The 56,979-nt window shown below is 35.3% G+C and overlaps 2 protein-coding genes across 2 annotated transcripts; both read left to right on the top strand.

Moving 5' to 3' along the window:
• Positions 1-14,284: 14,284 nt before the first annotated feature.
• Positions 14,285-15,091, top strand: LOC128132376 (F-box protein CPR1-like). The gene has a single exon (XM_052768909.1). It carries the CDS (start codon positions 14,285-14,287, stop codon positions 15,089-15,091), a length of 807 nt encoding a protein of 268 aa, XP_052624869.1.
• Positions 15,092-39,369: 24,278 nt separating this feature from the next.
• On the top strand, positions 39,370-40,176 carry LOC128132375 (F-box protein CPR1-like). The gene has a single exon (XM_052768908.1). It carries the CDS (start codon positions 39,370-39,372, stop codon positions 40,174-40,176), a length of 807 nt encoding a protein of 268 aa, XP_052624868.1.
• Positions 40,177-56,979: the final 16,803 nt, after the last annotated feature.

Raw genomic sequence — 56,979 nt, 5'->3', positions numbered from 1 at the left:
AATTCTACGTAACATAAAACTAACTTCACTAACGTAGAGAATTTTTGGGTCGTTACACCTTGTCTTTTGGAGGACCATGAAATTAGGTTGTCTCCGAAAAATACACAGTGTCCGGATGTAGATCGGCGAGAGGATGGGCATCCCCCAGTCACCATCAGAACAAGCAACTAAAGACTCGGTGGGCGAGACATGTGTCTGAAGACCGTGATCTAATGTACCACGTAAGTATCGAAGAATCCTTTTTAAGGCATGGAGATGAAGTTCACGAGGATCATGCATGTATAGACAAATTTGTTGAACAGAAATGGTAATATCGGGTCTCGTGAAGGTGAGATATTGGAGCGCTCCCGCAAGACTACGGAAGAAAGTAGGATCTACAAATGGAGGATTGATAGAGTCCAGTTTGTGTATTGGTTCAACGGGAGTGCGACAAGGATTACAGTTCATCATGTTATCTGGTTCAAGTATCTCTGTTGCATACTTCTGTTGAGACAAGAAAAGACCTGCAGATGAGCGAACAACAGAGATACCCAAAAAATAGTTAAGTGACCCAAGATCTGTCATGGAAAACTCAAGGTTGAGTTTGGTTGTGATATGTTGAAGAAGACTTGTAGAAGATGTTGTAAGAATAATATCATCAACATACAATAATAAATAAGTTGTTTACTCTGCAGTGTGCATGATGAATAGAGATGGGTATGTATGACTGTGCTGAAAACCAATCGTTAGGGAATGTTGAGCAAAACGGTGGTCCCAAGTTGATGGATAGGCCATTGTCTCGAGACCGCAATGCTGAGAACAGTGCGTATGCTATCCGGTTTAACAACTAGACTAAATGTCTCATTGCAGTCGATACCTTGTTGTTGACTGCGTCCGTTTGCTACAAGTCGGGCCTTGTAGCGAAAGAGGGTGCCATCAGTATTAAACTTATGGCGAAACAACCATATAGATTGGACAATACTAACCTCAACGGGTCGCAGAACAAGTGTCCAAGTCCCATTGGAGATAAGTGCATTGTACTCATCGTGTATGGCCTGACGCCAGTTTAAAATGGGCTTGACAATCCCACTCTTAAGATGAGTGTTCATGTGATGAACAGGAGGAGGGGAAAGAGTGGATTGAGTGGGTGGTGAGGAGGAGGAAGAGGAAGGGGAGCCCTCGGAGGATGGGGTTAGAGGGGCTGAAGTGGTGGGGGAGTGAACTAGGGGTAGAGTCAGTACGAATGAATCCGTAACTGTGGGGGTCGGGTTGGATAAATGTGGAGTAATAAGTAAGGGAGTATAATATTGAAAAGGTGAAGGTGTATCGTATATGTCATCAAGAAATTCATAGGGTGGAGGATCATTTGGGGTGACGACTTGGAAGGGAAAAATGTTTTCATCAAAAATAACATGACAAGAGATTATTGTCTTGTGCGTGGAGAGATCGAGGCATTAATATCCGCGGTGATGGGTTGGGTATCCAAGGAAAACACATGGTGATGATCATGGTTCAAGCTTGTGAGAGGTTGTGAGGTGAGCGAAACAAAGACACCCGAATATACAAAAGTGTGTATATGTGGGATGGATTTGAAATAATCGAAAATGGGGAGTTTCATTTTTGATTGATGTGGAGGGTAGGATGTTTAGGAGATGTGTAGCCATGTAGAGGGCTTCCACCCAATATGTGGGTGGGATATGGGCATGAAAGAGAAGAGTGCGAATGATGTTATTAATGGTGCGGAGCATGCGTTCGGATTTCCCATTTTGTTGGGAGGTGTGAGGGCATGGAAATCGAAATTTAATTTCGTGGGTTGAAAAATAGTCATGAAATTGTGTATTGTTGTATTCACCACCATTGTCACATTGAAAAGCTTTAATTGTTTGTTTGAATTGATTTTGGATGTAGGTTGACAATTCAACAAATTTGGAGAAAACATTAGATTTTTAAGCTTTAATGTCTAGAATAGCGGCATTGCTTTATCCACCAACTGTGCTATGAACCGCCCTAGAGCCATTATTTTTCCATTTAGGGCCTATATATCTTTTAAGCTCCGTGGCTCTATCGTGTAATAGGTCAGAGACCATTTCTGGATCTGGTTGGATTCCCTCTCTTGTTATGTAGTATCCTAAGAACTTTCTTCTTGTACTCTGAATGTGCATTTTTTGGGTTTAATTTCATGTGTTCCTTCTATAGGGTTTGGAGGGTTTCCTCAATGTCTTGCAGTAACCTTTGGTCATTTTGAATTTTGATGACCATGTCATCAACGTACACCTCTACACTTCTGCCAATCTGATCTTTAAATACTTTGTCGACAAGTTGTTGTTAGGTGACTCCAAAATTTTATAGCCTGCAGTGCATTTTGATGTAGCAAAGTGTGTCGTGATCAGTGTAAAACGCCGTCTTTTCCTTGTCTTCTTTACCTGTCAACACTTGGTGGTAGCCTTTGTATGCGTCGAGAAAACATTTCCATTTGAACCCTTGCAACGATTCCAATTTTTGATCTATCTATGGACGTGGGTAGGCGTCCTTGAGAAAGGATTTATTCAAGTCTAAATAATCTATACATATCTGCCAACTTTCGTTACCTTTTCTAATCATAATTGCATTAGATATCCATACGGGGAAGAATGCTTTGCATAGTATGTTCGTGTCGACCAACTTTGCTATTTCCAGGTTAACTGCTTTGTTCCTCTCACCCACCTAGCCTTGCTTTTTCTGTTTTTTCGGGCTTACTCATGGCTATAAGTTAAGCATGTGTTCAATTACCTTTCTGTCTATCCCTAACATATATGTCGGTGTCTACGCGAATACATATTTGTACTTCCTTAACAGATTCACCAGTTTTTCCCATATCTATGAGGGGAGCACTATTCCAGTTCGAGTTTGCTTTTCAGGAAAACTGCCATTGACCACTTCTTTTTATTTTGGAGTCTCGTTGTGCTTTTGCTTTTCCCTTAGCTATCTCTGTTGCCTCCATGATTTGGTATCACCGGTGCTCCGGACGGTTTTCTATCATCACTATTGTTGGACCTTCTGGTGTATTGAATTTAACTAGCCCATGTATTGGCGAAGCTATGGCTTCGAAACATAACAAGGTTATTCACCCCTAGATGATGTTATGCTCTGTCGAGTGGTGTACTACAACAAATTCTATCAGGTCCGTCTTTTTCCTCATGGCATCTTGGCTATATAAGGATAAGGGTAGTTGTATTTTTCCAAGCGGCCATATGGTGTGTCCCGTAAATCATGTCAATCTTCCCGCTGTCGGGCAGAGATGCGTCCTCCATTCTTGAGGTAATTGTGTGAAACAATGCTCACATATTATATAAGCCAAACTACCCGTATCAACATATACTTGTGATTTGCAAAACTGCGAATGCGAGCTTGGATGACCAATGGCTCATTTCCTTGCCAACCTATCGGACGTAGGTCATCTACCGTGAAGCTTAAGTTCATCATGTTTCTTATCAGATCTTTTGTGTCATGACCATTTGTGCTTCTTTGTTGTTGTGCCTTGATGGTCAAGATTTATTGGGTTTTCTCATTGGGTTGCTTACCATCTGTCTGCTGCCATCGCGCATTTATTTCACATTTTTATGATCGGCTTGTGCTGCTTAATAAGATCTTGACGATTTAATGATAACAAAAATATGAATAACAAAAAGATATAAATAATCTGATATTTTACTAAAAAGAAAGATTTACAATATGAAAATGAATAACAATTGGTAGGAGAGATCCCATCATACTCTCTCTAACTAGAGGACTACATTTTTAGTGCACACTTACAAATGACCACTCACTCTTTATTTATAGAGATAGGTACCTTACAACAATAAAAGGAAATATAATAACCTAACTACCACTCATAATTTGTGGAGCATTTCCATGCTTCAATAATCTCTCCCTAAATGCTCACAAATGATGAGGAATAAAAATACAGTGATAAAAGGCTAAAATACATAGTAACCAACTAGCAAGTGTGGTAATAAAATGATACATAATGAAAACCAAATGTTGAAATGTCTCTGAAACTCTAAAGTGCATGTGATGCATGAAACTGGTTGATGAAATCTTTGTAGTCAAAGTCTTCTAAGCAACAAAGTCAAGCATCTCCGGTGTTGAAGAGTGAGAGTCCAGTCTATAGATGTAATCACTGAAGGAAGACGATCAACTTCAAAAGTTTACCACAATAACTTCTTAACTGAATGTCCTCTAATCAAGTCACACTTCGGCTTCAAAAGTCTGAAACATCTCTAGTTCTCGAATCATAATACACCCAAAATTCTTCAAAAGAATGACCTGCTAAAAATATGAGACATCCTGAAGTAAAGTCTGAATAATAAATAATCTAGATCCGGGAAACATCTAGTGAAGCCAAAAATTTGGTCATGATGAACAAAAAGAAGTGCCAAGTAGTATCACTAAATAAATCATCATATTTAGAAGTCTTGAAAATCCATTCTAAAACAATCATAAAATCTAATCCGGATGATAACATAATATTCTCTCCCTATTTTTGATAACCAATGCCCATATATAAAAAATAAATAAATAAATCTGGATGGAGAGGGTCGGATACCAAGAGCTTCCCATGCTCTCCCAAGATATATGAAGGGTCTCGACAAACACGAGAATGAGAGTAAAGTAAATAGTCATCGGTCATCTATAGCTTGTTGATTTTGTCCCATAAACTGTATGAACAAGTACCATATTAACAATAAGAACTCTGCTTGAAAATCTCTACTTTGCTGAAAAATGTTGATGTACCCAAACTACAGTGCCGGAACTCTTGAAGCGGTCTTCAATAAATAAAGTCTGCTTGCTCAAGACACATGGTTCGTCAACCGAAGATCAAGAGTGACAAGTCATAATAAGTCTTCAAAGTGCGAAGGTTGCGAAGCAACTTTGTTGATCAGGCGCAACTATGGTGCAAGCCTTGCAAAGAAATATAATATGATGTCTGACTGCAGTATGGATGATAACTGATCCTAAGACACTGATCCAAGGAATGCTGGTCGACGGACCTTGATTAAAGGGCAGTCCTCATGCGAAGAATAATAAAATTCTTCCAATATAATCAGCAAGAAGTAATCCATCATGACGATCAAAGCTTGAATAAATATCCAATAATAATCTCTTTCGCGAAGACAATAAATTGAGTCAAGTAAAAAATTAGTCTTCGCAAAAGTGCTTCCAATCATGGGTTGTGGTTGGGCAAAATTGGTGTTAATAAAAATAATTGGTTTAAAATAAAAGAAATAATTGATAAAAAATTGGTGTAAAAAATGGTATATGTTGGGGTTTGCGAAAGAAAAAAAAGGAAAACAGAAAAAATGGTGATAAAATAAAAAATATTAAATGAGTGTTAAAAAGAAAATAATAAGGAAATATAGGCTAAAAGGAGGTTGTAGTATGAGAATGCAAGGTTTAGAAAGTGAGAGGAGAGGCAAAGAGTGGGCAGGGCTGAGATGCAAGGGTCTGCGGTGAAAGTTGAAGGTTACCGCAGAGCAAGGTCTACGATGGGAAGGGATGGTCAGTAGTGAGGAGTGAGGCGGGTAGGTTGCAAAGAAGGGGCAGCGAGGAGTAGGTGATGAAGAATCAAGAGGTTAATTACCGATGACCGAAGTTTTCGATGGGTTTAGAGGGTCTATGGTATATGCTTTAGCCTTTGCTAAGCCAAGATAGAACACAGAAGGTTAGTCTGCGGTATGCGAGGATGGGTAAGAAATGTAGCCGGCTGCGGTAGCAGTCTTCGGTGTCTCGGAGTTAGAGGGACCGTAGAGGCTGTGCATGAGAGGACCTCCAGTAGAATTCTGGTATAGCCTTAACTCCTCAGTATGGCATATAACTCTTCGGTGAGGTTAGGTCCTCGGTCTAGTTTTGAGTTGCCGTACTGAGCACCGAGGATGAGAGGGTTGATGATGAAAAATGTCGTTTTTCATGAAATTTTGATACCAAAAAGGCTACAACTTCGTGATTATCAATGAGATTTTTTTTCTAAAGCATATGCGGATAAGATGGGGGTGTTGGGAAAGGGAAAAAGTAGAAAAAAGTAGGAAAAAGAAAGGTAAAAAGTAAGGGACAAGGCATGGTTTAAAGAAAATATATGGGTGTATAGTACAAGGCATGGGAGACAAAAAGGTGGGTTGATGGGTAAAGTCACAAGGATTATTAGGAGGCACGGCTAAGCATTAATGGTGGAGTAAATGACATATGTTTTCTCAAAACAACTTCATAACGTCCAAGACACTTTAACAAAGATCTACCAGTTTTAAAATAAAGCACAAAGAGCTTCTTACCTTGATGATTTATAATATGCTGGTGATATGAACTAAAAAAATATGCTTATAACATCTTCAAAAAGAGATCTTCTCCAATATTTTGCAAGATACAAATCTCCAAGTTGTATGAAATCGAAAATCTCTTTGATATCATCCTCAAGAACCATCTTTTCCATAAAAACCCAAGATATTGTGTCTTCATTCCACATCATAAAAATGACTAGAGCAAAATCTTGAAATGTTTTATACCATAAATATAATCTTCCTACTTCTTTTTCTTCAACAACAAGATAGAAAACTTAGAAAACCTGTGATTTCTGCAGAAACATGAACGAGACAGCAACAACATTTATTCTTGAAAGCTTGGAAAAGCTCGAATCAAACACTTAAAAATCAGAAAACTCATCATAAAAATTTCTAATTGCGAACCCATAGTTTTTTGTATAAATATCGAAAAATCACAAGATGAAAGTAATTGATTGGGATTCGGTCCTTTGAAATAACCGCTTAGATTTTCAAGGTACGACTCTGATACCAATTGTAGGATCTCATTTTAACGATCGACTTGTGCAGAATAATAAGATCTTGACGATTTAATGATAACAAAAATATGAAGAACATAAAGAGATGAGTAATTCAATATTTTACTTGAAAGAAAGAGTTACAATATGAAAAAGAAGAACACTTGGTGGGAGAGATCCCACCATACTCTCTCTAACTAAAGGAGTGCATTTTCGGTGCACACTTACAAATGACCACTCCCTTTCTATTTATATAGAGAGGCACCTTACAAACAATAAAAGAGAATATAATAACCTAACTATCCTCATAATTTATGGAGAATTTCAATGCTCCAACATCTTTTTTCCTCTCACTTGAGCCTGAGAGTCCGTGCCACTATATGTTACTAATACTTTTTTTTTAATTGAATGAAATGCAATTTAATAAAATACAATTATACAAAATTAATAAAATGAAATTACTTCGTTAATTAAAAAATACATACTAAATTAAAACATAAAAAATCATAATCAAAACATAGTAGTATAGTATGTAACACCTAATCATCGTAATCATCGTCGCTCAACATGTCGTCATAAGCATCTCCCGAATCATCTACAAATATGTATGAGTCATCATCTATATCTTCGAAGTCGTCTTCTACATCATCAACAACAAAAACTCACGTAGGCATTGAAGATGTGCTTTACCAAATCAACGTGAAGATTGTGGTGTCTAACGCAGACGTACCAATACCTACTCCTTCAACATTTGGTATATTTTCATTTTGATTGTAGCGACAAATCACACCTGCCTCATCTTTTATAATCATATTATGCAATATGTTGCATGTATACAACATGCTACTTATTCGTTTGCACTCGAACGATCTTGTTAGTATTGAGAGTATTTGACAACGTCTCTTTAGAACATCAAATTATCGTTCAATAGACATCTACAAATTTAAACATTAAAAATACACATAATACAAGTTAAAGATCAATCCAAATATATTAAAAACATATAATCGTAACTTTTACATCAATTTACATACAACAAAAATAAAATAAAGTATAAAACGAATGTCAAAATGTTAAATATTGTGCATAAGAGCACATCAAGTTACAATGCTTTTTGTACTGTACTTAAGGCTTTTTGCAACTGTTTCTCCGGTACTCTCTCTTCCCCCACAGTGTGTGTGGTATGGGCTTCAAAAATAACGGCATGGCAAGTCGAGGATATCATTTCCCTATTTAAAAAGATTTCTCTCTCTCCTAAAATTCTTTCTTACATGCTTCTTCTATCCCTCTTTAGGAAAATTTACCTCTTATGTGCTTAGATTAAGTGCGAGAGGGTGAGCGGTGAGAGGTGATAGGTGAGGGATGTTAGATATAATGTTTCTAATGGCGGTGGTTGCAGACTTGCAGTGAGTCGTGATGGTGGTGATGGAAATTATAAATCATGTCGATGAAGATTATGGTAGCATCGATGATTAGGGGTGATTTTGTTGGTTGAATACTAGAGAGATGTAAGAGGAATGGGGAAATCTCTTCTCTGATTTGCACCAAAAGCTTCTCATTATCGTTGGCTCCATAACATGTAATAATTTTTCAAAATCAAATTTGTATCTTTGATGATAGGGGAGAGTTCAATGGTGCTTATGCTCTAAACGAACTAAAATTTATCACCAAAGGTTATGGGTCGGAAGAAGCAGGAGAACGACTGGTCCATGTTAGCAAATGTACAACTTTTAAAGCATGAGGTACGGATGTTGTGCTTTCAAGTTTCAAATTAAGAGATCAATTTAAGGTTTCAAAATAAGAGATTAATTTTCTGAGAATGCCCATATTTGGTTTTGGTAATTTTGTAGCTTGGAAGTGGTTTTAAACTACTCAGTTTCATGGAGTAGCTGGCATAAACTTCAAAGTACGAACTATTTGATTTCATCGACCTTATGTAATTCTAACATCTTACAAGTTACTAGTTGTGTAGAGCATATTTACACTATCATGAACTGTTAGAATTTTTTTTTTATTCCAATTGCATGATAAATCCACTAGATCAACTCAGTTGCTGCAAGCTCTAGCAAGAATGCGAGATGCAACTACAATTATTGAAGAATAGCCACAAAAAAACTCCAGTGAGGCCTTGAAAAAATGCCCAATAAATTGCTTTTTATACCAATACATGCAATGCTAATTAAAGTTTTTACCCATAATTCATTTACTTTTTTTTTAATAATTTCATGCCTTTTGGTCGTTTTATGGTCTTTAATAGATTGCTTAATGTGAAACACAAAATTATAAAATAAGACCATTGTTTAATTGTATTCTTATAAGTTATAACATAAAGAAATGAAAGTAGGATGGTCTAATATAAACATAAATAAAAGTACATTGTTATTTTTTATGTTTTAGCTTTTTATATCTTGAACCATATTCATTCATTTCATCTTTACCTTTTGAGCAACATGGTTTTAAACCATATTTCTTATGTTTTACTTGCTTTTGGGATTGTGAATTTATATATGGGCCAAAACTTGTAGGTTCTGCCATGGCATTTTCATTAGTGACATGGACTGCATGGAAGTTGGTTAGGGTATCAGGCAGCCCAAAGATCATCCAAAAGAAAATCGTATGATAAGTTCAGATTTCAAAAGATGGATTATAGTTATTAAAGTTCAGTTTACCCTTTAAGATCATTTGAAGATGGGTGCGTTCTTTTTCATGTTGAAATTTATGAATAATAATAATAATAATAATAATAATAATAATATTTATTCGCTTTTAGTACCCAATGTATTTCACAAGGAGATGGGGTCAAGACTCAAGACATTCATTGTTAATGAACTAGTTCACATGGACTTCATTACTATAAACAAATCACATGGATCAAAACTATAATATACTCATTTTGTTATTTTAAATATTTTTTGAATATAAAGGACACCAATTCTAACTCAACAAATTTCAATGGGAAGAATAAAGGTAACTTGGGCAATGTACTCTATTTATTACCATAAGATTATTAGTTAAAATGAAAAGTATGTTGCTATTTTTGGTAAGATATTACACACGGGTGAAACTTAAACTGCAAAAGGACATTTTATCACAAAAGTTATTGCTTAAACTTCCGCTACAATGCACGGCTTAAAAACTTCGTCTACCATGTGTTTTTATTCAAATAAATATAAATAGATGTGAAAAAAACCAAAGTTTGTTATGAAAATGATTCATTTCCACGTGCTTTTATTTAATTTAACTAGTTCAACCGGTCTAAATTAACCGGTTCACAAGTTGGTTGTGCCCAGCTTCACGATTCCTCCATAAAGGAGGATTTCTAATTTTTGGACACGAACTTTCCGATTCATTATCTTATAAATAAGCAAGTCAAAGACTTTATCCATTAAGACGTTTGTAAGAATAGAGATCTAGAAGTTGGAAGATATATTGGTATGAGTTAAGGTGTTAATGATTAAGTTAGGGTTTCAGGGGTTTACACAGGGCGTAAATTCCCTTATGTAGGGAGTAGGGCTATTTTCCCCCGTTTTGCCACCTTAGGCTCTACACAGGGCGTAGAGTTGTTACACTGGGCGTAGACCGGATGGAAGTTAACTTTTGAATATTTGAACGTTGATCGTTGACTGTTGACTTTAACTAAGTTTGAATTTAGGTCAAATGGAGTATTTTGAGCTGTAGTTTGAGAATTGGTCCCTGATTATTGAATAAGTGACCTTTAGAGCTGTTATTTGGATGTATGATAAGTTCATCTATCTTCTAGACTTCGAGGTGAGTTGTCCTCACTATACCCGTGGGTCGAAGGCACCAATGGTGGCCCACTAGATTGTGTTATGTATCCTTGTGTATAGGATGTTGTTATGTTGTAATGATTTGTTAGATTGGTAGATCTATATGATTACATGTGCTTGTTGGTTCTTGTTTATCTATTTCATATGTCGACATAGTGTGGTTGGGTTGAGGTTGTATTGCTCTGTGTTGTAAGCCAATAAACTTGGGGGCAATATGGTCTGATGACTATAGACCGAGGTAATCCAGTCAATGACTGTGAATCCGAGGGTAATCTAGTCTGATGATTGTGGAACCAGCATGCATGCTTGTATATATATTGTTGTGTGGGGTATTTTGGGAGAATTCACTAAGTTTTGGCTTATAGTGGTTTGTTTCATGGTTTTAGGTACAACAGATGATCAGAGCAAGGCGAAAGCATGATCATACACATCCTCCTGCTGATATATGGAGGTTTTTGATACTCTGATTTTCTAGATTTGTCTTGGAAACAATGGTTGATTATATCTTGGTTTGTGGAAATGTTTTACAAAAATGAAAGTTTTTATCATGATTTTTGGGATGTTACAAGTTGGTCTCAGAGCCCAGGTTTGAGAAAATTGGATGAACACTTGTGTGATTCCAGACTTAAACAAGGAGCTGTAAAAATAATTTTCAAAATTAACTCTAAAATGATTAACAGAGAGGATGTGATGTGTACAATCAGTCGGATCCAAGGAAAGTATTCCCCAAGATACCCACACTTGTTTGTGTATGGATGATGTCATAGAATTACATGCTATCTGGTAGGCTAGGGATCTTCAGGAATTGCATGATTGAATTGTCTGATTTATGATGCCTAATAGCCTAGGAGAATTTTTTTATATGCTATATGGAACTGACATTATTATTGTGGTTTCTTAGTGTATACATCATAGTTGTACGTAACTAAGATTTTATAGCCCGAGGATGTTTGATTTAGCCTTATTTCCTATTCTTCATCTGGTTGTGGGCTTAGGTTAGAATCAATTATTAGATTGTCTATCGAATCCAGTGTTATGTATAATTAGCATACACGAGCGACTGCAGGGTTAGTAGAAGTTTCATGAGTAAGTGTGATTTATAGAAGGCCATCATAAAGAATTATTAGCCACTCTTAAGATGGTGAGTATAGTATGTATGTGTATCCTAGTTGTTGGGCTATGTGGTCGGGTAGTTCGTGATGATTCCTTGAGACAAATACGGGTAGGTGTAGAAGGTAGTATGGGCATGTTCTACTGGAAGCACAGGACCCATATGCGTATCAAGGAAGTTACGAACCCTGAGGATTTGGTGATCCTGAAATGACGTAGTAGTATGAATTGTGTCCTTTTTGATGTATCTCAGTTTGTTTCAGTATGACGATCATTAGATGTTCAGGATCAGGAACTAGCGGACCGGAGAGGCCAAGATTGGCCGATGATGAAATTCGTGATATGATCACCACCCAGGTGACCATGGCTGTTAGGGAGGCGATCCCGGAGGTGTTTAGGTCTATTAAGACCGACATGATCAAGTTGTTTGACGAGCGCTATGCTACCGTCTCAGAGGTTGATGCTGTCGTAGCCTCAAAGGAAGTTCACATGTCCTGTTACTTGAGCATGCTCCAGACTGAGATCAGGGAGTATGTATCGACTTAGCAGTAGCATTCCATCTCTGAGTTGCATTCGGTTGCTCAAAGATAAGAGATTCCGATTGAGACCCAGACTAGAGAGAGGAGGCAAGCCCTAGTTCATACTCAACCAACAACGAAGCGGTTCAAGCCCTCTGATTCACGATGTGGAGGCCAGAGGGGTAGTACTTGTGGCAGGTGCGAAAATATACATGAAGAAGCGTGACGATCAGTGATTATGTGCCACAAATATGGCACGGAAGAGCATATTGCAATGGATTACCATACACATGCTCCACTGTCGAGCACTGGGATTTGCTACCATTGTGATCATGTCGACCATGTGAAGGCCAGTTGTCCATTGCTCGTTGCTAGAACACTGCAGGCACTAATTCCTACTACCTTGAGGATTACAGACGGATGCCAGGGAAAGGTTGAGGCCCTGAAGGCCAGGGGTCGTTCTTTCAGCTTATAGCAGAGGAGGCTAGGGTGGCGCCTGACATCGTCACTGGTATGTACTCATTTATTATTCTTTCACTTTATTTCCTATATGTTTATCCTTGTGTTTCTGATAGGAATCTTCTTAGTGAATTCATTGCTTGCTCTTGTGCTTTTTTATTCGGGTGCGAGTAGGTCCTGTAGCTTAGTCATTCTATAGGGATTTTGGTATATCCCATAGGAAGTAGGAGTGTCCGTTGTGAGTTTCCATCGCCAACGAACACAAGGTTTCTGCTTCGAGTGTTTTCAGTGATTGCACTTTAGAGATCTTTAGGGTGTCCTACCCATTTGACCTGATCCCCATCTTAAAGGGAGATGGGTGTGTGTGTGTGTGTGATGGCGGGGATGGATTGGTTGAGCAAGTTTGGGGCCATGATCAATTGTAAGAGGCAACTGGTGGTAGTTTGAACCCCAAGTGGGGGAGAACTAACCATATATGACGAGGGTACCAAGATCGGATCCACTTTTTGTTCAGCAGCCAAGGCCAGGTATCTCCAGCATGGATGTATGAGTTATCTCGCATATGTGATTGACAATCTTTTTAGCTTATTGACTTATTGACCTTTTCACTATAAAAACTAATCCAAACACTTTTTTATAAAACTCTTTTTTACTACCACTATAAGTCAATAAACATTTTTGTCTAAAAACACTTTTAAAGTTCAAAAAGCAATCCCACACCCCTAATAACTCTAAATATGCTATGGTTCACCGAAAAAAATCGAACACCCAACAAGAACTTCATATGGTGCTTCAGTTTGAAGATCGAACACCTTACAAAACCTTAGACCTCGAAGCAACATCTCGTAAAGGACTTCGCTGATGCCACATTAGGTGAAGCAGTAAGTGTTATGTGTGTATGTTTTAGAGAGAGAAAGAGAGAAAATAGAATAAAGAGAGAGACGAGGGAATAGAAACGTGGAAAATGTGTTTCACTTAATAAACTCGTATCGTTGGAAAAATGATAATCAACGGAGAAGATGCTCGGAGTCTCGTCGGAGTTGTCAAACATAGCAGGTCATATGAACGTTTTTTGAAGAGTTCAAATAAATTTAATGGGCAAATGTAAATAAAAAAAACTTAGTGATTAAATAATATAAATCAAAGAATTACCTTATTAAGTGATTTTCCCAATTTTAAAAACTCATTCTCCTCCCGTCATAAAAACCAAACCCTAGAAAGTCATAACATAACCATCCATTAGCACCGAAAATCAAAATGTTGGCGACATTAGTTTCCATCTTCAAGAGGAAATCTTGAGAAAGCTTCCTGTAAAATCATTGATTCGGTTTAGATCTGTGTGCAAAGCATGGAAGCGTGTAATCGAAAGCTCTTCTTTTATCGCTGCTCACAGTGTTCGACAAGACGAGTGGCAGAATCTTTTAGTAAGGCATCTTGTAGAAGGGAAGGCAGAATATGTTTGTATTATCGACGATGACACTTTCCCCCAACAGAGGTTTGTTCCAACTCTTCCCCTCTCCTTTCAACGGCTTCAAAGGTCAATCGTGGTCGGCAGCTGTAATGGGTTGGTGTGCTTGGATGGTTATTACTATGAGAAATAACATTCCCCTCTTGGAAAGCCGATGATTATGCTTTGGAATCCTTCAATCAGAAAATCGATCGCCATTGCTGTGCCTGAGCCAGGTATGTCTAATAAGATGGATGAAACAGTTTTTGGTTTTGGTGTTTGTCCTGTTACTCATGATCCTAAGATCATCATGATTCAACAATTTGCTCCCTTACATGAAAAACCCAGCAAAATCAACGACCCTCGTGAAGTTATGCTTTACACATTGAGTTCTGGGAAGTGGACAAGTCTATCTCCTGCTTCTAGCAATGTGCTGAGTAAATCGATCCGAGTTCAATGGTATGGGCAAGTTATCGATAGGTTTATATATTGGTCTGGTTTGCATCTGAAGGCTTTAAACAGTAGGCTGATTAGATGGAATTGTAATCTGATTCTTTCATTTGATATGACTGATCATACTTTTCAAGTGATAGATCTCCCAGATAGTTTGGCGAAACACCCTCCTTCTAAGATCTCCATTTTTAAGCTAAGGGAATCTCTTGTCATATTTCAAAGCAATGAAAAGGAAAAACAGTGTCATGATGTTGTATGGATGATGGAGAATAATGGTGTTGAAAAATCGTTTACAAAGGTATTCGCCATTATTGCACCTGAATATGGGTCGTCTATTAGGGCAATGGGACTCAGGAACAATGGAACGCTTATAATGCAAGTGAAAAAAGATTATCGTTGTGAAGAAAGTGAAATTGTTGTATATGAGCCCAAAACACAACACTTGAATGCTCTTAAGATTGATGGAGTAAGGAGTTTCTCCACTGTGAATTCGTACAAGGAAACACTAGTTTTGCTTGGTAGTGAATAAGTTGAAAAAGATGGCTTTGAGTTTAAGACTTTTTTGAATATGTTGTTTCCTTTTACCTAAATGGACTTAATCAAGTAAGCTACATATGAGTTTCTTTTTGACTTGATGTTTGTGTTTTGATATGCCAACATGGAAATGTCGTGATTGTATTATAGCAACCTACTTTCATTTCTTTTAGTTACAACTTACAACAGCAAACTTTTAAAATCTACCCAATAATAGCATGTACTTACAAAACATTTTCTATTAGGACATTATATTTTGAAATATCTACCCGATATAAACAAATCAATAAAAATATGTTATTGTTTCTTGCATTTAACTCTATAGCTTAGAAGTCAAAAGGGAAGAAGAAAATCTTACAAATATTTTAGATTAGAGAGTTGACCCAAGAGGGTGAATTAGATCTACTAAACTTAGTTCGTGTAAGATTTAGATTTGTAATTTCACCAAGTTGCTAAGAACGGGCAACTTAGCTGATAAATTATTATCATGTAAGTCATTGCATAAAAATGTGAAGAAAATACGAGTTATTTTGTTATGAATATGATTTTCTTAAATAAGAAAAAAAAAGTATGTAAGGTCATTGGAGTTGATTTTAAAGTATATTAAAGAAGCATTTGTAATTATATAAAGTATAAACAGCCATCACACATCAAAAGAGCCTCTTGCTCAAAAGATAAAGATTTCAGGGAAGTCTTATAGCTTTGGTTATGTAAATCATCACTATAAGATGGGGTACTAATTTAATCTATCTAAAGAAAAAGTCAATATTTTGGCTTTAGTCGAACCTTGTGACTTTAAAACTAAAAACTAGATTAGATATCTCAGTTTTATCTTCAAATGTTTTTAATTCAAAAATCTTAAATCTATTTGATTGTAATTATCAAGCTTTTCAATGTGTTAATAGGTTTAACACACTGAAATTTGGTAAATCACCATAAATTATTAATAAACTAATCTTATTCTACAAAAAAAAAATGACATTAGGGAATCAAACATTGTGACCTTAAAATTAAAACTTAACATACGTTTTTCTAGTTTACATTGCCAAAATATCTTTAACTTAACAACTTTTTATTTATTTAGATGTCGTTATCAACATTTTTAATGGGTTAAAAAGCATATTCTTGTCAAATTTAAAGTTTAAGATTATCATTATTGACACGCCAAATGTAAATCTTGATACCCTTCAGAAAATTGTAGTATTATTTAAATGTCATTTTTTAACAAATGTCTAAATGTAATACACATAAGGCACTGAAAGTCTTAAATCACCTCAAGTTGGTTATAGTTTACTCTATCCAAAAAGTCAACCGTTTTGACTTTAGATGATCAAACTATGTGAGTTGAAACTAAAGAATTAGCATAGTTTTTCTCGTTTTATCTCCAAATGTCTCTAACTTAACTACTTTTTTTTTCTCAATGTAAATAAATGTAAGCATTTTTTGAAAATTTTAAAGTCAAAGAACAGATTATTTGACACATAGAAAGTCAAAATTTAACTTCCTTTAGATGAGTGCAGACTTGCAGTAGCATTTAAAAGTTTATTTTTTCACCAAACTTAATACACATTGGAGTAAGAATTTTAATCGAGTATGACACTTACACATAAGTCAAAAACTTTAGTTTGGTTATCTAAGTTGAAAGTTTTCCAGAAAAATGAACTGAACCCAAGCTCCTGCACATTCATGTGTAAAAAAAACAATTATATTTATAAGTAAACTATGTTACCATTTTTGTACATAAGCCTGGTCTTTTTACTCATGATATGACACAATACGACATGACAGAAAAGTATTAGATATAATATCTCAAATAATCTGATTGATTCAATAGAGAGGTGTGCAGGGAAATATATACAAACGTACAAGGCCATTTGGGCCGATAGACAATACCACAAAGAGACTATACATGTGGGCTAATATACACTAAATACATATATGCTAACACCCCCCCACAGTTTGATTGGGAGGAGACTTGCGGGCGTTCAAACTGGAACAAAATTCAATGAATAAACTCGTAGGGAGACCTTTGGTGAAGATATCGACATATTGAGCGGTGGATGGAACATGAAGTATGCGAATGTGACCAAGAGCAACTTTGTCCTGAACAAAGTGAATATCAATCTCAGTGTGTTTTGTCCTTTGATGTTGAACTGGATTGGAGGACATGTAGACCGCACTAACGTTGTCACAATAGACAATGGTTGCCTTCGGAGTAGGACAACGTAGTTCAAGTAAAAGATTACGAATCCAAGATGTCTCTGCAACGGCGTTGGCAACGCCGTGGTACTCGGCTTCGGCATTGGATCGGGAGATGGTACCTTGTGTAACGTTATGATTTTTGCTCAATTTTTTTTTCATTTATTCTAAAAACTTTTAACGGAAAATGCAACGGAAGATTGAAAACATTGTTTATTTCAAAAACATTTCAAACCACAACGTTACGTTCAATTCAAAACCAAAATATCAAAAGTATTTAATTGTAGCGGAAGCATAAGTATCAAAAATTTAATAACGTTTTCAAGTGACATCTTTATTCTAAGGATAAACTACCCAAAAATGACTCCATCTCACCAAGCCAAGCACGTAAGCTACCTGTACCAATCGTAAAGGCACAAAGAAAAGAAACAAGTGTCAGCAAATGCTTCGTGAGCCAATAGGAGTATGTACACAATCAAAGGGAAAACATACCATCCCCTAACGGGTCAATTATTCAAATTATAATCATATAAACAAAACTCACATATCAATCATTAATCAATCATCTTTCACATAAAATTCAAGCATTCAATTTTGTATCATCCGTTCACATATCATTCATTTGTGTAACATCAATCGTATTTCATGCACAATCATATCGTAATCATATATCATCATATCAAAGGAATGTATCATAATCGTATAGGCGTAGGTAGTCTCATAGTGATACCTACCCCCCAAGGAAAAACCCGTTCGCTACTTGTGTGCCTGGCCAGCCAAATGCTTTAGGTGGTTCGCGACTCCCACCCGTCACACTGACCCCAAGACTCCACTTTCACTATTCCGACTATGCAATGTACAAGTACATCGCGGTGTCGTTCTGGTGTTGGTACAAGCGGTGACATTTGTCCGCTACCTCCCAATACCTACGTGATGTTTGTACAAGCCTCGTTCGAATGGCCAACATCACTCCAGTCCGCAAACACCGAAGTGTACGCGTACCATGTGTCACACGGGCATCTAAAAAGACCGAGCAACTCGTAAATGGCTTAATCTTTTTTCCTAGAGGGTATTTTTCAACCAACCATACTCGAATATATCCGGATAGGTTTCATGCTAAGTGCTAGGTTCTACCCTTGCCCTCTATGCATAACCCCGCATAATCGATCGTAAATCAAGTACAAGCATGCAGTATTCGTATTATCATATTCAAGATTCATGACATTTATACCAAGAAGATAGTCAAATATCAAACATTTCATATAACATATCATAGTTGCAATTAATCATATCAAGTACATAGGCATATCAACCAAATTTACTAAGCATGCAAATGTCACAGAAGACAAAACAATGACATATACTGCACATATAGGTATAATCAACAGTTAATAATATTTTAATTTGACTAATCGAGCGGTTTCCAGAAAGTAGTTTTCGACTATGTACAAGGTTTACGAAAAGTCTATCAACTCACCTCGGTATTCGATAATAAAATATTACCCCTAGTCGTCGTTTCATATGCTCCTTAATCCTCAAAGTACCTAAACAATAAATATATTTTTATTTAGTCTAGGCTAATATAAACACATTTAATATTAAGCCTATATTTAGTTTATCTCATATTCAATTAGTCGTGACCATTATTATAGTTTATAAATTACCATCACGTCATTTTTTTTTAATTAAATATCATACATACTTATAAAGCTAGCATTTATTTTTAACCATTGTTATTGTAAATTATTTTAAGCTATTTATTTGAAAACTTTTAACGATTATATAAATATCTTTAGGAAATATTTTAGTTAAATTAGTATTATAATTTAGTTTTTTCATTTAGCACTACAATTTATCATTTTTAACCATTCACAAAATATTCATTTGAAATTTTTAAGTGGAACTGAAATTTATATTTAAGTTGACACTATAATGTTATATTTAAATTAACAGTTTAAGTATTTTGTTCAAACTGTTGCAAAGTTGTAGCTTTAAACTGATAATGATTTACATACAACAACATATTAAATCTAATAAATTAAGTATAATATGTTAAAAGTTAAAGACATAACTTTATAAGTAGAACTAAATATATTATTTTAATATTGAAATTTAGTTTATTTATTATTAAATTTTAGGTTTGATATTTATTTAACAATTTGTATAAAATACTTAAATTATTAATTAAAATATAACATTATAGGCTCAACTTAAATATAAATTTTATTTAACTTCAAAAACTCAAAGATTATTTTATAAATAGTTAAAAGTGATAAATTGTAGTGTCTTTCTAATAATGATTGTAAGTTGGTTAATAAGGTAAAACAAATATCAAACGTAAAGTGTAATCATAAATAGACTAAAATTCAGTTTTAAAATAATATTTTTACTTCTATTTATAAAGTTATGTCTTTAAATTTTAACATATTATACTTAATTATTAGATTTAAAATGTTGTTGCATTTAACCATTATCAGTTTAAAGCTACAATTTTTGAACAGTTTGAACAAAATACTTAAATTGTTAATTTAAATATAACATTACAGTGTCAAGTTAAATATAAATTTCAGTTCCACTAAATAAACCAAATAATATTTTGTAAATAGTTAAAAGTGATAAATTATAGTGATAAATGCAAAAACTAAATTGTAATATCAGTTTAACTAAAATACTTCCTAAATATATTTATATAATCGTTAAAAATTCTCAAATAAGTAGCTTAAAATAACTTATAATAACAATAGTTAAAAATAACTCTATATAAATGATTATATTGTTACCTTTAAAATCAAAAAATAATGTTTGATGTTTTAAATAATTATAATGATAGAAATTACAACATTAAGCAAATAAATTCTAAAAAATTAGTTAAAAATAACAACTATAAATAATATTAAACCATATATAATATTTAGTTTTATTGATGTATAACCCGTGAGTAAAAGTCATTCAAACGATTGAGATTATGACGTTATAATAGATTTATATATTATCATATAATTGAAAATAATCAATATATTATATCAAATTAATATACGAATTATTATATCAAATTTAACAACAACGTTAGTGTTATATTTTAAAAATATATATTTGTAAAGACTTCAACTATATAGGTATTTTTGCGCATTATAATGTCAACTCAAATATAAATTTCAGTTCCATTTAAAAAAACTAAAGAGTATTTTGTAAATAATTAAAAGTGATAAATTGTAGTGATAAAAGAAATAACTAAATTGTAATCTCAATTTAACTAAAATATTTCTTAAATATATTTTTATAATCGTTAAAAGTTTTCAAATAAGTAGCGTAAAATAACTTACAATAACAATAGTTAAAAACAACTCTATATAAATGATTATATTGTTAGCTTTAAAAAAAGTAATATTTAATGTTTTAAATAATTATAACGATAGAAATTAAAACATTAAGCAAATAAATTTTAAAAAATTAATTAACGATAAAAACAACTATAAATAACATCAAATCATATATTATATTTAATTTTATTCATGTGTAACTCGCGGGTAGAAGTCATTCGAACGATTAAGATTATAAAATTATAATATATATATATATATATATATATATATATATATATATATATATATATATATATATATATATTATCATATAATTCAAAATAAACAATATATTATATCAATTTAGTATATACAAATTATTATATCAAATTTAACAACAACGTTTTTGTTATATTTAAAAAAATCATATATTTGTAAAGACTTCAACTATATAGGTGTTTCTGCACAACGCACGGGCATTCGCCTAGTACTAGATAAGACCAAACCTTAATGGAAAAATCCTAATGGGCTAAAGGATAAAAAGTTTCCATAAACATGTGGGCTAACAACATATGGGCTAAAAGAGTAGGCAACTCAATATGACATATCGGGTTTTGAGAGAAATGGTGCATTAAATTAAAAAATGAAGCTTGGAAAGAATGTACTTGGTTGGAAGTGGAGCTTGTTTGTCATGTTAAATGATGAGTCTTCTTTCTTGAAAATTTTCTTGTGCTTAAATTTAGTGTTCGAAAAAAACATTCATAACATATTTGGAGATTGACTAACTTGACCTTATTGACATGAAAAACCAAAAGTAAAAATAACTTAGGTTGCCTGCCGGTAAGTACAAATTTTTAAATTCGTTGTCTTGATTTTTCCTTTAGAAATTTTAGATAGTATAGGTTGGGAAATCCAACATCTCGACTCCTTTATTCTTCTCCTTCAATCCTTGATAATATGTCATTATTTCCTGTTTTGGTAACTGCATAGTAGAATGAATTTTTTTGGGTTAGTATCGCATAATTCTATTTTCGGTGCTTTGTGTCATGCTCTTTTTCGGGTATCATTGATAATGATCAACTCCTCCCCAAAGTTGAACATTTTCCATCATTTCTTTTGATGCTCCAGAATTGAGATTCTTACCTAAATATGAAATTTTCATATCGGGGTTAAACAATTCATAGCATTCCTTTCTTAGAAGTTCAATAGCATCCAAAATATTCATATATGATATGTTAATTAGATATCGTATAACATCATGTGTATTAACATTAATTACTTCACGATTAAACTTCATATAAAGAGTGTCATTATAAACATCAATTTTAGTTTCCATGTTTTTAAAATTGGTCTTCCTAATAAAATCGAGTTTTTGTTTGATGTATCATCATCTCCTATATTTATTTAAATTATATGCTGAATAACTCCAATGTTAACTATCCACATGGAAGCTTTATTACCAATCTGAAAATTAATTATGTTTTAGATTATTATATTTTCTCAAAACCTTATAAATAGAAATTACACATTTCATAGTGGAAATTAGCATATCATGTTTTAAGTGTAACATCCGGGATTTCAGGTATTATTTTTTTATCATTTATTTTTGGAGTCTAAGAGAGAGAGACTCGACGAGTTGATGCCTAGACTCATCGAGTAGGGTCGCGTGGTGATGACTGGATTAATGAGTGGACTCGACGAGTCAGTGAGGGGACTCGACGAGTCCGTGCTGGCGACTAAAACCCTAATTTCTCGGGTCTGAGCCCTATTTAAAGGACCTTATAACCTTTCATTGCAGCTACCTTCGTCCTTGACAGCACCGGAGCATCTGAGAGTCCTTGTGAGTGAGAAAAGAGGCCATTGTTCTTCATCCTTGTGAGTTTTAGCAAGAAGGGAAGAGGAAGGTCAAGCTATGAGAGTTGGAGAGCTTGGATCTACTTTCATTCGGGCAGAGGAAGCTATTTGAGGTATTATTCAGAGCTTATTCTCGTGTTTTTGTTGATATAGTCAAATCCAGGGTTTCTTTATGCCTTGATTAGCTTGTATTTGGAGTGTAAGAGGTCCCATGGGGAATTGGTACCTAGATCTGGACTTTAGAAGGTCCAGAGAGTCCCAAATGCTCTGCTTTATGCCTTTCCTTTTGAGTTGTGGACTTAGGTTACCATTTTAGAGGTCATTTCACCAAAAGAATCCTTGTAGGCGTTGCATGGGTGCCAAGATGTGACCTTTACGTGATTATCATGTTTGGGAAGCTCAGATCTATAGATTAGAGAAGCAGATCTGACCTCAGAAGGCCATATGAGTTCGAGCATGGAATGAACTCGCCGAGTCCATGAGCAGACTCGACGAGTCGGACCGGTTTGTCCCGTGACTCACACAGTTGATGACTCTCCGAGTTAGAAGAGTGACTCAGTGAGTCAGAGAAGGAATTTAGGGGACTTGTGTTCACGTCTGAACTCACCGAGTCAGTGCCTGACTCGACGAGTTGGGTCAAGGGGGTGGCCATTAACCAACGTTGACCATATTTGACTTGTGTTGACTTACGGGCATAAGTCAAAATAAGTCAGGAGGTATTAAATAGAGATGTATTTATGCTATAGGAGGAAGCTAGGTTGGAGGATTGAGCGCGAGTGAATATCCGACATCTTCGAGGTGAGTCTTCTCACTATGCCTTACCCGATGGGGTGATTATGTGTGACCGGAAGGTCTTATGTGTATGATGAAAATGTAATGTATGTTGTATATGTTATATGTTATGATATGAGTATGATGATATGGACCGGAAGGTCAACAGAGTTATGGGATAGAAATCCCCTGAGACACCTGGATCGGAAGATCCCATAGAGCTATGGCCTGGAAAGGCATATGAGTTGTACGTGGTATTTTGGGGAACCCACTAAGCATTATTGTTTACCGTTTGCGTGTTATGTGTTTCAGGTACCAGTGATGATCGCGGGAAGGCGCCGACATGATCAATACACACTTATGGCGGAGATGTTTTGAGATTCTGGGGTTTTTGATTTGTACTTATGTTATGTAAAAACAATTGATACACGTTTTTGAGAATTGTGATTGGGGTATTTTTATTAAATTAAAATGAATTTTTTTTTGAAATTTCACGGTGTTACATTAAGCTTAATAATTAACAGATTACATAAAACTACACAAATATTCCATACCTCTGGAATACTATCGCATCACCCAAACGTGTTTTTAGTAGAAGTATCTGTTGTGCAACATGAAACGAAGAATAGTATGCAAATATTGTTTTATATGGCTGGAATATTGGGCATAAAGGGACATCTTAAATGTTGAGCAAGGACACATATGGTAGCCATGATTTGGGTATCACAAGCCCAAACTACACTAGCAACTAACGAGACTCATTTGGCAGCAAGAGTATGGAGAACCTAATACCATTATACCATCATATATGATAATTTCAACTTACGAAGTGTTAAGATTTTGGTAAAATTCAGGTGCTACAGGTCTAAAGGTTGCAAGCGGTTTCAAAGCAATGAAAGTATAATTTATTTCATTGATATCATATAGGGTCATGATTCTTGTATTATCGTAAACGTAATAAGCCAAGTTTCAATGTTTACCAAAAGATTACATTTGGCTGGTTAGAGATCAAAATTCACCCTACGATTCGCTAGAAACATGCTACATATGGTATGATCAAGAAGAAAAAGCCGGTAGCAAGAAAGGTGCAGGAAAGATCCAACATCTGGGCAACTAAAAGTCATGAACAAAAAGGATATGAAGCATTGCATAGCTCAACAGACAACATGGGTCTTTCATGGTTTACTTTCCAAGGCTTAAACAGGTAGGATTATGGCACATTAACAAGTCTCAATAGTTTTCTTGGTGTTTCAGCTTTAGAGGAGGAGATTAAGGACTTACCAGGTGCAATGAAGGATTTGTTTCTTCCTGCTTCGATTTCCAGAACAAGCAACACTCTTTCTTTCTTTAGTCGACGCAAATATGGCAACCCCCAAGGAGGTAGTGTGATTGGTGTATTTAGGGTGTATGGAAGTATGCGAATCGATATGGTAACGGAAACGAAGAAGAAAAGATAGGTTGCAGCAGTTTCCTTGATCACGTAGGGTTATTTATTAAAACTAATTTACAATGTAGAGAATTCAATTTACAAATTGAATTCTAATTTCAATTATATCCCCTGATCTTTGAGACTTATTACAATATTAACCCTAGAAATATTAAATATAATTTTCCTTTTGTCTTACTTTACAATCGTATCATTTAATAATTTAATTTATCTATAAATGATCTTTTAATAGTTTAAATATCAATTAAATCCTAATATTACTTAAATACCTTTAACACATATTAACTATTAATTAAATCATATAAATTGTTTTAATCTATATTAAATTCTTAAAACACTAATTAAATATCTTTTCGTTTATTTTGTTAAATACTAAACATATCCAATCTCACACCTTAAACGCACGTAAAGCTTAATTCTACGTAACATAAAACTAACTTCACTAACGTAGAGAATTTTTGGGTCGTTACACCTTGTCTTTTGGAGGACCATGAAATTAGGTTGTCTCCGAAAAATACACAGTGTCCGGATGTAGATCGGCGAGAGGATGGGCATCCCCCAGTCACCATCAGAACAAGCAACTAAAGACTCGGTGGGCGAGACATGTGTCTGAAGACCGTGATCTAATGTACCACGTAAGTATCGAAGAATCCTTTTTAAGGCATGGAGATGAAGTTCACGAGGATCATGCATGTATAGACAAATTTGTTGAACAGAAATGGTAATATCGGGTCTCGTGAAGGTGAGATATTGGAGCGCTCCCGCAAGACTACGGAAGAAAGTAGGATCTACAAATGGAGGATTGATAGAGTCCAGTTTGTGTATTGGTTCAACGGGAGTGCGACAAGGATTACAGTTCATCATGTTATCTGGTTCAAGTATCTCTGTTGCATACTTCTGTTGAGACAAGAAAAGACCTGCAGATGAGCGAACAACAGAGATACCCAAAAAATAGTTAAGTGACCCAAGATCTGTCATGGAAAACTCAAGGTTGAGTTTGGTTGTGATATGTTGAAGAAGACTTGTAGAAGATGTTGTAAGAATAATATCATCAACATACAATAATAAATAAGTTGTTTACTCTGCAGTGTGCATGATGAATAGAGATGGGTATGTATGACTGTGCTGAAAACCAATCGTTAGGGAATGTTGAGCAAAACGGTGGTCCCAAGTTGATGGATAGGCCATTGTCTCGAGACCGCAATGCTGAGAACAGTGCGTATGCTATCCGGTTTAACAACTAGACTAAATGTCTCATTGCAGTCGATACCTTGTTGTTGACTGCGTCCGTTTGCTACAAGTCGGGCCTTGTAGCGAAAGAGGGTGCCATCAGTATTAAACTTATGGCGAAACAACCATATAGATTGGACAATACTAACCTCAACGGGTCGCAGAACAAGTGTCCAAGTCCCATTGGAGATAAGTGCATTGTACTCATCGTGTATGGCCTGACGCCAGTTTAAAATGGGCTTGACAATCCCACTCTTAAGATGAGTGTTCATGTGATGAACAGGAGGAGGGGAAAGAGTGGATTGAGTGGGTGGTGAGGAGGAGGAAGAGGAAGGGGAGCCCTCGGAGGATGGGGTTAGAGGGGCTGAAGTGGTGGGGGAGTGAACTAGGGGTAGAGTCAGTACGAATGAATCCGTAACTGTGGGGGTCGGGTTGGATAAATGTGGAGTAATAAGTAAGGGAGTATAATATTGAAAAGGTGAAGGTGTATCGTATATGTCATCAAGAAATTCATAGGGTGGAGGATCATTTGGGGTGACGACTTGGAAGGGAAAAATGTTTTCATCAAAAATAACATGACAAGAGATTATTGTCTTGTGCGTGGAGAGATCGAGGCATTAATATCCGCGGTGATGGGTTGGGTATCCAAGGAAAACACATGGTGATGATCATGGTTCAAGCTTGTGAGAGGTTGTGAGGTGAGCGAAACAAAGACACCCGAATATACAAAAGTGTGTATATGTGGGATGGATTTGAAATAATCGAAAATGGGGAGTTTCATTTTTGATTGATGTGGAGGGTAGGATGTTTAGGAGATGTGTAGCCATGTAGAGGGCTTCCACCCAATATGTGGGTGGGATATGGGCATGAAAGAGAAGAGTGCGAATGATGTTATTAATGGTGCGGAGCATGCGTTCGGATTTCCCATTTTGTTGGGAGGTGTGAGGGCATGGAAATCGAAATTTAATTTCGTGGGTTGAAAAATAGTCATGAAATTGTGTATTGTTGTATTCACCACCATTGTCACATTGAAAAGCTTTAATTGTTTGTTTGAATTGATTTTGGATGTAGGTTGACAATTCAACAAATTTGGAGAAAACATTAGATTTTTAAGCTTTAATGTCTAGAATAGCGGCATTGCTTTATCCACCAACTGTGCTATGAACCGCCCTAGAGCCATTATTTTTCCATTTAGGGCCTATATATCTTTTAAGCTCCGTGGCTCTATCGTGTAATAGGTCAGAGACCATTTCTGGATCTGGTTGGATTCCCTCTCTTGTTATGTAGTATCCTAAGAACTTTCTTCTTGTACTCTGAATGTGCATTTTTTGGGTTTAATTTCATGTGTTCCTTCTATAGGGTTTGGAGGGTTTCCTCAATGTCTTGCAGTAACCTTTGGTCATTTTGAATTTTGATGACCATGTCATCAACGTACACCTCTACACTTCTGCCAATCTGATCTTTAAATACTTTGTCGACAAGTTGTTGTTAGGTGACTCCAAAATTTTATAGCCTGCAGTGCATTTTGATGTAGCAAAGTGTGTCGTGATCAGTGTAAAACGCCGTCTTTTCCTTGTCTTCTTTACCTGTCAACACTTGGTGGTAGCCTTTGTATGCGTCGAGAAAACATTTCCATTTGAACCCTTGCAACGATTCCAATTTTTGATCTATCTATGGACGTGGGTAGGCGTCCTTGAGAAAGGATTTATTCAAGTCTAAATAATCTATACATATCTGCCAACTTTCGTTACCTTTTCTAATCATAATTGCATTAGATATCCATACGGGGAAGAATGCTTTGCATAGTATGTTCGTGTCGACCAACTTTGCTATTTCCAGGTTAACTGCTTTGTTCCTCTCACCCACCTAGCCTTGCTTTTTCTGTTTTTTCGGGCTTACTCATGGCTATAAGTTAAGCATGTGTTCAATTACCTTTCTGTCTATCCCTAACATATATGTCGGTGTCTACGCGAATACATATTTGTACTTCCTTAACAGATTCACCAGTTTTTCCCATATCTATGAGGGGAGCACTATTCCAGTTCGAGTTTGCTTTTCAGGAAAACTGCCATTGACCACTTCTTTTTATTTTGGAGTCTCGTTGTGCTTTTGCTTTTCCCTTAGCTATCTCTGTTGCCTCCATGATTTGGTATCACCGGTGCTCCGGACGGTTTTCTATCATCACTATTGTTGGACCTTCTGGTGTATTGAATTTAACTAGCCCATGTATTGGCGAAGCTATGGCTTCGAAACATAACAAGGTTATTCACCCCTAGATGATGTTATGCTCTGTCGAGTGGTGTACTACAACAAATTCTATCAGGTCCGTCTTTTTCCTCATGGCATCTTGGCTATATAAGGATAAGGGTAGTTGTATTTTTCCAAGCGGCCATATGGTGTGTCCCGTAAATCATGTCAATCTTCCCGCTGTCGGGCAGAGATGCGTCCTCCATTCTTGAGGTAATTGTGTGAAACAATGCTCACATATTATATAAGCCAAACTACCCGTATCAACATATACTTGTGATTTGCAAAACTGCGAATGCGAGCTTGGATGACCAATGGCTCATTTCCTTGCCAACCTATCGGACGTAGGTCATCTACCGTGAAGCTTAAGTTCATCATGTTTCTTATCAGATCTTTTGTGTCATGACCATTTGTGCTTCTTTGTTGTTGTGCCTTGATGGTCAAGATTTATTGGGTTTTCTCATTGGGTTGCTTACCATCTGTCTGCTGCCATCGCGCATTTATTTCACATTTTTATGATCGGCTTGTGCTGCTTAATAAGATCTTGACGATTTAATGATAACAAAAATATGAATAACAAAAAGATATAAATAATCTGATATTTTACTAAAAAGAAAGATTTACAATATGAAAATGAATAACAATTGGTAGGAGAGATCCCATCATACTCTCTCTAACTAGAGGACTACATTTTTAGTGCACACTTACAAATGACCACTCACTCTTTATTTATAGAGATAGGTACCTTACAACAATAAAAGGAAATATAATAACCTAACTACCACTCATAATTTGTGGAGCATTTCCATGCTTCAATAATCTCTCCCTAAATGCTCACAAATGATGAGGAATAAAAATACAGTGATAAAAGGCTAAAATACATAGTAACCAACTAGCAAGTGTGGTAATAAAATGATACATAATGAAAACCAAATGTTGAAATGTCTCTGAAACTCTAAAGTGCATGTGATGCATGAAACTGGTTGATGAAATCTTTGTAGTCAAAGTCTTCTAAGCAACAAAGTCAAGCATCTCCGGTGTTGAAGAGTGAGAGTCCAGTCTATAGATGTAATCACTGAAGGAAGACGATCAACTTCAAAAGTTTACCACAATAACTTCTTAACTGAATGTCCTCTAATCAAGTCACACTTCGGCTTCAAAAGTCTGAAACATCTCTAGTTCTCGAATCATAATACACCCAAAATTCTTCAAAAGAATGACCTGCTAAAAATATGAGACATCCTGAAGTAAAGTCTGAATAATAAATAATCTAGATCCGGGAAACATCTAGTGAAGCCAAAAATTTGGTCATGATGAACAAAAAGAAGTGCCAAGTAGTATCACTAAATAAATCATCATATTTAGAAGTCTTGAAAATCCATTCTAAAACAATCATAAAATCTAATCCGGATGATAACATAATATTCTCTCCCTATTTTTGATAACCAATGCCCATATATAAAAAATAAATAAATAAATCTGGATGGAGAGGGTCGGATACCAAGAGCTTCCCATGCTCTCCCAAGATATATGAAGGGTCTCGACAAACACGAGAATGAGAGTAAAGTAAATAGTCATCGGTCATCTATAGCTTGTTGATTTTGTCCCATAAACTGTATGAACAAGTACCATATTAACAATAAGAACTCTGCTTGAAAATCTCTACTTTGCTGAAAAATGTTGATGTACCCAAACTACAGTGCCGGAACTCTTGAAGCGGTCTTCAATAAATAAAGTCTGCTTGCTCAAGACACATGGTTCGTCAACCGAAGATCAAGAGTGACAAGTCATAATAAGTCTTCAAAGTGCGAAGGTTGCGAAGCAACTTTGTTGATCAGGCGCAACTATGGTGCAAGCCTTGCAAAGAAATATAATATGATGTCTGACTGCAGTATGGATGATAACTGATCCTAAGACACTGATCCAAGGAATGCTGGTCGACGGACCTTGATTAAAGGGCAGTCCTCATGCGAAGAATAATAAAATTCTTCCAATATAATCAGCAAGAAGTAATCCATCATGACGATCAAAGCTTGAATAAATATCCAATAATAATCTCTTTCGCGAAGACAATAAATTGAGTCAAGTAAAAAATTAGTCTTCGCAAAAGTGCTTCCAATCATGGGTTGTGGTTGGGCAAAATTGGTGTTAATAAAAATAATTGGTTTAAAATAAAAGAAATAATTGATAAAAAATTGGTGTAAAAAATGGTATATGTTGGGGTTTGCGAAAGAAAAAAAAGGAAAACAGAAAAAATGGTGATAAAATAAAAAATATTAAATGAGTGTTAAAAAGAAAATAATAAGGAAATATAGGCTAAAAGGAGGTTGTAGTATGAGAATGCAAGGTTTAGAAAGTGAGAGGAGAGGCAAAGAGTGGGCAGGGCTGAGATGCAAGGGTCTGCGGTGAAAGTTGAAGGTTACCGCAGAGCAAGGTCTACGATGGGAAGGGATGGTCAGTAGTGAGGAGTGAGGCGGGTAGGTTGCAAAGAAGGGGCAGCGAGGAGTAGGTGATGAAGAATCAAGAGGTTAATTACCGATGACCGAAGTTTTCGATGGGTTTAGAGGGTCTATGGTATATGCTTTAGCCTTTGCTAAGCCAAGATAGAACACAGAAGGTTAGTCTGCGGTATGCGAGGATGGGTAAGAAATGTAGCCGGCTGCGGTAGCAGTCTTCGGTGTCTCGGAGTTAGAGGGACCGTAGAGGCTGTGCATGAGAGGACCTCCAGTAGAATTCTGGTATAGCCTTAACTCCTCAGTATGGCATATAACTCTTCAGTGAGGTTAGGTCCTCGGTCTAGTTTTGAGTTGCCGTACTGAGCACCGAGGATGAGAGGGTTGATGATGAAAAATGTCGTTTTTCATGAAATTTTGATACCAAAAAGGCTACAACTTCGTGATTATCAATGAGATTTTTTTTCTAAAGCATATGCGGATAAGATGGGGTGTTGGGAAAGGGAAAAAGTAGAAAAAAGTAGGAAAAAGAAAGGTAAAAAGTAAGGGACAAGGCATGGTTTAAAGAAAATATATGGGTGTATAGTACAAGGCATGGGAGACAAAAAGGTGGGTTGATGGGTAAAGTCACAAGGATTATTAGGAGGCACGGCTAAGCATTAATGGTGGAGTAAATGACATATGTTTTCTCAAAACAACTTCATAACGTCCAAGACACTTTAACAAAGATCTACCAGTTTTAAAATAAAGCACAAAGAGCTTCTTACCTTGATGATTTATAATATGCTGGTGATATGAACTAAAAAAATATGCTTATAACATCTTCAAAAAGAGATCTTCTCCAATATTTTGCAAGATACAAATCTCCAAGTTGTATGAAATCGAAAATCTCTTTGATATCATCCTCAAGAACCATCTTTTCCATAAAAACCCAAGATATTGTGTCTTCATTCCACATCATAAAAATGACTAGAGCAAAATCTTGAAATGTTTTATACCATAAATATAATCTTCCTACTTCTTTTTCTTCAACAACAAGATAGAAAACTTAGAAAACCTGTGATTTCTGCAGAAACATGAACGAGACAGCAACAACATTTATTCTTGAAAGCTTGGAAAAGCTCGAATCAAACACTTAAAAATCAGAAAACTCATCATAAAAATTTCTAATTGCGAACCCATAGTTTTTTGTATAAATATCGAAAAATCACAAGATGAAAGTAATTGATTGGGATTCGGTCCTTTGAAATAACCGCTTAGATTTTCAAGGTACGACTCTGATACCAATTGTAGGATCTCATTTTAACGATCGACTTGTGCAGAATAATAAGATCTTGACGATTTAATGATAACAAAAATATGAAGAACATAAAGAGATGAGTAATTCAATATTTTACTTGAAAGAAAGAGTTACAATATGAAAAAGAAGAACACTTGGTGGGAGAGATCCCACCATACTCTCTCTAACTAAAGGAGTGCATTTTCGGTGCACACTTACAAATGACCACTCCCTTTCTATTTATATAGAGAGGCACCTTACAAACAATAAAAGAGAATATAATAACCTAACTATCCTCATAATTTATGGAGAATTTCAATGCTCCAACATCTTTTTTCCTCTCACTTGAGCCTGAGAGTCCGTGCCACTATATGTTACTAATACTTTTTTTTTAATTGAATGAAATGCAATTTAATAAAATACAATTATACAAAATTAATAAAATGAAATTACTTCGTTAATTAAAAAATACATACTAAATTAAAACATAAAAAATCATAATCAAAACATAGTAGTATAGTATGTAACACCTAATCATCGTAATCATCGTCGCTCAACATGTCGTCATAAGCATCTCCCGAATCATCTACAAATATGTATGAGTCATCATCTATATCTTCGAAGTCGTCTTCTACATCATCAACAACAAAAACTCACGTAGGCATTGAAGATGTGCTTTACCAAATCAACGTGAAGATTGTGGTGTCTAACGCAGACGTACCAATACCTACTCCTTCAACATTTGGTATATTTTCATTTTGATTGTAGCGACAAATCACACCTGCCTCATCTTTTATAATCATATTATGCAATATGTTGCATGTATACAACATGCTACTTATTCGTTTGCACTCGAACGATCTTGTTAGTATTGAGAGTATTTGACAACGTCTCTTTAGAACATCAAATTATCGTTCAATAGACATCTACAAATTTAAACATTAAAAATACACATAATACAAGTTAAAGATCAATCCAAATATATTAAAAACATATAATCGTAACTTTTACATCAATTTACATACAACAAAAATAAAATAAAGTATAAAACGAATGTCAAAATGTTAAATATTGTGCATAAGAGCACATCAAGTTACAATGCTTTTTGTACTGTACTTAAGGCTTTTTGCAACTGTTTCTCCGGTACTCTCTCTTCCCCCACAGTGTGTGTGGTATGGGCTTCAAAAATAACGGCATGGCAAGTCGAGGATATCATTTCCCTATTTAAAAAGATTTCTCTCTCTCCTAAAATTCTTTCTTACATGCTTCTTCTATCCCTCTTTAGGAAAATTTACCTCTTATGTGCTTAGATTAAGTGCGAGAGGGTGAGCGGTGAGAGGTGATAGGTGAGGGATGTTAGATATAATGTTTCTAATGGCGGTGGTTGCAGACTTGCAGTGAGTCGTGATGGTGGTGATGGAAATTATAAATCATGTCGATGAAGATTATGGTAGCATCGATGATTAGGGGTGATTTTGTTGGTTGAATACTAGAGAGATGTAAGAGGAATGGGGAAATCTCTTCTCTGATTTGCACCAAAAGCTTCTCATTATCGTTGGCTCCATAACATGTAATAATTTTTCAAAATCAAATTTGTATCTTTGATGATAGGGGAGAGTTCAATGGTGCTTATGCTCTAAACGAACTAAAATTTATCACCAAAGGTTATGGGTCGGAAGAAGCAGGAGAACGACTGGTCCATGTTAGCAAATGTACAACTTTTAAAGCATGAGGTACGGATGTTGTGCTTTCAAGTTTCAAATTAAGAGATCAATTTAAGGTTTCAAAATAAGAGATTAATTTTCTGAGAATGCCCATATTTGGTTTTGGTAATTTTGTAGCTTGGAAGTGGTTTTAAACTACTCAGTTTCATGGAGTAGCTGGCATAAACTTCAAAGTACGAACTATTTGATTTCATCGACCTTATGTAATTCTAACATCTTACAAGTTACTAGTTGTGTAGAGCATATTTACACTATCATGAACTGTTAGAATTTTTTTTTTATTCCAATTGCATGATAAATCCACTAGATCAACTCAGTTGCTGCAAGCTCTAGCAAGAATGCGAGATGCAACTACAATTATTGAAGAATAGCCACAAAAAAACTCCAGTGAGGCCTTGAAAAAATGCCCAATAAATTGCTTTTTATACCAATACATGCAATGCTAATTAAAGTTTTTACCCATAATTCATTTACTTTTTTTTTAATAATTTCATGCCTTTTGGTCGTTTTATGGTCTTTAATAGATTGCTTAATGTGAAACACAAAATTATAAAATAAGACCATTGTTTAATTGTATTCTTATAAGTTATAACATAAAGAAATGAAAGTAGGATGGTCTAATATAAACATAAATAAAAGTACATTGTTATTTTTTATGTTTTAGCTTTTTATATCTTGAACCATATTCATTCATTTCATCTTTACCTTTTGAGCAACATGGTTTTAAACCATATTTCTTATGTTTTACTTGCTTTTGGGATTGTGAATTTATATATGGGCCAAAACTTGTAGGTTCTGCCATGGCATTTTCATTAGTGACATGGACTGCATGGAAGTTGGTTAGGGTATCAGGCAGCCCAAAGATCATCCAAAAGAAAATCGTATGATAAGTTCAGATTTCAAAAGATGGATTATAGTTATTAAAGTTCAGTTTACCCTTTAAGATCATTTGAAGATGGGTGCGTTCTTTTTCATGTTGAAATTTATGAATAATAATAATAATAATAATAATAATAATAATAATATTTATTCGCTTTTAGTACCCAATGTATTTCACAAGGAGATGGGGTCAAGACTCAAGACATTCATTGTTAATGAACTAGTTCACATGGACTTCATTACTATAAACAAATCACATGGATCAAAACTATAATATACTCATTTTGTTATTTTAAATATTTTTTGAATATAAAGGACACCAATTCTAACTCAACAAATTTCAATGGGAAGAATAAAGGTAACTTGGGCAATGTACTCTATTTATTACCATAAGATTATTAGTTAAAATGAAAAGTATGTTGCTATTTTTGGTAAGATATTACACACGGGTGAAACTTAAACTGCAAAAGGACATTTTATCACAAAAGTTATTGCTTAAACTTCCGCTACAATGCACGGCTTAAAAACTTCGTCTACCATGTGTTTTTATTCAAATAAATATAAATAGATGTGAAAAAAACCAAAGTTTGTTATGAAAATGATTCATTTCCACGTGCTTTTATTTAATTTAACTAGTTCAACCGGTCTAAATTAACCGGTTCACAAGTTGGTTGTGCCCAGCTTCACGATTCCTCCATAAAGGAGGATTTCTAATTTTTGGACACGAACTTTCCGATTCATTATCTTATAAATAAGCAAGTCAAAGACTTTATCCATTAAGACGTTTGTAAGAATAGAGATCTAGAAGTTGGAAGATATATTGGTATGAGTTAAGGTGTTAATGATTAAGTTAGGGTTTCAGGGGTTTACACAGGGCGTAAATTCCCTTATGTAGGGAGTAGGGCTATTTTCCCCCGTTTTGCCACCTTAGGCTCTACACAGGGCGTAGAGTTGTTACACTGGGCGTAGACCGGATGGAAGTTAACTTTTGAATATTTGAACGTTGATCGTTGACTGTTGACTTTAACTAAGTTTGAATTTAGGTCAAATGGAGTATTTTGAGCTGTAGTTTGAGAATTGGTCCCTGATTATTGAATAAGTGACCTTTAGAGCTGTTATTTGGATGTATGATAAGTTCATCTATCTTCTAGACTTCGAGGTGAGTTGTCCTCACTATACCCGTGGGTCGAAGGCACCAATGGTGGCCCACTAGATTGTGTTATGTATCCTTGTGTATAGGATGTTGTTATGTTGTAATGATTTGTTAGATTGGTAGATCTATATGATTACATGTGCTTGTTGGTTCTTGTTTATCTATTTCATATGTCGACATAGTGTGGTTGGGTTGAGGTTGTATTGCTCTGTGTTGTAAGCCAATAAACTTGGGGGCAATATGGTCTGATGACTATAGACCGAGGTAATCCAGTCAATGACTGTGAATCCGAGGGTAATCTAGTCTGATGATTGTGGAACCAGCATGCATGCTTGTATATATATTGTTGTGTGGGGTATTTTGGGAGAATTCACTAAGTTTTGGCTTATAGTGGTTTGTTTCATGGTTTTAGGTACAACAGATGATCAGAGCAAGGCGAAAGCATGATCATACACATCCTCCTGCTGATATATGGAGGTTTTTGATACTCTGATTTTCTAGATTTGTCTTGGAAACAATGGTTGATTATATCTTGGTTTGTGGAAATGTTTTACAAAAATGAAAGTTTTTATCATGATTTTTGGGATGTTACAAGTTGGTCTCAGAGCCCAGGTTTGAGAAAATTGGATGAACACTTGTGTGATTCCAGACTTAAACAAGGAGCTGTAAAAATAATTTTCAAAATTAACTCTAAAATGATTAACAGAGAGGATGTGATGTGTACAATCAGTCGGATCCAAGGAAAGTATTCCCCAAGATACCCACACTTGTTTGTGTATGGATGATGTCATAGAATTACATGCTATCTGGTAGGCTAGGGATCTTCAGGAATTGCATGATTGAATTGTCTGATTTATGATGCCTAATAGCCTAGGAGAATTTTTTTATATGCTATATGGAACTGACATTATTATTGTGGTTTCTTAGTGTATACATCATAGTTGTACGTAACTAAGATTTTATAGCCCGAGGATGTTTGATTTAGCCTTATTTCCTATTCTTCATCTGGTTGTGGGCTTAGGTTAGAATCAATTATTAGATTGTCTATCGAATCCAGTGTTATGTATAATTAGCATACACGAGCGACTGCAGGGTTAGTAGAAGTTTCATGAGTAAGTGTGATTTATAGAAGGCCATCATAAAGAATTATTAGCCACTCTTAAGATGGTGAGTATAGTATGTATGTGTATCCTAGTTGTTGGGCTATGTGGTCGGGTAGTTCGTGATGATTCCTTGAGACAAATACGGGTAGGTGTAGAAGGTAGTATGGGCATGTTCTACTGGAAGCACAGGACCCATATGCGTATCAAGGAAGTTACGAACCCTGAGGATTTGGTGATCCTGAAATGACGTAGTAGTATGAATTGTGTCCTTTTTGATGTATCTCAGTTTGTTTCAGTATGACGATCATTAGATGTTCAGGATCAGGAACTAGCGGACCGGAGAGGCCAAGATTGGCCGATGATGAAATTCGTGATATGATCACCACCCAGGTGACCATGGCTGTTAGGGAGGCGATCCCGGAGGTGTTTAGGTCTATTAAGACCGACATGATCAAGTTGTTTGACGAGCGCTATGCTACCGTCTCAGAGGTTGATGCTGTCGTAGCCTCAAAGGAAGTTCACATGTCCTGTTACTTGAGCATGCTCCAGACTGAGATCAGGGAGTATGTATCGACTTAGCAGTAGCATTCCATCTCTGAGTTGCATTCGGTTGCTCAAAGATAAGAGATTCCGATTGAGACCCAGACTAGAGAGAGGAGGCAAGCCCTAGTTCATACTCAACCAACAACGAAGCGGTTCAAGCCCTCTGATTCACGATGTGGAGGCCAGAGGGGTAGTACTTGTGGCAGGTGCGAAAATATACATGAAGAAGCGTGACGATCAGTGATTATGTGCCACAAATATGGCACGGAAGAGCATATTGCAATGGATTACCATACACATGCTCCACTGTCGAGCACTGGGATTTGCTACCATTGTGATCATGTCGACCATGTGAAGGCCAGTTGTCCATTGCTCGTTGCTAGAACACTGCAGGCACTAATTCCTACTACCTTGAGGATTACAGACGGATGCCAGGGAAAGGTTGAGGCCCTGAAGGCCAGGGGTCGTTCTTTCAGCTTATAGCAGAGGAGGCTAGGGTGGCGCCTGACATCGTCACTGGTATGTACTCATTTATTATTCTTTCACTTTATTTCCTATATGTTTATCCTTGTGTTTCTGATAGGAATCTTCTTAGTGAATTCATTGCTTGCTCTTGTGCTTTTTTATTCGGGTGCGAGTAGGTCCTGTAGCTTAGTCATTCTATAGGGATTTTGGTATATCCCATAGGAAGTAGGAGTGTCCGTTGTGAGTTTCCATCGCCAACGAACACAAGGTTTCTGCTTCGAGTGTTTTCAGTGATTGCACTTTAGAGATCTTTAGGGTGTCCTACCCATTTGACCTGATCCCCATCTTAAAGGGAGATGGGTGTGTGTGTGTGTGTGATGGCGGGGATGGATTGGTTGAGCAAGTTTGGGGCCATGATCAATTGTAAGAGGCAACTGGTGGTAGTTTGAACCCCAAGTGGGGGAGAACTAACCATATATGACGAGGGTACCAAGATCGGATCCACTTTTTGTTCAGCAGCCAAGGCCAGGTATCTCCAGCATGGATGTATGAGTTATCTCGCATATGTGATTGACAATCTTTTTAGCTTATTGACTTATTGACCTTTTCACTATAAAAACTAATCCAAACACTTTTTTATAAAACTCTTTTTTACTACCACTATAAGTCAATAAACATTTTTGTCTAAAAACACTTTTAAAGTTCAAAAAGCAATCCCACACCCCTAATAACTCTAAATATGCTATGGTTCACCGAAAAAAATCGAACACCCAACAAGAACTTCATATGGTGCTTCAGTTTGAAGATCGAACACCTTACAAAACCTTAGACCTCGAAGCAACATCTCGTAAAGGACTTCGCTGATGCCACATTAGGTGAAGCAGTAAGTGTTATGTGTGTATGTTTTAGAGAGAGAAAGAGAGAAAATAGAATAAAGAGAGAGACGAGGGAATAGAAACGTGGAAAATGTGTTTCACTTAATAAACTCGTATCGTTGGAAAAATGATAATCAACGGAGAAGATGCTCGGAGTCTCGTCGGAGTTGTCAAACATAGCAGGTCATATGAACGTTTTTTGAAGAGTTCAAATAAATTTAATGGGCAAATGTAAATAAAAAAAACTTAGTGATTAAATAATATAAATCAAAGAATTACCTTATTAAGTGATTTTCCCAATTTTAAAAACTCATTCTCCTCCCGTCATAAAAACCAAACCCTAGAAAGTCATAACATAACCATCCATTAGCACCGAAAATCAAAATGTTGGCGACATTAGTTTCCATCTTCAAGAGGAAATCTTGAGAAAGCTTCCTGTAAAATCATTGATTCGGTTTAGATCTGTGTGCAAAGCATGGAAGCGTGTAATCGAAAGCTCTTCTTTTATCGCTGCTCACAGTGTTCGACAAGACGAGTGGCAGAATCTTTTAGTAAGGCATCTTGTAGAAGGGAAGGCAGAATATGTTTGTATTATCGACGATGACACTTTCCCCCAACAGAGGTTTGTTCCAACTCTTCCCCTCTCCTTTCAACGGCTTCAAAGGTCAATCGTGGTCGGCAGCTGTAATGGGTTGGTGTGCTTGGATGGTTATTACTATGAGAAATAACATTCCCCTCTTGGAAAGCCGATGATTATGCTTTGGAATCCTTCAATCAGAAAATCGATCGCCATTGCTGTGCCTGAGCCAGGTATGTCTAATAAGATGGATGAAACAGTTTTTGGTTTTGGTGTTTGTCCTGTTACTCATGATCCTAAGATCATCATGATTCAACAATTTGCTCCCTTACATGAAAAACCCAGCAAAATCAACGACCCTCGTGAAGTTATGCTTTACACATTGAGTTCTGGGAAGTGGACAAGTCTATCTCCTGCTTCTAGCAATGTGCTGAGTAAATCGATCCGAGTTCAATGGTATGGGCAAGTTATCGATAGGTTTATATATTGGTCTGGTTTGCATCTGAAGGCTTTAAACAGTAGGCTGATTAGATGGAATTGTAATCTGATTCTTTCATTTGATATGACTGATCATACTTTTCAAGTGATAGATCTCCCAGATAGTTTGGCGAAACACCCTCCTTCTAAGATCTCCATTTTTAAGCTAAGGGAATCTCTTGTCATATTTCAAAGCAATGAAAAGGAAAAACAGTGTCATGATGTTGTATGGATGATGGAGAATAATGGTGTTGAAAAATCGTTTACAAAGGTATTCGCCATTATTGCACCTGAATATGGGTCGTCTATTAGGGCAATGGGACTCAGGAACAATGGAACGCTTATAATGCAAGTGAAAAAAGATTATCGTTGTGAAGAAAGTGAAATTGTTGTATATGAGCCCAAAACACAACACTTGAATGCTCTTAAGATTGATGGAGTAAGGAGTTTCTCCACTGTGAATTCGTACAAGGAAACACTAGTTTTGCTTGGTAGTGAATAAGTTGAAAAAGATGGCTTTGAGTTTAAGACTTTTTTGAATATGTTGTTTCCTTTTACCTAAATGGACTTAATCAAGTAAGCTACATATGAGTTTCTTTTTGACTTGATGTTTGTGTTTTGATATGCCAACATGGAAATGTCGTGATTGTATTATAGCAACCTACTTTCATTTCTTTTAGTTACAACTTACAACAGCAAACTTTTAAAATCTACCCAATAATAGCATGTACTTACAAAACATTTTCTATTAGGACATTATATTTTGAAATATCTACCCGATATAAACAAATCAATAAAAATATGTTATTGTTTCTTGCATTTAACTCTATAGCTTAGAAGTCAAAAGGGAAGAAGAAAATCTTACAAATATTTTAGATTAGAGAGTTGACCCAAGAGGGTGAATTAGATCTACTAAACTTAGTTCGTGTAAGATTTAGATTTGTAATTTCACCAAGTTGCTAAGAACGGGCAACTTAGCTGATAAATTATTATCATGTAAGTCATTGCATAAAAATGTGAAGAAAATACGAGTTATTTTGTTATGAATATGATTTTCTTAAATAAGAAAAAAAAAGTATGTAAGGTCATTGGAGTTGATTTTAAAGTATATTAAAGAAGCATTTGTAATTATATAAAGTATAAACAGCCATCACACATCAAAAGAGCCTCTTGCTCAAAAGATAAAGATTTCAGGGAAGTCTTATAGCTTTGGTTATGTAAATCATCACTATAAGATGGGGTACTAATTTAATCTATCTAAAGAAAAAGTCAATATTTTGGCTTTAGTCGAACCTTGTGACTTTAAAACTAAAAACTAGATTAGATATCTCAGTTTTATCTTCAAATGTTTTTAATTCAAAAATCTTAAATCTATTTGATTGTAATTATCAAGCTTTTCAATGTGTTAATAGGTTTAACACACTGAAATTTGGTAAATCACCATAAATTATTAATAAACTAATCTTATTCTACAAAAAAAAAATGACATTAGGGAATCAAACATTGTGACCTTAAAATTAAAACTTAACATACGTTTTTCTAGTTTACATTGCCAAAATATCTTTAACTTAACAACTTTTTATTTATTTAGATGTCGTTATCAACATTTTTAATGGGTTAAAAAGCATATTCTTGTCAAATTTAAAGTTTAAGATTATCATTATTGACACGCCAAATGTAAATCTTGATACCCTTCAGAAAATTGTAGTATTATTTAAATGTCATTTTTTAACAAATGTCTAAATGTAATACACATAAGGCACTGAAAGTCTTAAATCACCTCAAGTTGGTTATAGTTTACTCTATCCAAAAAGTCAACCGTTTTGACTTTAGATGATCAAACTATGTGAGTTGAAACTAAAGAATTAGCATAGTTTTTCTCGTTTTATCTCCAAATGTCTCTAACTTAACTACTTTTTTTTTCTCAATGTAAATAAATGTAAGCATTTTTTGAAAATTTTAAAGTCAAAGAACAGATTATTTGACACATAGAAAGTCAAAATTTAACTTCCTTTAGATGAGTGCAGACTTGCAGTAGCATTTAAAAGTTTATTTTTTCACCAAACTTAATACACATTGGAGTAAGAATTTTAATCGAGTATGACACTTACACATAAGTCAAAAACTTTAGTTTGGTTATCTAAGTTGAAAGTTTTCCAGAAAAATGAACTGAACCCAAGCTCCTGCACATTCATGTGTAAAAAAAACAATTATATTTATAAGTAAACTATGTTACCATTTTTGTACATAAGCCTGGTCTTTTTACTCATGATATGACACAATACGACATGACAGAAAAGTATTAGATATAATATCTCAAATAATCTGATTGATTCAATAGAGAGGTGTGCAGGGAAATATATACAAACGTACAAGGCCATTTGGGCCGATAGACAATACCACAAAGAGACTATACATGTGGGCTAATATACACTAAATACATATATGCTAACACCCCCCCACAGTTTGATTGGGAGGAGACTTGCGGGCGTTCAAACTGGAACAAAATTCAATGAATAAACTCGTAGGGAGACCTTTGGTGAAGATATCGACATATTGAGCGGTGGATGGAACATGAAGTATGCGAATGTGACCAAGAGCAACTTTGTCCTGAACAAAGTGAATATCAATCTCAGTGTGTTTTGTCCTTTGATGTTGAACTGGATTGGAGGACATGTAGACCGCACTAACGTTGTCACAATAGACAATGGTTGCCTTCGGAGTAGGACAACGTAGTTCAAGTAAAAGATTACGAATCCAAGATGTCTCTGCAACGGCGTTGGCAACGCCGTGGTACTCGGCTTCGGCATTGGATCGGGAGATGGTACCTTGTGTAACGTTATGATTTTTGCTCAATTTTTTTTTCATTTATTCTAAAAACTTTTAACGGAAAATGCAACGGAAGATTGAAAACATTGTTTATTTCAAAAACATTTCAAACCACAACGTTACGTTCAATTCAAAACCAAAATATCAAAAGTATTTAATTGTAGCGGAAGCATAAGTATCAAAAATTTAATAACGTTTTCAAGTGACATCTTTATTCTAAGGATAAACTACCCAAAAATGACTCCATCTCACCAAGCCAAGCACGTAAGCTACCTGTACCAATCGTAAAGGCACAAAGAAAAGAAACAAGTGTCAGCAAATGCTTCGTGAGCCAATAGGAGTATGTACACAATCAAAGGGAAAACATACCATCCCCTAACGGGTCAATTATTCAAATTATAATCATATAAACAAAACTCACATATCAATCATTAATCAATCATCTTTCACATAAAATTCAAGCATTCAATTTTGTATCATCCGTTCACATATCATTCATTTGTGTAACATCAATCGTATTTCATGCACAATCATATCGTAATCATATATCATCATATCAAAGGAATGTATCATAATCGTATAGGCGTAGGTAGTCTCATAGTGATACCTACCCCCCAAGGAAAAACCCGTTCGCTACTTGTGTGCCTGGCCAGCCAAATGCTTTAGGTGGTTCGCGACTCCCACCCGTCACACTGACCCCAAGACTCCACTTTCACTATTCCGACTATGCAATGTACAAGTACATCGCGGTGTCGTTCTGGTGTTGGTACAAGCGGTGACATTTGTCCGCTACCTCCCAATACCTACGTGATGTTTGTACAAGCCTCGTTCGAATGGCCAACATCACTCCAGTCCGCAAACACCGAAGTGTACGCGTACCATGTGTCACACGGGCATCTAAAAAGACCGAGCAACTCGTAAATGGCTTAATCTTTTTTCCTAGAGGGTATTTTTCAACCAACCATACTCGAATATATCCGGATAGGTTTCATGCTAAGTGCTAGGTTCTACCCTTGCCCTCTATGCATAACCCCGCATAATCGATCGTAAATCAAGTACAAGCATGCAGTATTCGTATTATCATATTCAAGATTCATGACATTTATACCAAGAAGATAGTCAAATATCAAACATTTCATATAACATATCATAGTTGCAATTAATCATATCAAGTACATAGGCATATCAACCAAATTTACTAAGCATGCAAATGTCACAGAAGACAAAACAATGACATATACTGCACATATAGGTATAATCAACAGTTAATAATATTTTAATTTGACTAATCGAGCGGTTTCCAGAAAGTAGTTTTCGACTATGTACAAGGTTTACGAAAAGTCTATCAACTCACCTCGGTATTCGATAATAAAATATTACCCCTAGTCGTCGTTTCATATGCTCCTTAATCCTCAAAGTACCTAAACAATAAATATATTTTTATTTAGTCTAGGCTAATATAAACACATTTAATATTAAGCCTATATTTAGTTTATCTCATATTCAATTAGTCGTGACCATTATTATAGTTTATAAATTACCATCACGTCATTTTTTTTTAATTAAATATCATACATACTTATAAAGCTAGCATTTATTTTTAACCATTGTTATTGTAAATTATTTTAAGCTATTTATTTGAAAACTTTTAACGATTATATAAATATCTTTAGGAAATATTTTAGTTAAATTAGTATTATAATTTAGTTTTTTCATTTAGCACTACAATTTATCATTTTTAACCATTCACAAAATATTCATTTGAAATTTTTAAGTGGAACTGAAATTTATATTTAAGTTGACACTATAATGTTATATTTAAATTAACAGTTTAAGTATTTTGTTCAAACTGTTGCAAAGTTGTAGCTTTAAACTGATAATGATTTACATACAACAACATATTAAATCTAATAAATTAAGTATAATATGTTAAAAGTTAAAGACATAACTTTATAAGTAGAACTAAATATATTATTTTAATATTGAAATTTAGTTTATTTATTATTAAATTTTAGGTTTGATATTTATTTAACAATTTGTATAAAATACTTAAATTATTAATTAAAATATAACATTATAGGCTCAACTTAAATATAAATTTTATTTAACTTCAAAAACTCAAAGATTATTTTATAAATAGTTAAAAGTGATAAATTGTAGTGTCTTTCTAATAATGATTGTAAGTTGGTTAATAAGGTAAAACAAATATCAAACGTAAAGTGTAATCATAAATAGACTAAAATTCAGTTTTAAAATAATATTTTTACTTCTATTTATAAAGTTATGTCTTTAAATTTTAACATATTATACTTAATTATTAGATTTAAAATGTTGTTGCATTTAACCATTATCAGTTTAAAGCTACAATTTTTGAACAGTTTGAACAAAATACTTAAATTGTTAATTTAAATATAACATTACAGTGTCAAGTTAAATATAAATTTCAGTTCCACTAAATAAACCAAATAATATTTTGTAAATAGTTAAAAGTGATAAATTATAGTGATAAATGCAAAAACTAAATTGTAATATCAGTTTAACTAAAATACTTCCTAAATATATTTATATAATCGTTAAAAATTCTCAAATAAGTAGCTTAAAATAACTTATAATAACAATAGTTAAAAATAACTCTATATAAATGATTATATTGTTACCTTTAAAATCAAAAAATAATGTTTGATGTTTTAAATAATTATAATGATAGAAATTACAACATTAAGCAAATAAATTCTAAAAAATTAGTTAAAAATAACAACTATAAATAATATTAAACCATATATAATATTTAGTTTTATTGATGTATAACCCGTGAGTAAAAGTCATTCAAACGATTGAGATTATGACGTTATAATAGATTTATATATTATCATATAATTGAAAATAATCAATATATTATATCAAATTAATATACGAATTATTATATCAAATTTAACAACAACGTTAGTGTTATATTTTAAAAATATATATTTGTAAAGACTTCAACTATATAGGTATTTTTGCGCATTATAATGTCAACTCAAATATAAATTTCAGTTCCATTTAAAAAAACTAAAGAGTATTTTGTAAATAATTAAAAGTGATAAATTGTAGTGATAAAAGAAATAACTAAATTGTAATCTCAATTTAACTAAAATATTTCTTAAATATATTTTTATAATCGTTAAAAGTTTTCAAATAAGTAGCGTAAAATAACTTACAATAACAATAGTTAAAAACAACTCTATATAAATGATTATATTGTTAGCTTTAAAAAAAGTAATATTTAATGTTTTAAATAATTATAACGATAGAAATTAAAACATTAAGCAAATAAATTTTAAAAAATTAATTAACGATAAAAACAACTATAAATAACATCAAATCATATATTATATTTAATTTTATTCATGTGTAACTCGCGGGTAGAAGTCATTCGAACGATTAAGATTATAAAATTATAATATATATATATATATATATATATATATATATATATATATATATATTATCATATAATTCAAAATAAACAATATATTATATCAATTTAGTATATACAAATTATTATATCAAATTTAACAACAACGTTTTTGTTATATTTAAAAAAATCATATATTTGTAAAGACTTCAACTATATAGGTGTTTCTGCACAACGCGACGGGCATTCGCCTAGTACTAGATAAGACCAAACCTTAATGGAAAAATCCTAATGGGCTAAAGGATAAAAAGTTTCCATAAACATGTGGGCTAACAACATATGGGCTAAAAGAGTAGGCAACTCAATATGACATATCGGGTTTTGAGAGAAATGGTGCATTAAATTAAAAAATGAAGCTTGGAAAGAATGTACTTGGTTGGAAGTGGAGCTTGTTTGTCATGTTAAATGATGAGTCTTCTTTCTTGAAAATTTTCTTGTGCTTAAATTTAGTGTTCGAAAAAAACATTCATAACATATTTGGAGATTGACTAACTTGACCTTATTGACATGAAAAACCAAAAGTAAAAATAACTTAGGTTGCCTGCCGGTAAGTACAAATTTTTAAATTCGTTGTCTTGATTTTTCCTTTAGAAATTTTAGATAGTATAGGTTGGGAAATCCAACATCTCGACTCCTTTATTCTTCTCCTTCAATCCTTGATAATATGTCATTATTTCCTGTTTTGGTAACTGCATAGTAGAATGAATTTTTTTGGGTTAGTATCGCATAATTCTATTTTCGGTGCTTTGTGTCATGCTCTTTTTCGGGTATCATTGATAATGATCAACTCCTCCCCAAAGTTGAACATTTTCCATCATTTCTTTTGATGCTCCAGAATTGAGATTCTTACCTAAATATGAAATTTTCATATCGGGGTTAAACAATTCATAGCATTCCTTTCTTAGAAGTTCAATAGCATCCAAAATATTCATATATGATATGTTAATTAGATATCGTATAACATCATGTGTATTAACATTAATTACTTCACGATTAAACTTCATATAAAGAGTGTCATTATAAACATCAATTTTAGTTTCCATGTTTTTAAAATTGGTCTTCCTAATAAAATCGAGTTTTTGTTTGATGTATCATCATCTCCTATATTTATTTAAATTATATGCTGAATAACTCCAATGTTAACTATCCACATGGAAGCTTTATTACCAATCTGAAAATTAATTATGTTTTAGATTATTATATTTTCTCAAAACCTTATAAATAGAAATTACACATTTCATAGTGGAAATTAGCATATCATGTTTTAAGTGTAACATCCGGGATTTCAGGTATTATTTTTTTATCATTTATTTTTGGAGTCTAAGAGAGAGAGACTCGACGAGTTGATGCCTAGACTCATCGAGTAGGGTCGCGTGGTGATGACTGGATTAATGAGTGGACTCGACGAGTCAGTGAGGGGACTCGACGAGTCCGTGCTGGCGACTAAAACCCTAATTTCTCGGGTCTGAGCCCTATTTAAAGGACCTTATAACCTTTCATTGCAGCTACCTTCGTCCTTGACAGCACCGGAGCATCTGAGAGTCCTTGTGAGTGAGAAAAGAGGCCATTGTTCTTCATCCTTGTGAGTTTTAGCAAGAAGGGAAGAGGAAGGTCAAGCTATGAGAGTTGGAGAGCTTGGATCTACTTTCATTCGGGCAGAGGAAGCTATTTGAGGTATTATTCAGAGCTTATTCTCGTGTTTTTGTTGATATAGTCAAATCCAGGGTTTCTTTATGCCTTGATTAGCTTGTATTTGGAGTGTAAGAGGTCCCATGGGGAATTGGTACCTAGATCTGGACTTTAGAAGGTCCAGAGAGTCCCAAATGCTCTGCTTTATGCCTTTCCTTTTGAGTTGTGGACTTAGGTTACCATTTTAGAGGTCATTTCACCAAAAGAATCCTTGTAGGCGTTGCATGGGTGCCAAGATGTGACCTTTACGTGATTATCATGTTTGGGAAGCTCAGATCTATAGATTAGAGAAGCAGATCTGACCTCAGAAGGCCATATGAGTTCGAGCATGGAATGAACTCGCCGAGTCCATGAGCAGACTCGACGAGTCGGACCGGTTTGTCCCGTGACTCACACAGTTGATGACTCTCCGAGTTAGAAGAGTGACTCAGTGAGTCAGAGAAGGAATTTAGGGGACTTGTGTTCACGTCTGAACTCACCGAGTCAGTGCCTGACTCGACGAGTTGGGTCAAGGGGGTGGCCATTAACCAACGTTGACCATATTTGACTTGTGTTGACTTACGGGCATAAGTCAAAATAAGTCAGGAGGTATTAAATAGAGATGTATTTATGCTATAGGAGGAAGCTAGGTTGGAGGATTGAGCGCGAGTGAATATCCGACATCTTCGAGGTGAGTCTTCTCACTATGCCTTACCCGATGGGGTGATTATGTGTGACCGGAAGGTCTTATGTGTATGATGAAAATGTAATGTATGTTGTATATGTTATATGTTATGATATGAGTATGATGATATGGACCGGAAGGTCAACAGAGTTATGGGATAGAAATCCCCTGAGACACCTGGATCGGAAGATCCCATAGAGCTATGGCCTGGAAAGGCATATGAGTTGTACGTGGTATTTTGGGGAACCCACTAAGCATTATTGCTTACCGTTTGCGTGTTATGTGTTTCAGGTACCAGTGATGATCGCGGGAAGGCGCCGACATGATCAATACACACTTATGGCGGAGATGTTTTGAGATTCTGGGGTTTTTGATTTGTACTTATGTTATGTAAAAACAATTGATACACGTTTTTGAGAATTGTGATTGGGGTATTTTTATTAAATTAAAATGAATTTTTTTTTGAAATTTCACGGTGTTACATTAAGCTTAATAATTAACAGATTACATAAAACTACACAAATATTCCATACCTCTGGAATACTATCGCATCACCCAAACGTGTTTTTAGTAGAAGTATCTGTTGTGCAACATGAAACGAAGAATAGTATGCAAATATTGTTTTATATGGCTGGAATATTGGGCATAAAGGGACATCTTAAATGTTGAGCAAGGACACATATGGTAGCCATGATTTGGGTATCACAAGCCCAAACTACACTAGCAACTAACGAGACTCATTTGGCAGCAAGAGTATGGAGAACCTAATACCATTATACCATCATATATGATAATTTCAACTTACGAAGTGTTAAGATTTTGGTAAAATTCAGGTGCTACAGGTCTAAAGGTTGCAAGCGGTTTCAAAGCAATGAAAGTATAATTTATTTCATTGATATCATATAGGGTCATGATTCTTGTATTATCGTAAACGTAATAAGCCAAGTTTCAATGTTTACCAAAAGATTACATTTGGCTGGTTAGAGATCAAAATTCACCCTACGATTCGCTAGAAACATGCTACATATGGTATGATCAAGAAGAAAAAGCCGGTAGCAAGAAAGGTGCAGGAAAGATCCAACATCTGGGCAACTAAAAGTCATGAACAAAAAGGATATGAAGCATTGCATAGCTCAACAGACAACATGGGTCTTTCATGGTTTACTTTCCAAGGCTTAAACAGGTAGGATTATGGCACATTAACAAGTCTCAATAGTTTTCTTGGTGTTTCAGCTTTAGAGGAGGAGATTAAGGACTTACCAGGTGCAATGAAGGATTTGTTTCTTCCTGCTTCGATTTCCAGAACAAGCAACACTCTTTCTTTCTTTAGTCGACGCAAATATGGCAACCCCCAAGGAGGTAGTGTGATTGGTGTATTTAGGGTGTATGGAAGTATGCGAATCGATATGGTAACGGAAACGAAGAAGAAAAGATAGGTTGCAGCAGTTTCCTTGATCACGTAGGGTTATTTATTAAAACTAATTTACAATGTAGAGAATTCAATTTACAAATTGAATTCTAATTTCAATTATATCCCCTGATCTTTGAGACTTATTACAATATTAACCCTAGAAATATTAAATATAATTTTCCTTTTGTCTTACTTTACAATCGTATCATTTAATAATTTAATTTATCTATAAATGATCTTTTAATAGTTTAAATATCAATTAAATCCTAATATTACTTAAATACCTTTAACACATATTAACTATTAATTAAATCATATAAATTGTTTTAATCTATATTAAATTCTTAAAACACTAATTAAATATCTTTTCGTTTATTTTGTTAAATACTAAACATATCCAATCTCACACCTTAAACGCACGTAAAGCTTAATTCTACGTAACATAAAACTAACTTCACTAACGTAGAGAATTTTTGGGTCGTTACACCTTGTCTTTTGGAGGACCATGAAATTAGGTTGTCTCCGAAAAATACACAGTGTCCGGATGTAGATCGGCGAGAGGATGGGCATCCCCCAGTCACCATCAGAACAAGCAACTAAAGACTCGGTGGGCGAGACATGTGTCTGAAGACCGTGATCTAATGTACCACGTAAGTATCGAAGAATCCTTTTTAAGGCATGGAGATGAAGTTCACGAGGATCATGCATGTATAGACAAATTTGTTGAACAGAAATGGTAATATCGGGTCTCGTGAAGGTGAGATATTGGAGCGCTCCCGCAAGACTACGGAAGAAAGTAGGATCTACAAATGGAGGATTGATAGAGTCCAGTTTGTGTATTGGTTCAACGGGAGTGCGACAAGGATTACAGTTCATCATGTTATCTGGTTCAAGTATCTCTGTTGCATACTTCTGTTGAGACAAGAAAAGACCTGCAGATGAGCGAACAACAGAGATACCCAAAAAATAGTTAAGTGACCCAAGATCTGTCATGGAAAACTCAAGGTTGAGTTTGGTTGTGATATGTTGAAGAAGACTTGTAGAAGATGTTGTAAGAATAATATCATCAACATACAATAATAAATAAGTTGTTTACTCTGCAGTGTGCATGATGAATAGAGATGGGTATGTATGACTGTGCTGAAAACCAATCGTTAGGGAATGTTGAGCAAAACGGTGGTCCCAAGTTGATGGATAGGCCATTGTCTCGAGACCGCAATGCTGAGAACAGTGCGTATGCTATCCGGTTTAACAACTAGACTAAATGTCTCATTGCAGTCGATACCTTGTTGTTGACTGCGTCCGTTTGCTACAAGTCGGGCCTTGTAGCGAAAGAGGGTGCCATCAGTATTAAACTTATGGCGAAACAACCATATAGATTGGACAATACTAACCTCAACGGGTCGCAGAACAAGTGTCCAAGTCCCATTGGAGATAAGTGCATTGTACTCATCGTGTATGGCCTGACGCCAGTTTAAAATGGGCTTGACAATCCCACTCTTAAGATGAGTGTTCATGTGATGAACAGGAGGAGGGGAAAGAGTGGATTGAGTGGGTGGTGAGGAGGAGGAAGAGGAAGGGGAGCCCTCGGAGGATGGGGTTAGAGGGGCTGAAGTGGTGGGGGGAGTGAACTAGGGGTAGAGTCAGTACGAATGAATCCGTAACTGTGGGGGTCGGGTTGGATAAATGTGGAGTAATAAGTAAGGGAGTATAATATTGAAAAGGTGAAGGTGTATCGTATATGTCATCAAGAAATTCATAGGGTGGAGGATCATTTGGGGTGACGACTTGGAAGGGAAAAATGTTTTCATCAAAAATAACATGACAAGAGATTATTGTCTTGTGCGTGGAGAGATCGAGGCATTAATATCCGCGGTGATGGGTTGGGTATCCAAGGAAAACACATGGTGATGATCATGGTTCAAGCTTGTGAGAGGTTGTGAGGTGAGCGAAACAAAGACACCCGAATATACAAAAGTGTGTATATGTGGGATGGATTTGAAATAATCGAAAATGGGGAGTTTCATTTTTGATTGATGTGGAGGGTAGGATGTTTAGGAGATGTGTAGCCATGTAGAGGGCTTCCACCCAATATGTGGGTGGGATATGGGCATGAAAGAGAAGAGTGCGAATGATGTTATTAATGGTGCGGAGCATGCGTTCGGATTTCCCATTTTGTTGGGAGGTGTGAGGGCATGGAAATCGAAATTTAATTTCGTGGGTTGAAAAATAGTCATGAAATTGTGTATTGTTGTATTCACCACCATTGTCACATTGAAAAGCTTTAATTGTTTGTTTGAATTGATTTTGGATGTAGGTTGACAATTCAACAAATTTGGAGAAAACATTAGATTTTTAAGCTTTAATGTCTAGAATAGCGGCATTGCTTTATCCACCAACTGTGCTATGAACCGCCCTAGAGCCATTATTTTTCCATTTAGGGCCTATATATCTTTTAAGCTCCGTGGCTCTATCGTGTAATAGGTCAGAGACCATTTCTGGATCTGGTTGGATTCCCTCTCTTGTTATGTAGTATCCTAAGAACTTTCTTCTTGTACTCTGAATGTGCATTTTTTGGGTTTAATTTCATGTGTTCCTTCTATAGGGTTTGGAGGGTTTCCTCAATGTCTTGCAGTAACCTTTGGTCATTTTGAATTTTGATGACCATGTCATCAACGTACACCTCTACACTTCTGCCAATCTGATCTTTAAATACTTTGTCGACAAGTTGTTGTTAGGTGACTCCAAAATTTTATAGCCTGCAGTGCATTTTGATGTAGCAAAGTGTGTCGTGATCAGTGTAAAACGCCGTCTTTTCCTTGTCTTCTTTACCTGTCAACACTTGGTGGTAGCCTTTGTATGCGTCGAGAAAACATTTCCATTTGAACCCTTGCAACGATTCCAATTTTTGATCTATCTATGGACGTGGGTAGGCGTCCTTGAGAAAGGATTTATTCAAGTCTAAATAATCTATACATATCTGCCAACTTTCGTTACCTTTTCTAATCATAATTGCATTAGATATCCATACGGGGAAGAATGCTTTGCATAGTATGTTCGTGTCGACCAACTTTGCTATTTCCAGGTTAACTGCTTTGTTCCTCTCACCCACCTAGCCTTGCTTTTTCTGTTTTTTCGGGCTTACTCATGGCTATAAGTTAAGCATGTGTTCAATTACCTTTCTGTCTATCCCTAACATATATGTCGGTGTCTACGCGAATACATATTTGTACTTCCTTAACAGATTCACCAGTTTTTCCCATATCTATGAGGGGAGCACTATTCCAGTTCGAGTTTGCTTTTCAGGAAAACTGCCATTGACCACTTCTTTTTATTTTGGAGTCTCGTTGTGCTTTTGCTTTTCCCTTAGCTATCTCTGTTGCCTCCATGATTTGGTATCACCGGTGCTCCGGACGGTTTTCTATCATCACTATTGTTGGACCTTCTGGTGTATTGAATTTAACTAGCCCATGTATTGGCGAAGCTATGGCTTCGAAACATAACAAGGTTATTCACCCCTAGATGATGTTATGCTCTGTCGAGTGGTGTACTACAACAAATTCTATCAGGTCCGTCTTTTTCCTCATGGCATCTTGGCTATATAAGGATAAGGGTAGTTGTATTTTTCCAAGCGGCCATATGGTGTGTCCCGTAAATCATGTCAATCTTCCCGCTGTCGGGCAGAGATGCGTCCTCCATTCTTGAGGTAATTGTGTGAAACAATGCTCACATATTATATAAGCCAAACTACCCGTATCAACATATACTTGTGATTTGCAAAACTGCGAATGCGAGCTTGGATGACCAATGGCTCATTTCCTTGCCAACCTATCGGACGTAGGTCATCTACCGTGAAGCTTAAGTTCATCATGTTTCTTATCAGATCTTTTGTGTCATGACCATTTGTGCTTCTTTGTTGTTGTGCCTTGATGGTCAAGATTTATTGGGTTTTCTCATTGGGTTGCTTACCATCTGTCTGCTGCCATCGCGCATTTATTTCACATTTTTATGATCGGCTTGTGCTGCTTAATAAGATCTTGACGATTTAATGATAACAAAAATATGAATAACAAAAAGATATAAATAATCTGATATTTTACTAAAAAGAAAGATTTACAATATGAAAATGAATAACAATTGGTAGGAGAGATCCCATCATACTCTCTCTAACTAGAGGACTACATTTTTAGTGCACACTTACAAATGACCACTCACTCTTTATTTATAGAGATAGGTACCTTACAACAATAAAAGGAAATATAATAACCTAACTACCACTCATAATTTGTGGAGCATTTCCATGCTTCAATAATCTCTCCCTAAATGCTCACAAATGATGAGGAATAAAAATACAGTGATAAAAGGCTAAAATACATAGTAACCAACTAGCAAGTGTGGTAATAAAATGATACATAATGAAAACCAAATGTTGAAATGTCTCTGAAACTCTAAAGTGCATGTGATGCATGAAACTGGTTGATGAAATCTTTGTAGTCAAAGTCTTCTAAGCAACAAAGTCAAGCATCTCCGGTGTTGAAGAGTGAGAGTCCAGTCTATAGATGTAATCACTGAAGGAAGACGATCAACTTCAAAAGTTTACCACAATAACTTCTTAACTGAATGTCCTCTAATCAAGTCACACTTCGGCTTCAAAAGTCTGAAACATCTCTAGTTCTCGAATCATAATACACCCAAAATTCTTCAAAAGAATGACCTGCTAAAAATATGAGACATCCTGAAGTAAAGTCTGAATAATAAATAATCTAGATCCGGGAAACATCTAGTGAAGCCAAAAATTTGGTCATGATGAACAAAAAGAAGTGCCAAGTAGTATCACTAAATAAATCATCATATTTAGAAGTCTTGAAAATCCATTCTAAAACAATCATAAAATCTAATCCGGATGATAACATAATATTCTCTCCCTATTTTTGATAACCAATGCCCATATATAAAAAATAAATAAATAAATCTGGATGGAGAGGGTCGGATACCAAGAGCTTCCCATGCTCTCCCAAGATATATGAAGGGTCTCGACAAACACGAGAATGAGAGTAAAGTAAATAGTCATCGGTCATCTATAGCTTGTTGATTTTGTCCCATAAACTGTATGAACAAGTACCATATTAACAATAAGAACTCTGCTTGAAAATCTCTACTTTGCTGAAAAATGTTGATGTACCCAAACTACAGTGCCGGAACTCTTGAAGCGGTCTTCAATAAATAAAGTCTGCTTGCTCAAGACACATGGTTCGTCAACCGAAGATCAAGAGTGACAAGTCATAATAAGTCTTCAAAGTGCGAAGGTTGCGAAGCAACTTTGTTGATCAGGCGCAACTATGGTGCAAGCCTTGCAAAGAAATATAATATGATGTCTGACTGCAGTATGGATGATAACTGATCCTAAGACACTGATCCAAGGAATGCTGGTCGACGGACCTTGATTAAAGGGCAGTCCTCATGCGAAGAATAATAAAATTCTTCCAATATAATCAGCAAGAAGTAATCCATCATGACGATCAAAGCTTGAATAAATATCCAATAATAATCTCTTTCGCGAAGACAATAAATTGAGTCAAGTAAAAAATTAGTCTTCGCAAAAGTGCTTCCAATCATGGGTTGTGGTTGGGCAAAATTGGTGTTAATAAAAATAATTGGTTTAAAATAAAAGAAATAATTGATAAAAAATTGGTGTAAAAAATGGTATATGTTGGGGTTTGCGAAAGAAAAAAAAGGAAAACAGAAAAAATGGTGATAAAATAAAAAATATTAAATGAGTGTTAAAAAGAAAATAATAAGGAAATATAGGCTAAAAGGAGGTTGTAGTATGAGAATGCAAGGTTTAGAAAGTGAGAGGAGAGGCAAAGAGTGGGCAGGGCTGAGATGCAAGGGTCTGCGGTGAAAGTTGAAGGTTACCGCAGAGCAAGGTCTACGATGGGAAGGGATGGTCAGTAGTGAGGAGTGAGGCGGGTAGGTTGCAAAGAAGGGGCAGCGAGGAGTAGGTGATGAAGAATCAAGAGGTTAATTACCGATGACCGAAGTTTTCGATGGGTTTAGAGGGTCTATGGTATATGCTTTAGCCTTTGCTAAGCCAAGATAGAACACAGAAGGTTAGTCTGCGGTATGCGAGGATGGGTAAGAAATGTAGCCGGCTGCGGTAGCAGTCTTCGGTGTCTCGGAGTTAGAGGGACCGTAGAGGCTGTGCATGAGAGGACCTCCAGTAGAATTCTGGTATAGCCTTAACTCCTCAGTATGGCATATAACTCTTCGGTGAGGTTAGGTCCTCGGTCTAGTTTTGAGTTGCCGTACTGAGCACCGAGGATGAGAGGGTTGATGATGAAAAATGTCGTTTTTCATGAAATTTTGATACCAAAAAGGCTACAACTTCGTGATTATCAATGAGATTTTTTTTCTAAAGCATATGCGGATAAGATGGGGTGTTGGGAAAGGGAAAAAGTAGAAAAAAGTAGGAAAAGAAAGGTAAAAAGTAAGGGACAAGGCATGGTTTAAAGAAAATATATGGGTGTATAGTACAAGGCATGGGAGACAAAAAGGTGGGTTGATGGGTAAAGTCACAAGGATTATTAGGAGGCACGGCTAAGCATTAATGGTGGAGTAAATGACATATGTTTTCTCAAAACAACTTCATAACGTCCAAGACACTTTAACAAAGATCTACCAGTTTTAAAATAAAGCACAAAGAGCTTCTTACCTTGATGATTTATAATATGCTGGTGATATGAACTAAAAAAATATGCTTATAACATCTTCAAAAAGAGATCTTCTCCAATATTTTGCAAGATACAAATCTCCAAGTTGTATGAAATCGAAAATCTCTTTGATATCATCCTCAAGAACCATCTTTTCCATAAAAACCCAAGATATTGTGTCTTCATTCCACATCATAAAATGACTAGAGCAAAATCTTGAAATGTTTTATACCATAAATATAATCTTCCTACTTCTTTTTCTTCAACAACAAGATAGAAAACTTAGAAAACCTGTGATTTCTGCAGAAACATGAACGAGACAGCAACAACATTTATTCTTGAAAGCTTGGAAAAGCTCGAATCAAACACTTAAAAATCAGAAAACTCATCATAAAAATTTCTAATTGCGAACCCATAGTTTTTTGTATAAATATCGAAAAATCACAAGATGAAAGTAATTGATTGGGATTCGGTCCTTTGAAATAACCGCTTAGATTTTCAAGGTACGACTCTGATACCAATTGTAGGATCTCATTTTAACGATC

The sequence above is a fragment of the Lactuca sativa genome, chromosome 2 (assembly GCF_002870075.4).
Source record: "Lactuca sativa cultivar Salinas chromosome 2, Lsat_Salinas_v11, whole genome shotgun sequence".
Taxonomy (NCBI): Eukaryota; Viridiplantae; Streptophyta; class Magnoliopsida; order Asterales; family Asteraceae; genus Lactuca; species Lactuca sativa.
Note: the sequence above shows the minus strand (reverse complement) of the source record. Positions and strands in the feature narration are given on the sequence as shown.

Excerpts from the sequence above, each read along its gene's own strand:
- LOC128132375 (XM_052768908.1), top strand. The coding sequence starts at position 39,370 with ATGATTATGCTTTGGAATCCTTCAATCAGAAAATCGATCGCCATTGCT.
- LOC128132376 (XM_052768909.1), top strand. The coding sequence starts at position 14,285 with ATGATTATGCTTTGGAATCCTTCAATCAGAAAATCGATCGCCATTGCT.